At 37.5% G+C, this 72,089-nt stretch overlaps 1 pseudogene; it reads left to right on the top strand.

Annotated features, from left to right (window-relative positions):
• Positions 1 to 19,857: 19,857 nt before the first annotated feature.
• On the top strand, positions 19,858 to 52,297 carry LOC139176152 (RNA-binding protein EWS-like; annotated as a pseudogene).
• Positions 52,298 to 72,089: the final 19,792 nt, after the last annotated feature.

Here is a 72,089-nt window from a genome sequence, read left to right as displayed (position 1 = left end):
TCTCTTGCATCTAGATTGACAGTGTGTGACCTTGCTGTAAGTTTCTACCATCTTGGACTTTGAAATGGGAATTGATAAGTTTAAGCCAGAGGACATGGAACATCAATTACAGCAATAGTAGCAACATTCTCCAGGTTCCAGGGACAGGAGCAACAACAGTAGAAGCAGCACATTGCATGCCCAGAGTTCAGTGTTTGGTGTCCACTGTAGCAGAGGTACAAGCTGACCTGTGTGGTGCTCATCAGCTACAAAGCAATAGAACTGGCATTTGGCCTATTGTTAGTAGTTACATAGTTTCCCCTCTTCCTGGCCATTTTTCCTCCTGGGTTCTCTAGCCTTCCTAAAATACTTTGTGAGCCACTTGTTATCCTCTTCACAAATATTCTGCTTAAATTACCCAGCTTGTTTCTGTTGCATGAAGTAAGAAACCTAAAGTGCTATGAGGTGTGGTTACTTAAGTGATCAGTTAATTTTCTAGACAGGGCTGAAATGAAAAATTCAGCTAATATTTAGGGAAAGAATTCCGTCCATATTTAGCATCCAATGGAAAGAGCAAAAGTATTATTTGATACCTGAACTCTATTTGTGTGAATATATTGAAAGATCTTTTCAGTAAACTTAAACAGTATTCCAGTGAGTCAACTCTTCGCATGAGGTGGCCAAAGTATTGGAGTTTCAGCTTTGGCATCAGTCCTTCCAAAGAACATCCAGGGCTGATCACCTTTAGAATGGACTGGTTGGATCTCCTTGCAGTCCAAGGGACTCTCAAGAGTCTTCTCCAACACCACAGTTCAAAAGCATCAATTCTTTGGTGCTCAGCTTTCTTCACACTCCAACTCTCACATCCATACATGACCACAGGAAAAACCATAGCCTTGAAAAGACGGACCTTTGTTGGCAAAGTAATGTCTCGGCTTTTGAATATGCTATCTAGGTTGGTCATAACTTTCCTTCCAAGGAGTAAGCGTCTTTTAATTTCATTGCTGCAATTACCATCTGCAGTGATTTTGGAGCCCCCAAAAATAAGGTCTGATACTGTTTTTACTGTTTGCCCATCTATTTCCCATGGAATGATGGGACCAGATGCCATGATCTTCATTTTCTGAATGTTGAGCTTTAAGCCAACTTTTTCACTCTCCACTTTCACTTTCATCAAGAGGCTTTTGAGTTCCTCTTCACTTTCTGCCGTAAGGGTGGTGTCATCTGCATATCTGAGAATATTGATATTTCTCCCGGCAATCTTGATTCCAGCTTGTGCTTCTTCCAGCCCAGCGTTTCTTGTGATGTACTCTGCATAGAAGTTAAATAAGCACGGTGACAATATACAGCCTTGATGTACTCCTCTCCCTATTTGAAACCAGTCTGTTCCATGTTCAGTTTTAACTATTGCTTCCTGACCTGCATACAGATTTATCAATAGGCAGGTCAGGTAGTCTGGTATTCCCATCTCTTTCAGAGTTTTCCACAGTTTATTTTGATCCACACAGTCAAAGGCTTTGACATAGTTAATAAAGCAGAAATAGATGTATTTCTGGAACTCTTTTGCTTTTTCCATGATCCAGCGGATGTTGGCAATTTGATCTCTGGTGCCTCTGCCTTTTCTAAAACCAGCTTGAACATCTGGAAGTTCATGGTTCATGTATTGCTGAAGCCTGGCTTGGAGAATTTTGAGCATTACTTTATTAGCGTGTGAGATGAGTGCAATTGTGCGGTACTTTGAGCATTCTTTGGCATTTCACTTATTTGGGATTGGAATGAAAACTGACCTTTTCCAGTCCTGTGGCCACTGCTGACTTTTCCAAATTTGCTGGCATATTGAGGGCAGCACTTTCACAGCATCATCTTTTAGGATTTGAAATAGCTCACCTGGAATTCCATCACCTCCACTAGCTTTGTTTGTAGTGATGCTTTCTAAGGCCCACTTGACTTCACATTCCAGGATGTCTGGCTCTAGGTGAGTGATCACACCTGGGAAGGATTGGGGGCAGGAGGAGAAGGGGACTACATAGGATGAGATGGCTGGATGGCATCACCGACTCGATGGACATGAGTTTGGGTGAACTACAGAAGTTGGTGATGGACAGGGAGGCATTTTGCAATCCATGGGGTTGCAATGAGTCAGACATGACTGAGTGACTGAACTGAACTGAAACAATATTCACTATCTAAATTGAAAATTGGTATTAAAAAAAAAACCCTACATGTAGGTGTCAGTAAAAGCATTTGAGTTGCATGAGTATCAATATGATATAGAATATGACATAATCTTATCTAAGCAACTTTATTTTCTATAGGTTTCTGTCTTGTGTGTGCATACATGTGTGCTAAGTAGCTTCAGTCATGTCTGACTCTTTGCCATCCCATGGACTGTAGCCTGCCAGAATCCTCTGTTCATGGGATTTTCCAGGCAAGAATAAGGGAGTGGGTTGCCATGACTTCTTCCAGGTGATCTTCCAAACCCAGGGATCAAACCCATGTCTTTTATGTCTCCTGCATTGACAGGCAGGTTCTTTTTCACTGGCAACAACTGGGACGCCTCTTCTGTTTTGTGCTTGCATTTTAAAAATAAGCTGTCTATTTTGGATATCACTTCCCCCTCATAAGTAAGTTTTAAAGGCATTCTAAGGAAGTATAAATGTCTGTGAAGAAAGTAGGTGATCCTAAGTGTCAGCAAATGCCATACATCAGAAGAAAATTTAGAAGCAGTCCAGTGTGACTACATAAGAGACATAATCCTGACTGTATTTATTCTCATCTACTGTGCATGTGAATCACTTCTCTCCATGAGACAATATATAAAATGTATAAAAGTGCTGTTGGTATTGGAAATATTCAACATGCTATTTATACATGGCATAATAACTTTGAAAAAACACAAGGAAATTAACTTTTTCAGTTCATGGGTAATCACAACCAGCATGAGCACCATGAAGCCCTATGTTGGCACAGGAGAAAGTGTTGAATGCATTTTAAAATCTGAATAAGGCCACAACGGGGGACTAAGATGACTTAGTGAAGTAGCTGAGAAAGAGATAACTCAAGACAGATCATGGATCTTCTGATGATAATCAGCAGTCTTCTGCTATGAATTACAAAATTCTGCTGTTGCTGACTTCAAACCTCTCAGGAAACCAGACTGACAGAATCTTGAGACTTAATAACTGGGCCAGTTTTACTAAAACAGGGAGGGAATCTACTCATAAGCTCTTATCAACACATAAGAAATTATTATGGAGAAAGACATTCTACTTGATGCTCATTGCTGTCCTGAGGGGTGGGGTGGGGTGGGGGGAGAAAGATAACTCATGGGTACTATATACCATTTCTTTAAAAGCATCTTTACATTATGCAGACCAGTTAAATGCTGTTGAAAACAAGCTGGACCATGACATGGGCAATTCAAAAATTTCACTTTCCAAAAAGTGGTTATAAGTTTATGTAGCTGTATAGTTATCTCAAGCAGTGATAGAGCAAGCTGATAATCATTTCATTTTTTTTATTCCAGCCTCTAAAATTCTGTAATTTCAAGTACCAAAAGTGAATCCAGTCACTTGGATTCTTGAACACTGTTCAGATTGTTTCAACCTCTCCTTTACCAGCTCATTCTCAAAAGGGTCCAGAAAGCATAAACTCTGCAATGAATATAAACTCACAAAGTTTAACAAGGTTATCAAACATTATACATTGTTACAATAATCAAAGCTTTCTGGATCTTTTATGATGGTTTGCTTAGTTAACTGAAACTAGATCCAACGACACATTGATGGATATACAGATGACAGAAACATCTTCATTTAAATTAAAGGGAGAGTAAAAGGGCTCAAGGTGGTTAAATAGGATTCTACTTCTTACATGCTTATGAAGAATTTATCTACAAATGGAACTGTTGTCACAGAGTACTTGCTGAACACTAGTGAAGGACCTCAGACATCAAAAAGGACAAAAGAAAAAAGAAAAAAAAATCCCCACTTAACCATGTAGGATGAAAGGAAAAAAAAAGAAAAACGAGGAAATGGGAAGTGCACAGCACCGCTGGGAAGAAGCTGAAAGAGAGGAGAGATTCCCATACTCAGAGAACCCCCTTACAGTGGGTGACCAGCTGGGACAGAAAGGACTTTCAGGGGATTATAGAGGAGCCCAGAAACTGGTCTGTGGCAGGCATGACAGATTAGGATCTATGCACATATTTTGTTCTTCAGTCATGTGCATCCCAGCCTGAATTGCATGTCTTCAGTGCAGAGGGTAACTGAGGGTGCAAAATGGAGTTTGGAGAGTGGACAAAGGGAGGAAATAGCTGTTGGCTGTGAGGAGACAGCCTGAAGGGAAGAAAGAGGGGATATCCACAGTCAGGAAAGTTTGCAAAGAGATCTGGGGCACCATAAAACAAGGCACCATTGTTGAGTGGTGCACAAAGAGTGGGGTGCCACTGCAACCCTATTCCAACCCACCAGCCGTTGTCTCCATGAGCACTGGGAAAGGCACCCTATGAGTAACTCACACTTCCTTCAAGCCAAGGCCTCATCTGGCTGTGGAGGCCCCAGTGAAACCACATGCTACTCTGCCAGGACCTTCTGGGGAGTCATCCCTGGATGTCCCAGCCTGAGTCGTGTGTCAACTAAGGCTGGCAAGGGCTGGGTGCTAAAGTGGGAGCTTAAGAGAGTGGACTGGAGAAGAGGAGTGCTGTTGGTCATGTGGAGATGACATGCAGGGGTGGGAGTGAAGAGCTCTGTGATCAGGAATGCTCCTGAAGGAAGTATGTCTGACCTGCCTCCTAAATAAGACACCATCATTGAGTGGCACACAGGGAGAAAGCTGCCATCACAGACTCTCCCTACATGGCAACTCTGCCTCCACAGGCACAGAGAGCAACTCACATTAGAGCAAGTGTGCACCAGTCTCATAAACTCATGCCAGCCTCTGCAGCCCTGGGCATGAGAGGGAGATACAGTGGATCTACTGTGCTTGCCCTAGCCATGGCCACCTTCTGCTTACCCTGCTAGAGTGTGAATGCAGCCTCTCATCTGTCCCTGCATTTTGCCCCTCCCACCTAAGCGAGCAAGCATGCCCAAGGCAGTCCTATTTTTACTGTTTGTTTTGTGCTCTGTTTGGCTGCTTTTTGGTTTGTTTGTTTGTTTGGTTATTTATTTATTTGTGCTTAATTTAGTTATTTGTCTTCGGGTTTGTCTGTTCATTTTCCTTTTTTTTTTTTTTTTTTTAAGTTTGGCATCCTATACAGGTTTCAAGACCATCCTTCCCTGAGCAGGGTGGAAACCTGAGCCCCAGGGTGGCAAGCACAGAGTCTTGTCCCCATGGAATGTTGATTGGTGCAAACCCTCCTGGAAGGCCTTATCACAGTGCTAACGCCTGGTTTCCCACCCCAACCCTGCCTGCGAGCTCCAACAGTGGATGCCTCAGATCACACAACCAGCAAGACAGGAACACAGAATCACCCATAAGCAGCCAGGCTTCTAGAGTTGCACTAATCTCAGACACCCCAATACAACTTCCAAAGGTGAACCTGCCAATCAGAGTGACAAAACTCAAATCTGTCCATGGTGAACAGGAAACATTCCTTCCTAGTAGGAAGCCTACATAAACCCCTGGACCAACCTCACCCATCACAGGGAAGACACCAGAAGGAAGAACTACTACCACAAATACCATGAGTTAAACAAAATGAAATGAGAGATGAATATGTTTCAGATGAAGGAGTAAGTTAAAAATTCACTAGACAAAATAAATGAAGAGGATATAGGCAATCTACCTGAAATAGAATTCACAATAATGATAGTAAAAATGACCCAAGATCTCCAAACTAGAATGGAAGCACAGATTGAGAAGAAACAAACAAAGGTTAACAAGGACTGCTACTGCTGCTAAGTTGCTTCAGTCGTGTCTGACTCTATGTGACCCCATAGACGGCAGCCCACCAGGCTGTGCCATCCCTGGGATTCTCCAGGCAAGAACACTGGAGTGGGTTGCCATTTCCTTCTCCAATACATGAAAGTGAAAAGTGAAGTCACTCAGTCATGTCTGACCCTTAGCGACCCCATGGACTGCAGCCTACCAGGCTCCTCCATCCATGGGAATTTCCAGGCAAGAGTACTGGAGTGGGGTGCCATTGCCTTCTCCATTAACAAGGACTAAGAAGAACTAAAGAACAACAACAACAAAATTGATGAAAAATACAATAATAAATGAAAAGTATACTTGAATGAATCAATAACAGAATAACTGAGGCAGAAGAATGGATAAATGAGCTGGAATATATAAAGACGTAAATAACTGCCATGGAGAAAAATAAAGAAAAATGAATGAAAAGAAATGAAGATAGTCAGAGACTTCTGAGACAACATTAATCACACTGATGTTTGAATTAAAGTGGACCTAGAAGAAGAAGAGAAAGATAGAGGGTCCAAGAAAATATTTGAAGACAATATAGTCAGAAACTTCCCTAACATGGGAAAAAAAAGTCAATCAAGTCAAAAAAGTGCAGAGCATCCCATAAATTCAAGGAGAAATATGCTAACATCTATATTAATCAAAATAACAAAAACTAAATACAAAGACAAAATGTTAAGAGCAGCAAGAGAAAAGCAATAAATAGCATACAAAGGAATTGTCATATTATCAGCTGATTTTTCAGCAGAAACTCTACTGGCCATAAGGGAGTGGGCAGATTAAAGTGATGAAAGAGAAAAACCTACAAACAAGAATATTCAACTGAATAAGGATATCACTCATGTTCAGTGGGCAAATGAAAAGCTTTACAGACAAGCAAAAGGTAAGAGCATTCAGCACCATCAAATCAGTTTAGCCCTACCAGAGCACTGCTGAGCAGAAACCCACAAACTGCAGAACAATTATGCTAAAGAAATTCTAGCACTTTTAAGAAAGTTCTAGGACCCACAACAGATTTCCCAAACTGGGGATCCACAAAGGGACTGAGAACCCCTAGGGAATTTGAATTTAGAGGACAGTGGGATTTGATTACATAACTTCCACAGGACTGGGGAAACAGACTCCTGGAGGACAAAAACAAAACCTTGTTCACACCAGTATCCAGGAGAAAGGAACAGTGTCCCCACAAGAAACTGAGACAGACTTACCTGTGAGTGTCCAGGAGTTTCTGGCAGAGGCGTGGGTCAACACTGGCCTTCTTCAGGGTCAGGGGGACTGAATACAACAATGAGTGCACATATCCTTTTGAAGAAGGTCAACATTACCTTCAATAACCCTACTACACTTTGGCTTGAGGCCAAACAACAGGTAGGGAATACAGCCTCAACCATCAAAAGAAAATTCCAATAAAGATTTACTGAGCATGACCCCACCCATTAGAACAAGACCCAGTTTTCCCCACAGCCAGTCTCTCCCATCAGAAAGCTTTGATAAGAATGAAAACCACAATCACACAAATCTAACCAAACTGATGACATGGACCACATCTTTGTCTAACGCAATGAAAATATGAGCCATGCTATGTAGAGCCACCCAAGACAGATGGGTCATGGTGGAGAGTTCTGACAGAACGTGGTCCACTGGAGAAAGGAATGACAAACCACTTCAATATTCTTGCCTTGAGAATCCTATGAACATTATGAAAAGTGAAAAATATATGACACTGAAAGATGAACTCCCCAGGTTGGTAGATGCCCAATATGCTACTGGAGAAGAGTAAAGAAATAGCTCCAGAAAGAATGAAGAGATGAAGCCAAAGCAAAAACAAAACCCAGTTATGGAGGTGACTGAGTGATAGAAGTAAAGTCCAATATGGAAAGAACAACATTACATAGGAACCTGGCTTGCTGGGTCTATGAACCAAGGTAAATTGGAAGTGGTCAAACAGAATGTGGCAGAATGAACATCAACATTTTAGAAATCAGTGAACTAAAACAGACTGGAATGGGGGAATTTAACTCAGATGACCATTATATCTACTACTATGGGCAGGAATCCCTCAGAAGAAATGGAGTAGCCCTTATATTCAACAAAAGAGTTCAGAATGCAGTATTTGGATGCAATCTCAAAAATGACAGAATGATCTCTGTTCCTTTCCAAGGCAAATTATTCAATATCACAGGAATTCAAGTCTATGCCCCAACTACTAATGCTGAAGAAGCTGAAACTGAATGGTTCTATAAAGGCCTACAAGAACATCTAGAATTAAAACCCCCCAAAAATGCCTTCATCATAGGGTACTGGAATGCAAAATAAGGAAGTCAAGAGATACCTAGAGTAACAGGTAAGTTTGGCCTTGTAGTACAAAATGAAGCAGGGCAAAGGCTAACACAGTTTTGTCAGAGAATGAAAGCACTCTCTTCCCAAAACAAAGGAGATAGCTCTAAACATGGACATCACCAGATGGTCAGTACCAAAACCAGATTAATTATATTCTTTGAAGCTGAAGATGGAGAAGCTATATATTGTCAGCAAAACAAGACCAGGAGCTGACTGTGGCTGAGATCATGAACTACTTATTGCAATATTCAGACTTAAATTGAAGAAAATAGGGAAAACCACTAGACCCTTCAGATATTACATAAATGAAATCCCTTATAATTGTACAGTGGAAGTGACAAATAGATTCAAGGGATTAGATCTGATACAGTGCCTGAAGAACTACGGATGGAGGTTGTTGACATTGTACAGGAGGTGATGGTCAAAACCATGCCCAAGGCTAAGAAATGCAAAAAAGCAAAATGGTTGTCTAAGGCTGAGACAAATAGCTGGGAAAAGACGAGAAGCTAAAGGCAAAGGAGAAAGGGAAAGATATACCCATCTACTTATTTAAATTATATGCAGAGTACATAATGAGAAATGCTAGGCTGGATGAAGCACAAGCTGGAATCAAGATTGCTGGGAGAAATATCAATAACCCCAGATATGCAGATGACACCACCCTTATGGCAGAACGTGAAGAAGAACTAAGGAGTCTCTTGATGAAAGTGAAAGAGGAGAGTGAAAATGTTGGCTTAAAACTCAACATTCAGAAAACTAAGATCATGGCATCTGGTCCCACCACTTCATGGCAAATACATGGGAAACAGTGGAAACAGGGGCACACTTTTTTTGGTGGGGGCCCAAACTCACTGCAGATGGTGACTGCAGCCATGAAATTAAAAGAAGCTTGCTCCTTGGAAGAAAAGTTATGACCAAACTAGGCAGAATATTGAAAAGCAGAGACATTACTTTACCAACAAAGGTCATCTAGTCAAAGCTATGTTTTTTCCAGTAGTCATGTAAGGATTGTGAAAGTTGGACTATAAAGAAAGCTGAGTGCTGAAGAACTGATGTATTTTTGTTGGAGAAGATTCTCGAGAGTCCCTTGGACAGCAAAGAGATCCAACTAGTCCATCCTAAAGGAAATCAGTCCTGAATATTCATTGGAAGGATGGATGCTGAAGCTGAAACTCCAATAATTTGGTCACCTGACGCGAAGAACTGACTCATTGGAAAAGACCCTGATGCTGGGAAAGATTTAAGGCGAGAGGAAAAGGTGATGACAGAGGACGAGATGGTTGGATGGCATCACCAATTCAATGGACCTGAGTTTTAGTAAACTCCAGGAATTGGTGATGGGCAGGGAAGCCTGGCATGCTGCAATCCATGGAGTTGCAAAAAGTCAGACAAGACTGAGTGACTGAACTGAACTGACCTATCTGAATGCAGAGTTCCAAAGAGGAGCAAGGAGAGATAAGAAAGCCTTCCTAAGTGAAAAATGCAAAGAAATCGAGGAAAGCAACAGAATGGGAAAGACTAGAGTTTTCATCAAGAACATTAGAGATAGCAAGGGAATATTTCATGCAAACATGGGCACAATAAAGGAGAGAAGTGGTATGGATCTAACAGAAGCAGAAGATATGAAGAAGACGTGACAAGAATACACAGAAGAATTATACCATAATGATCTTAATGACCTATAAATACACGATGGTGTGATCACTCACCTAGAGCCAGACATCCTGGAGTGTGAAGTCAAGTGGATCTTAGATAGCATCACTATGAACAAGTTAGTGAGTTGATGGAATCCCAGTTGAGCTCTTTCAAATCCCAAAAGATCATGCTGTGAAAATGTTGCACTCAATATGCCAGCAAATTTGGAAAACTCAGCAGTGGCTACAAGACTGGAAAAGATTAGTTTTCATTCCAATCCCAAAGAAAGGAAATGCCAAAGAATGTTCAAAATACTGCACAATTGTACTCACCTCTCACACTAGCAAAGTGATGCTCAAAATTCTCCAAGCGAAGCTTCAACACAGTATGTGAGCCAAGAACTTCCAGATATTAAAGCTGGATTTAGAAAAGGCAGAGGGAACATACATCAAATTGCCAATACCCGTTGGATCACAGAAAAAGCAAAACAGTTCCAAAAAATATCTATTTCTGCCTATTGACCACTCCAAACCTTTTGAATAAGTGGATTGCAACACACTTTGAAAAATTCTTAAAAGAGATGGGAATATCAGACCACCCTACCTGACTCCTGAGAAATCCCTATGCAGGTCAAGAAGCAACAGTTAGAACCAGACATGGAATAATGGACTGCTTAAAACTCGGAAAAAGAGTACTTCAATGCTGTATATTCTCACCCTGTTTATTTAACTTATATGCAGAGTACATCATGTGAAATCCTGGGCTGCATGAAACATAAGCTGGAATCAAGATTGCCAGGAGAAATATCAATAACTTCAGATATCCGGATGACAGCACCTTTATGGCAGAAAGTGAAGAGGAATTAAGGAGTCTTTTGATGAAAGTGAAAGAGGAGAATGAAAAAGCTGGCTTTAAACTCAAGATTCAGAAAACTAAGATCATGGCATCCGGTCCCATCACTTCATGGCAAATATATGGGGAAACAATGTAAACATTGACAGACGTTATTTTCTTGGGCTCCAAAATCACTACAGATGGTGACTGCAGCCATAAAATTAAAAGACACTTGCTCCTTAGAAGAAAAGCTATAATCAACTTAGACAACATAATAAAAAGAAGATACATTGTTTTGCTGACGATGGTCCATCTAGTCAAAGCTATCATTTTCCAGTAGTCATGTATGGATGTGAGATTTAGACCATAAAGAAAGCTGAGTATTAGAGAATTGATGTTTGTTTGTTTGTTTTTTACTGCGGTGTTGGAGAAGATGCTTAAGAGTCCCTTGGATTGCAAAGAGATCAAACCAGTCAATCCTAAAGAAGTCAGTCCTGACTATTCATTGGAAAGCCTTATGCTGCGACTAAGCTTCAATACTTTGGCCTCATCAAAAAATATCCTGATGCTGGGAAAGACTGAAGGCAGGAGGAGAAGCGGGGGACAGAGTATGAGATGGTTGGATGGCATCACCAACTTGATGGACATAAGATTGAGCAAGGTCTGGGTATGGGTGTTTGAGAGGGAAGCCTGGCCTGCTGCAGTACATGAGATTGCAAAAACCCAGACACGACTGAGTATCTGAAGTGAACTGAACTGAAACCAGTTTTACAATAAATGCTAAAGGATCTTCCATCAGCAGAAAACACAAGAGAAGAAAAAGTCCTACAAAAACTAACATAGAACAACAAATAAAGTGGCAATAAGAATATTGTAAACGTTTAAATTACTTTAAATGTGAATGAATTAAAAGCTCAAACCAAAAGACAAAACTGGCTGAATGAATTAAATAACAAGACCCATAAATATGTTGTCTACAAGAGGCCTACTTCAGACCTAGGTACACTAGATATGATAAGTGAGAAGATGGAAAAAGAGATTCCAGGAAAATAGAAATAAAAAATAGCCAAGAATAGTAATATTCATCTCAGACAAAATACACTTTAAAATAAAGTTTTTTACAAGAAACAAAGAAGGACACTACATAATGCTTGAGGAATTGATCCAAGAAGAGGATATAACAATTATAAATGTTTATGCACCCAAAATTTGTTGTTGTTATTCTGTCATATAGTGATGTCCAGCTTTTTGGGACCCCATGGACTTCAGCTTGCCAGACTCCTCTGTCCTCCAGTATCTCCCAGAGTTTGCTCAAACTTGTGTCCATTGAATCATTGGTGCTCTCTAACCATCTTATCCTCTGCTATTCTCCTTTTGCTTTCATTCTTTCCTAACACAAGGGTCTTTTCCAATGAGTCAACTCTCCCCATTAGGTGGCCAAAATATTGGAGCTTCAGTTTCAGCAACATTCCTTCCAATGAATATTCAGGGTTGATATCCTTTATAACTGACTGGTTTGATCTCCCTGAAGTCCAAGGGACTCTGAAGAGTCTCCTCCAATATAAGAATTCAAAAACATCAGTTCTTGGTGCTCAGCCTCCTTTTGGTCCAACTCCCTTTTTCATATAAGACTACTGAAAAAACCATAGATTTGATTATATGTTCCTTTGTTGGCAAAGTAATGTCTCTGCTTTTTAATACACTGTGTACTTTTCTCATCATTTCCTTCTAAGGAGTAAGCATCTTTTAATTGTCTGGCTGTAGTCACCATCCATAGTGATTTTGGAGCCCAAGAAAGTAAAATCTATCACTGTTTCCACTTTCCCCCCTTCTATTTGCCATGAAGTGATGGGACAGTATGCCAAGATCTTAGTATTTTTAACGTTTAGTTTCAAGCCAGCCTTTTTGCTCCCCTCTTCCATCTTCATCAAAAGGCTCTTTAGTTCTTCACTTTTTGCCATTAGAGTAGTATCATCTGCATATCCGACATTGCTGATATTTCTTGAAGCAATTTTGATTCCAATTTGTGATTTTTGCAGCCCAGCACTCCACATGAAGTACTCTGCATATAAGTTAAATAAGCAGGGTGACAATATACAGCCTTGGCATACTGTTTTCCCAATTTTGAACCAGTCATTTGTTCCATGTAAGGTTGTAACTGTTGCTTCTTGATCCTCATAAGTTTCTCAGGAGACTGGCAAGGTGGTCTGATATTCCCATTTCTTTAAGAATTTTTCAGTTTGTTGTGATCCACACAGCCAAAGGTTTAAGCTATTCTAATGAAGCAGAAGTTGACATTTTTCTGAAATCACCTTGCTTTCTTGATGATCCACTGAATGCTGGAAATTTGACCTCTGGTTCCTCTGGCTCTTTGAAGCCCTGTTTGTACATCAGGAATTTATTGTTTTATGTATTTGTGAAGCTTATCTTGAAAGATTTTGAGATTAACCTTGCTAGCAAGTGAACTGAGTCCAACTGTACAGGAGTGTGAACATAAATGGAATTGATAGAATATTACTCAGCTATTAAAAAGAATATATCTGAATCAGTTCCAATGAGGTAGATGAAACTGGAGCCTATTATACAGAGTGAAGTAAGCCAGAAAGAAAAACACCAATACAGTATACTAATGCATATATATGGAATTTAGAAAGATGGTAACGATAACCCTGTATGTGAGACAGCAAAAGAGACAGAGATGTATAGAAGTCTTTTGGACTCTGTGGGAGAGGGTGAGGGTGGGATGGTTTGGGAGAATGGCATTGAAACATGTATATTATCATATGTGAAACGAATCACCAGTCCAGGTTCGATGCATGAGACAGGGTGCTCGGGGCCAGTGCACTGGGATGACCCAGAGGGATGGGATGGGGAGGGAGGTGGGAGGGGGATTCAGGATGGTGAACACATGTACACCCACGGCAGATTCATGTCAACGTATTGCAAAACCAATATAATATTGTAAAGTAATTAGCCTTCAATTAAAATAAATAAATTTATATTAAAAAAATAAAAAGTGCAGGTCAATATATTTCACTGAATCTCCTAATGATTTATGAAGAGGGGTTTATTTAAAATCTCACCTCTTTCTTCTATTTTTGCTTTTTAGGATTCTGACTTTTTAAATTGGGTGGTTTCCAAATAAATGACTTTATTGTGCTTTCCAACTTAAAAAAAATAAAAAATAAATAAATAAACAGAATTGCCCTCCTTTGGGATAGGAATAAAAATCTGCCTTTTTCAGTCCTGTGGCCACTGCTAAGTTTCAAAGACCTGAACACATGTTGAGTGCAGCATTTTAACAGCATCATCTTTTAGAATTTGAAATAACTCAGCTGGAATCCCATCACCTCCAATTTCTTTGTTTGTAGTAATACTATCTAAGGCCTACTTGACTCCAAACTCCAGGAAGTCTGGACCTAGGTAAGTGACAACATCATCATGATTATCTGAGTCATTAAGACCTTCCTTGTATAGTTGTTCTATGCATTCTTACCACCTCTTCTTAATTTCTTCTGCTTCTGTTAGGTCTTTACCATTTTTAAAATTTTTTATTATGCTTATCCTCACATGAAATGTTCTCTTGATATATCCAGTTTTCTTGAAGAGATCTCTAATGTTTTCCATTGTATTGTTTTCCTCTATTTATTTGCACTGATCAATTAAGAAGTCCTTTTTATCTCTTATTGCTATTCTCTGGAACTCTGCACTTAGTTGAGTACATAGTTCCTTTTCTCCCTTGCTTCTCTTCTTTCCTCAGCTATTTGTAAAACTATGACAAAAGACACAACACTATACACTGGAGAAGAGAGCATCTCTTCAATAAGTTGTGCTGGGAAAATCAAACAGCTACATATAAATTAGTAAAATTAGAACACCCTCAACATTTTACCCAAAAATAAACACAAGATGTATTGGCAATACAATGTTGTAAAGTAATCAGCCTCTAATTAAAATAAATAAATTTAAATTAAAAATAATAAACACAAGATGGATTAAATACCTAAATGTAATGTTGGATATTAAAAATTGTTAGAGGAAAACATAGGTTGCATACTCTTTGACATAAATTTCAGTAAGCTCTTTTTTGACCCACCTCCTAGAGCAATGAAAAGATAATTTTTTTAAAAAAGGAGGCCCAGGTAAACTTAAATGTTTTTCAAAAGAAAGGAAACCATAAACAAAATGAAAAGACAGTCTTCAGAGTAGGAGAAAATATTTGGAAATGAAAAAACTGACAGGAGATTATTCTTCAAAACAGTCAAACAGCTAATGCAGCTCAACATTAAAGAAAAAACACAATATAGGAGTTTCAAAGAGTTAGATATGACTGAGCAACTGAACAACAATAATAATAGTCACAAAATTGACAGAAGAGCTAAGTAGAAATTTCTTCAGAGAAGACATACAAAAGTATCTTAAAAGATGATCTACATCCTTAATTATTAGAGAAACACAAATTACAACAGTACAATACAACTAGTATCATCTCACAATGGTCAGAATGGCCATCATCAAAAATCATCAAACAATAGACGCTGGGGAGGATGTGGTGAAAAGAGTACATTTGTACGCTGTTGGTGGAAATGTAAACTGGTATAGCCACTATAAAGAACAGTCCAGAGGTTCCTTAATAAACTAAAAATCAAGCTACCATATAGCATAGAACTCTCACTCTTAGGTATATATTCAGAGAAAACATAATTCGAAAGGACACATGCACCCCGATGTTTGTTGCAGCACTATTTGTAGTAGCTAAGACCTGGATGGAGCCTAAATGCGCATTGACAGAAGATGGATAAAGACGACAGGGTATATGTATTCAGTGGAATGTAACGCAGACATAATGAGGAACATAGTGCCATTTGCAGAGTTGTCAATGAACCTCGAGGCTGTCATAGAGTGAAGCAAGTCAGAGAAAAACAGACACTGTATAATATCACTTATACATAGAAAAATGGTAGAAATGAAGTTATATGCAAAGCAGAAATAGACTGTTACAGAGAGCATATTTATTGTTACCAAGTGAGGTAGGGAGAGTGGAGTGGGATGAATTGCGAGATTGGAGCTGAAATATATAGACTAATATATATAAAATATACAACTAATGGTGACCTGCAGTATAGCACAAGGAACTCTGCTCAGTGCTCTGTGGTGACCTAAATGATAAAGAAACCATAAAAAGAGTAGATATATGAATGCTTATGTCTGATTCACTTTGTTGTACAGCAAAAGACTAACATAATATTGTAAAGCAATTGCACTCCAATAAAAATTAATTAAAAATAGAAAAATGTGTGTTAGTCACTCAGTCTTATCTGACTCTCTGTAATCCCATGAACTTCAACCCACCAGGCTCCTCTGTTCATGGAATTCTCCAGGCAAGAATATTGGAGTAGGTGGCCATTTCCTTCTTCAGAGGATCTTCCTGACCCAGGAATCAAACCCGGGTCACCCCCATTACAGGCAGATACTTTACTGACTGAGCCACAAGCTAAGCCCAATTTAGGTAGTCTAGTAATATCTATGCTATGCTATGCTATGCTTAGTCACTCATTCGTGTCCAACTCTGAAAACACTGAAAAAAATAAAGGGACACTCAGTCATATGTGACTTTGAAAATACTGAAAAAAATAAAGGGAGAAATCCTCAGGTTTGGGAAATATATAGGTGGAGCATGTTTTTCATGAATTGAAGAAAAGTTTTAGTCACTCTAGCCACTTCAGTGAATGCTAAGTTGCTTCAGTTGTATCTGACTGTACAACCCCGTGGATTGTAGCCTGCCAGGTTCCTCTTTCCATGGGATTTTCCAGGAAAGAATACTGAAGTGGGTTGCCATGACCTTCTCCAGGGGATCTTCCTGACTCAGGGATGGAACCCACATCTTTTAAGTCTCCTGCATTGGCAGGAGGGTTATTTACTACTAGCACCACCTTGAAAGTTCAACCAGGCTTATATAACTGGGCATAAATGCTTTCAAGGTTCAAACATATTGAAGCATATCATCAAGCATATTACCTGTAGATAGCTCCTTCTGAATCACTGTATGGATATTTGACATTTTGTGTATCAACTCAACAGTTGATGAACATTGAGATTATTTCTTGATTTTGCCTATTGTGACAGTAACATTAGGAACATTCACATATGTGTCTTTGTCTGGAAGTGTTTTCCTTTCTCCTGGGTAGATTCCCAGGAATGAAAATGCTAGCACATATGGTAATTTAACATTCTGCTTTTAAAAAAGGTGTCAAAATGTTTTTCAAAGTCACTATTTTGTCCTTGTTCAGTTACTCAGTCGTTTCCAATTCTTTGCGACCCCATAGACTTCTGTATGCCAGGCTTCCCTGTCCTTCACCACCTCCCAGAGTTTTCTCAAGTTCATGTGCATTGAGTCCAGGGTGCAATCCAACCATCTCATCCTCTATCATTCCCTTCTCCTCCTGGCCACAATTGTTGCCAGCATCAGGGTCTTCTCCAATGAGTCCACTCTTCTCATCAGGTGGCCGAAAGATTGGAGCTTCAGCTTAAGCATCCGTCCTTCCAAGGAGTATTCAGGGTTGATTTCCTTTAAGATTGACTGGTTTGATCTCCCTGTTGTCCAAGGTACTCTCAAGAGTCTTCTTCCCTGATAGCTGTAAAAGGTGTACCTTCTTCCCACAGCCTGATCTTCAGGGCTACAAACTTTCCATTCACCTTGCTTTTCCCTTTGTATACTGTAACATAAGATCCTTCCCCTAGCTTTTACAGTTTTCCGTGTGAGTCAGATTTTCCAAATTTGGGACTTGCTGGTGAACTGGGGCAGGCTGGAATGCCCCGAACTTTAGGAGACTCTGCCAGTGGAGGAGCTCTTATTTAAGTTAATGCAAGCATTGTTCTCAGAATGCACCCTCTTTACTTGATTCGTGGGTTTCTCAAACAGGTCAAAAGTGCTTTGTGTCCTCTGAACTCTGACTTTCTTATCCTCAGGAATTGTGTCCACGGGTTTGATTACTGAGTCCATTCCAGGGCAGTTCCGTGTGGCCATCTTTGTGAAATATATCTCACTAAAGGTGGTGTCCTCTTTCTTCAAGGCAATGCAGCCGAAACTGTCCGACAAAGTTCTCAGAAACTTCTTCATCTTGCCGGTCTTCTCGTCTGGCTGTGGCTCAATGAGGTCGCACATCTGGGAGACACAGGGCTCGGGCAACTTCCCCAAACTGGTACAGAGCAGAGCGCAGACAACTGCGAGGGCTCATGGGAGGGGAAGTCGGCGCCTCCTCCATTTCCTGCGCCTTCCCCACCTCCTCCTCCTCTGGCCCGTAAGTGGGATTCTTTTCAGTAAGCAAAGAATCCCAAAGAGATGAAAAAAAGAATAATATATATATATATAGTTTTATTCTTTCCCCCTCCCCCCTTTTCTTTTTTTTTTTTTTTTTTTGCTACATTTCCCTTAGTGTTTTCTATAGGGCACATTTGTGGTGAGAATTCTATAGTTTTAAAATAGCAAGGCATGTTGAAGTCACAAAAAAAAAAAAAAAAAAGAGTAGTTGACATTTCCCCTGAAATACTGGCGCTCTGACTGGATGCAGTTACTGGTGAGATTTTGAGTTCCCCTTTTTGGTGGAAAGCGAGAATATATATTAGTTTCATGAAAGATGGTGTAATACATTAGGGTGGAGTTTTTCATTCTACTTTTGCTTTTGAAGTATACAAAGTTTTTTTCATTTTGTTTTTGCATCACTGTACTGTGAAAAGTAGTTAACAGCTGTTAAAAGCTTGTTTGACAAATAGGCACATAACAATGGATATGTATCATGTTCCCTATGACAAACATCCCCTTCCCTTTTTATAGCTGGGCAGTTCCTTCCCTGTGAGTAATAGTTGAAGGAATTAGTTGAATTCTTTACATAGTGAGTATTAATTTAAGTATGAGTTGAATTTAAGCTGAAACTGCCAGATAGTGTTCTCAGGACATGGGATAAAATATCATTTCTGCCAATCCAATTCAGCAACTTCAGACTTGGAACCTAGAGACAAGGACAAGGAACCCATTATGTCAGTGTACAGCATCAGTAACAGGGGCAAATGCTTGAGGTTAGAGGCAGCAAAGCACAGTGTCCAGTTTTTAGCATCAACAATGAAAGCACTGCACCCCAAGGTGCCTATGCTTTGTGGAAAATGCAAGAGTTTTCTGATTGAACTAGTGTTGCTGATTTTGATGCCTCTGTTCCTCCTAAATTTCTGCCTAAATTTTCCAGTTCCAATTATCTTGGCTTCCTGGAGTTTCAGCCAGTTATATACCACCTTTTTGATAAATTCATTGTTTTATGTTTAAATATGCCTCTTGTTGTTGCTGCAGCAACTAAGTTGTCTGTTGCAGCAACTAAGAACAATTACTGATTCTGGGTTCTTCAAAGTAGCCAGCAGTCTATGAAAAGACAGTGAATGTACCTTCAGTTCAGTTCAATCTCTCAGTCATATCCAACAATTTCCAACCCCATGGAGCATGGTAGGCTCCCCTGTCCATCACCAACTCCCGGAGCTTGCTCAAACTCACTTCCATCAAGTTGGTGAGGTCATTCAACCATCTCATCCTCTGTCATCCCCTTCTCCTCCTGCCTTCAATCTTTCCCAACATAATGGTCTTTTCTAATGAGTCAGTTCTTTGTATCAGGTGACTAGAGTATTGGAGCTTCAGTTTTAGCATCAGTCCTTCCAATGAATATTCAGGACTGATTTTATTTAGTATTAACTCTTTTGATCTCTTTTCAGCCCAAGGGGCTCTCAAGAGTAGTCATCTCCAACACCCAGTTAAAAAGCATTAATTTTTCAGTGCTCAGCTTTCTTTATTACCGGGGTCTAGCTCTGGTGGATTCAGGGATTTCAAAGGGGAGACGGCTTCGGCGATCAGGATACGATGAATTAAGGATATGAAGAGTGATCAAATAAGGATAGCTCAGTGAGAAAAATTCAGTGGAGAAAGAGGCTGAATAACTTGATTTACATGGAAAGTTAATAAAATTCCAAAATAAGGAATTTGCATCACCTACGTAGGCTGCAGGCGTCCTCCCATTCTCCCGAAGGACAGGAGACACTAAGGCCTCCCCGGTCAGATCTTAGAGGCCCAGGCAAAATTAGTAGGCTTGACAAGCCTCCACGTTCCAGATGGGAATTCAGCCAGAAGGTGAGAGAAAGAACGACATAGGGAGATCAAGTTTCGGTGAACAAGGCCTGCACTTTATTTTCCAAAGTAGTTTTTATACCTTAAGTTGTGCATAGAGGATAATGGAGGAAGGAGTAGAGTCATGCAAGGACAGCAGTCCTTGATCCTAATCGAAGCCAGGCTTTCAAACTTATCATATGCAAAAGTTTAGGTGATTTACATCATCTTCTGGCCAGGAAGCCTGTTAACATTTTAAGATCCTTTCTTCAGAAACCTTTTTTTTCTCTAAAGGTGATTATTCTAAAGTTAGGCACCACCCTCTGAAAGCATTAGATAAAGTTTCATTCCTATAGGGCAAAGGTGTGGTGGGCTATAACAAGAAAATAATTAACTCAAGGGTCCAAGGTTACAAACATTAAAGCTACTACTTACTTTCCTATAATCCAATTATATTAATCAATACACTGCCAGGGACACAGTACGTAAGGGATATGGAAACTTAGCAGCAAACATTGGCCCAACAAGTGAAAAACCCTTCACCAATACAATTTCTAATCAATCTTTTAACTGCTCAAAGGAATCTGTATTTAGACAGTTTAGAACATCTCATGCCTCTTACAGTTGGGAGTCTCTGAACAATCACATGTGGCCGGAAGAACCTATTCAGGCAGGCTAGAGGACTTCCAAAGGAGTTTGTAGGTTGAAACACTCTTGTCACGCCCAGGAACTTGATTAACTGGAGCTGTAAGTTAACTCTTTTTCAGAGAGAGGTGGTGGGGGACAGCCCCTCGTAAAGTCAGAGGTGTAGGTGAGAGCACAAAGCAGTAAAGTAGGCAGACTCTGGTTTTGGGGGTAGATGCTCGAGAATTTCCAGGGGGACACCTGAGGCTTGATCCTGCCTTTGCATATGCCGAGTCTCCTTCCTCATGACCTTTGCCATGGGCAGAGTTCCTCACGCTGACTCCCGGCACTTTATAGTTCAACTCTCACATCCATACATGACTACTGGAAAAACCATAGTTTTGACTAGATGGACCTTTGTCAGAAAAGTAATGTCTCTGCTTTTTAATATGCTGTCTATGTTTGTCATAGCTTTTCTTCCAAAGAGCAAGTGTCTTTTAGTTTCATGGCTGCAGGCACCATCTGCAGTGTTTCTGAAGACCGAGAAAATGAAGTTTCTCACTGTTTACATTGTTTTCCCATCTATTTTCTATGAAGTGATGTGGCTGGATGCCATAATCTCAGTTTTTTGAATGTTGAGCTTTAAGCCAGCTTTTTCACTCTCCCCTTTCACTGTCATCAAGAGGCTCTTTAGTTTTTCTTCACTTTCTGCCATAAGGGTGGTGTCATCTGCATATCTGTGGTTATTGATATTTCTCCCTCCAATCTTGATTCCAGCTTGTGCTTCATCCAGTCCAGCATTTCACATGATGTACTCTGCATATAAATTAAATAAGTAGGGTGAAAGAAAATATACAGGCTTGACCAAATATACAGACTTTCCAAATTTTGAACCAGTCCTTTATTCCATGTCTGGTTCTAACCATTGCTTCTTGTCCAGCATATAGATTTCTCATGAGGCAGGTAAGGTAGTCTAGTATCTCAATGTCTTTAACAATTTTCTACAGTTTGCTGTAATCCACACAGTCAAAGGCCTTAATGTAGTCAATGGAGAAGAAGTAGATTTTTTTTTCCCTTGAATTCTATTGCTTTTTCTATGATCCAATGGATGTTGGCTATTTGATCTTTTGGTTCCTCTCCCTTTTTTTAATCCAACGTGAACATTGGAAGTTCTTGGTTGATGTACTGTTTAAGCCTTGCTTGGAGAATTTTGAACATTACTTTTCTAGCATGTGAAATGAGTGCAATTGTGTGAAATTTAACATTCTTTGGCATTGTATTTCTTTGGGATTGAAATGAAAACTGACCCTTTCCAGTCCTGTGGCCACTGCTGAGTTTTCCAAATTTGTGGGCATATTGAGTGCAGCACTTTCACAGCATCACCTTTTAGGATTTAAAATAGTTCAATTGGAATTCTATCACCTCCACTAGCTTTGTTCATAGTGATGTTTCCTAAGGCCCACTTGACTTTGCACTCCAGGAAGTCTGGCTCTAGGTGAGTGATCACACCATCATGATTATCTGGGTCATTAAGATCTTTTTCATGTAATTTTTCTGGGTATTCTTACCACCTCATCTTAATATCTTCTGCTTCTAGTAGGCCTATTCCTTTTCTGCCCTTTATTGTGCCCATTATTGCATGAAATTCTCCCTTGTTATGTCTAATGTTCTTGATGAAAACTCTAATCTTTCCCATTCTATTGTTTTCCTCTATTTCTTTGCATTGTCTTCTTAAGACTTTATTTTCTCTCTTTGCTCTTCTTTGGAACTCTGCATTCAGACGGGTATATCTTTCATTTTCTCCTTTGCCTTTCACTTCTCTTCTATTCTGAGCTATTTGTAAAGCCTCCTTACCATGTACAATGTTATGAACCTCCATCCATAGTTCTTCAGGCACTCTGTTTATCAGATTTAAACCATTGAATCTGTTTGTCACTTCCACTGCATAATTATAAGGGATTTAATTTAGGTCATACCTGAATGGCCTAGCGGTTTCCCCTACTTTCTTCAATTTAAGTCTGAATTTTGCAATAAGGAATTTATGATCTAAACCACAGTCCATATCAGGAAACTTTTAAAATAGGAAGCTGATCTGTAATCACATTTGCTTACCTTGAAGTTAACAGTTTTACTTTGACCGAGAACCAATTACCAAGCAAACAAGTCACAGTTGCATTAGGAAAAAGAAAATAGCATTTTTAACTGATATTTTGAAGTGAATTTAAGTAAGAGACTCTTTATAGTTGAACCAACAAGAGATAATGAAGTTTTGCAGATTGGCAATAGTGAAAAGCTCCTTCAAGGTAGAGAGATAAACTATTGCCAGTCATAGGAGAACTAACAGTAGGAATCTGAAAGGAGTTATATTTACAAAAGATCAAAATTATAGCCACAACCATGCGACCAAAGCAGATAGGAAGTTGGAGATCCGTGAAGAAGTATTTTGATCTTAAAATCAGAGGCCTCCAATCAGCTGTTGTATTCTCCTATTTCTAATCACATTAACTAAATGAAAACTGGTGAGCAACATAGTATACCTTGAATGAAAATTAATTTACCTTTGAAATTAATTATGAGAATTTTGTGATATAACCTATCTCATTAAATTACAATGTTGAAAAATTTTTCCCAGGAAAATACATACTAATCAGAGAAATGTCTGTATTACCCAGGAGAAAATTAATTAAACATTTGTTTTTCTAAAGAAATTTTGAAGGATTTGGAATTAGAAAATGCAATTTTTATTTAAAATTATATGGTTTAGAAACAAACAATTGCAGAATAATAAACTTAAGGAGGATCAAAAACTTTCTCCTCAATAAGACAGAAATTACAAATAGCCATTTTAAATCTCTGGAATTATCCTAATAACATATAGAAAATTGAGAAATATTTAATGAAGAAAATCCATTAAATTATGGTAAAAATTGGGGTGGATTCTGAATTTGAAGAAGCATAACTCACTTTCAGCCCATCTGTAGCTCAGCATGTTCAGAGCCCCACTATAAGCAGAAAATAAGAGATAAAAGAGAATGGGACTTCTTCTCCTGCCAGCTTCCAATAAAAGAGTTTGGATTTTTTCTTTGGGAAGGTTAGAATCCCAGCACTTTTTGTTCCCCTCATCTTTGTTTTGGAAGAGCTCTATTCTAGACAAGAGGAACTGAGAGACCTGGGCACACATTTTCTATTCAGCTACCAACTCATAAGACAAAAGCATTATGCTAGAGCTGGGTGCACAAGCCAAGAACACTGAGTCCTGCCTACCTTTGCCCCAGCTTGCTGAATGAGCAGAGGCTTTATGCTGAGAAAGATAATTCAAGAAGACCCGAGCTACTGCCCCTGCCTAGTGCCTCCCTCACAGAGCAGGAGGTCAATTCAAGGGCGGAAAACATTGTTTCCACTTTGCAGGTTCAGAGTGTTAGTGTACAATTTAGACCCAGCAGAGATTCAAGCATTAAAAATAACTAGTTCAGCAAGGAGACTGACTATTTGGAACTAAGCATGAAGAATTTCAAATTAAAAGTCACTTCCAGAAACAATGGAGATTTTAGCAGTTTACAATTAAGAAAAGACTACTAGCTCTAGAAAAGCAGCAAGATACACCAGCCAAAAATTTAGCAGACAAACTAGAGGAAGAGACAACTAAAAAGAGTACTTCTGGAAGTACTTAAACCCTAGACTCAAGAACTACCTGAAAAGGAGATAAAATTTAATTCTATAATTGTTTAACAATGTATGCATTGGGGCATCATTGATAATATGACAAATCAGCTAGCAATTAGAGGAGGTGAACAACAATCACAGCATCAATAAATGCAGATCAGTTAGTATTCCATGAAAGTGAAAACCAAAGGACAGCAGAGTGACTCACTTTCACTTTGGCTCAGAAGGTAAAAAGTCTGCCTACAATGCTGAGACCTGAGTTCAATCCCTGGGTTGGGAACATCCCCGGAGAAGGAAATGGCAACCCACTCCAGTATTTTTGCCTGGAAAATCCCATGGATGGAAGAGCCTGACGGGCTATAGTCCACAGGGTCACAAAGGGTCAGACATGACTGAGTGACTTCATAAGGAAGTCAATTCATCAGGAATATATGTCAATCTAAATAGATGTGCATCCAAGACCAAAGCATATATTTATATTAAAAATATTAAAATATCTGAAGGAAGAAATAGATAACAATATAATGGCAGTAGGGGATTTCAATGACCCAAATTGAAAAACGACAGAAATCAACAAGAAATCATTTGTCTTGAACCATACTTGAGACAAAATATATATAGACATGTACAGAACATTCATCCAATAGTAGGAGAATAGACATTTTCCTGAAGCTCACATGCACGTTCTCCAGAAAAGAACATAGGAGAGGTCAACAAATAAGTCTTTAAGAATATTAAAATCATACAAATTATTTTTCTAACCACAGTGGTATGGAACTAGAAATCAATAACAGAAGCAAAGCTGAATAATTCACAATTATGTGGAAATTAAAAAAAAAAAAGTATTGCTGAACAATTTTGAAAAAGAAATCAGAAGAGAACCCTAGAAATATCTTGAAACAACTGACAGTGAAAACACAATATGCCAAAATCTATAAGATATGGCAAAAGCAGTTCTAAGAAGTGTACAGAAATAAAATGTCTACATTAAGAAAAAATGAAATATATCAAATATTAATACAAAATTAAATTTATACATCAATAAACTAGAAAAAAGAAGAATGAACTAAGTTCAAGTAAGCAGAAAAATAGTAATAACAAAAATCAGAAAAGAATTAAAGGAAACTCAGAATAGGAAAGCTAAAAAAAATGATTAATAAAAAGAAGAGATAGTTGTTTGAAAATATAAACAAATTTGGCAAAACTAGAACTATATTTTTGGCAGTAGACACTTCTTATATGTTTATGAAAATGAGAGATACACAAAAATCTTTTAGAATTAGGAAGTTCATCAAGATTACAAAAGTCAAGATCAATAAACAAAAATTGAATTATATTTTTACACACTAGCAATGACCATTCTGAAAATGAAGCTAATAATTTTACTCACAATAGCATAAAAAAAATATTTTGGTGAAATTTTAAATAAAAAAAGCACAAGGCTATATATGCACTGAAAGCTAAATATTTTTGAAAGAAATGAAAGAATAGCCAAATAAATGAAAAGATATCTAATGATTATTGATCAGAAGATTTAATATTATTAGATTCCCTATCAAACACTCAGCTTGCATTTTTTTTCAGGAATGGGCAAGCTGATCTTAAGTTAATATGAAAATTTGAAGGTTCTGAAATAGTCAAACAATCATGAAAAAAGAACAAATTTTGGAAGCACACTTACGGAAGTGAAGCACACACTTTTTAAACATTACTAAATTAATTAAGACTGAGTGGCACTGGTATAAAGATAAATATGTAGATAGAGGGAATAGAATTCTGAGTACAGAAGTAAACTTTACATTAATGATTAACTCATTTCAACAAGGTTCCCAGACAGTTCAATGGGGAAAAGTAGTCTTTAATAAATGAGAGCAGAACAATTGGAGGTTCACATGTAAAAGGATGAGGGTGGACCTCTATGCCACACCATACCCACAGATTAATGAAATATAAACTTCATTGTATGAGATAAAATTATACAACACTTAATAACATTGGATAAAATCTTTCTGAACTTATATTAGGCATTAATAATACTAAAAGTGCAAGTGACAGTAGAAAAAAAACCCAGAAAATTCAGCTAACACTAAAGTTAAAACATTTGTGTTACAAATAATACCATCAAGAAAGTGAAAAGACAACTCAAAAAGGGGACAAAACAGTCAACAAATATATTTTTGGTAAGAGAGTTGTATTTAGAATATACAAAGAACACTTAAAACTGAATAAAAATATAAATGATCAAATTAAAAATTGTGCAAAAGACCTTAAAAGATATTTCTCTATAGTAAGCTTACAAATTGTCAGTAAGCCCATCAATACATGCTCAACAGCGTTAGCCACAAGAGAAATTCCAACCAAAACCCCAGTGAGATACCATTTCACATCTGTTGGGATTGCTATTATCCAATAGATAATAAAAAGAATTGATGAGGATTTACACAATTGAAACTCATGAATTACTGGTAGCAATGGAAAATAGTGCAGCCACTTTGGAAAATGTGTTGCCATTTCCTCAAAATTTAAATATGAACAATGTTACTATACGAAATCCTATTGCTAGATATATAGATACCAAAGTACCCACAGAAAATTGCACATGAGAATGATGTTTGCTCTGGATTTGTCATATATGGACTTTATTATGCTGAGGCAGATAAGTTCCTCTATGGCAACTTTCTGGAGAGTTTTTTTGTTTTGTTTTGTTTTAATCCTAAATGGGTTTGAATTTTTTCAAAAGCTTTTGCTGCATCTATTGAAATGACCATGTGGTTTTTATTATTCAATTTTTTGACGTGATGTTTCACACTAACTGATTTGTGGATATTGAAAAATTCTCACATCCCTGGAATAAAGCCCATTTGATCATGGTGTATGACCCTTTTAATGGGTTGTTAGATTCAGATTGCTAGCATTTTGCTGAGGATTTTGTGCCTATGTTTGTCACTGATGTTGGCCTAGAATTTTCTTTTTTGTGATTTATTGGTCTGATTTTAGAGTTGGGGTGCTGGTGGCCTCATAAAATAAGCTTGTTATTCTTCCTTCCTCTGAAATTTCCTGGAAAACTTTCAGAAGGGTAGGTATTAACTCTTCTGTAAATGTTTGACAGGATTCAACTGTGAAGACATCTGGTCCTGGATTTTTGATTATTTGAAGATTTTTTTTATCACAATTTCAATGCCAGTACTTGTGATTGGTCTGTTCATATTTTCTATTTCTTCCTTGTTGTCTTGGAAGGTTGTATCTTTTCAGAATGTGTCCGTTTCTTCAAGGTGGTCCATTTTGTTGGTGTACTGTTGCTTGTAATGGACTCTTATGATCTTTTGTATTTCTGTGTAGTCCAGTGTAACTTTTCCTTGTTCATTTCTAATTATATTGATTTGAGCCCTATCCCCTTTTTCCATGATAAGTCTGGTGAAAGATTTATCACTTTTGTTTATCTTCTCAAACAACCAGCTTTTAGTTTCATTGACCTTTGCTATTGTTTTTTTAATTTATATTTGATTTTTTCTGATTTGATCTTTATGATTTCATTCCTTCTGCTAACTTTGGGTTTTGTTAGTGCTTCTTTCTTAAGTTGTTTTATGCATAAATTAGGTTGTTTATTTGAAATTTTTCTTGGTTCTTGAAGTAAGTTTGCATTGTTATAAGCTTGATGCTGTGAAAGTACTGCACTCAATATGCCAGCAAATTTGGAAAACTCAGCAGTGGCCACAGGACTGGAAAAGGTCAGTTTTCATTCCAATCCCAAAGAAAGGCATGCCAAAGAATACTCAAACTACCGCACAATTGCACTCATCTCACATGCTAGTAAAGTAATGCTCAAAATTCTCCAAGCCAGGCTTCAGCAATATGTGAACTGTGAACTTCCTGATGTTCAAACTGGTTTTAGAAAAGGCAGAGGAACCAGAGATCAAATTGCCAACATCTGCTGGATTATGGAAAAAGCAAGAGAGTTCCAGAACAGCATCTATTTCTGCTTGATTGACTATGCCAAAGCCTTTGACTGTGTGGATCACAGTAAACTGTGGAAAATTATGAAAGAGATGGGAATAACATACCACCTGATCTGCCTCTTGAGAAATTTGTATGCAGGTCAGGAAGCAACAGTTAGAACTGGACATGGAACAACAGACTGGTTCCAAATAGCAAAAGGAGTTCATCAAGGCTGTATACTGTCACCCTGTTTATTTAACTTATATGCAGAGTACATTATGAGAAACACTGGACTGGAAGAAACACAAGCTGGAATCAAGATTGCTGGGAGAAATATCAATAACCTCAGATATGCAGATGACACCACCCTTATGGCAGAAAGTGAAGAGGAACTAAAAAGCCTCTTAATGAAAGTGAAAGTGGAGAGTGAAAAAGTTGGCTTAAAGCTCAACATTCAGAAAACGAGGATCATGGCATTTGGTTCCATCACTTCATGGGAAATAGATAGGAAAACAGTGGAAACAGTATCAAACTTTATTTTTCTGGGCTCCAAAATCACTACAGATGGTGACTGCAGCCATGAAATTAAAAGACACCATGAAATTAAATAACTTTCCTTGGAAGGAAAGTTATGACCAACCTAGATAGCATATTCAAAAGCAGAGACATTACTTTGCCAACAAAGGTTCGTCTAGTCAAGGCTATGGTTTTTCCTGTGGTCATATATGGATGTGAGAGTTGGACTGTGAAGAAGGCTGAGCACCGAAGAATTGATGTATTTGAACTGTGGTGTTGGAGAAGACTCTTGAGAGTCCCTTGGACTGCAAGGAGATCCAACCAGTCCATTCTGAAGGAGATCAGCCCTGGGATTTCTTTGGAAGGAATGATGCTGAAGCTGAAACTCCAGTACTTTGGCCACCTCATGCGAAGAGTTGACTCACTGGAAAAGACTCTGATGCTGGGAGGGATTGGGGGCAGGAGGAGAAGGGGATGACAGAATGAGATGGCTGGATGGCATCACTGACTCGATGGACGTGAGTCTGAGTGAACTCCAGGAGTTGGTGATGGACAAGGAGGCCTGGCGTGCTGCGATTCATGGGGTCGCAAAGAGTCGGACACGACAGAGCGAATGATCTCATCTAATCTCATCTGAAGCTTCCCTCTTAGGACTGCTTTTGCTGCATCTCATAGATTTTGGATCATCAAGTTTTTATTGTCATTTGCCTCTGGGTATGTTCTGATTTCCTTTTTTATTTCTTCAGTGATATATTGGTTATTTAATAACATACTGTTTATCGTTCATGTGTTAGGTTTTGTTCCCCTGCAATTGATTTATACTTTTATAGTATTGTGATAGAAAAAGATGCTTAATATTTCAATTTACTTAAATTTACTGAGGTTTGATTTGTAACTCAAGATGTGATCTGTCCTGGAGAATGTTCCATGTGCACTTGATAGGAACATGTATTCTGCTGTTTTAAGACTGAACACACTTCCTCTAAGTTCAGGAATAAGACAAAGATATTCAGTCTTGCCAGTTTTATTCAGCATAGTTTTGGTTTGGAAGGGAATTCAAGTTGGGGGGTGGGGAAAGAGGTAAAAGTGTCACTGTTTGCAGGTGACATAATACTGCATATAGGAAATCCTAAAGACTTTTAACAGAAAACTGCTAAAATTCATCAACAAATTTGATAAGGTGGCAAATTGCAAAAATAATACACAGAAGTCTCTTGCATTCCTATACACTAACAGAAGATCAGAAAGAAATCAAGGAAACCTTTCCATTTACCATTGCATCAAAATAAATAAAATGTTTAGCAATAAACTTATCAAAGGAGGCAAAATACCCATACTCAGAAAACTATAAGATATTGAAGAAAAGAAGTAAAAATCACATAAACAAATTATGAAGAGATATACCATGTTTTAGGATTGGAAGAATCAATATTGTGAAAGTGACTATACTACCCAAAACAATCTACAGATTCAATGCACTCCTCATGAGATTATCAATGGCACTTTGCACAGAATTATGCAAAATATTTTACACTGTATGGAAACACAAAAGACCCAAATAATAAAAGCAATCTTAAGAAAGCAGAAGAATCAGACTCCCTGATTTCAGATTCTACTACAAAGTTACAGCAATCAAAACAGCAGGATACTGTCACACACATCAGTGGAAAATGACAGAAAGTCCAGAGATAAATCCACACACCTATGGTCCTTAATCTATGAGGGAGACTAGAATATACAATGAAGCAAGAACCATCTCTTTAAGAAGTAGTTCTAAGAAAACTTAACAGCTACATATAAAAGGATAAAATTAGAACATTTCCTAACATCATAAAAAAATGAAATAAATTAAAGACCTAAATGTAAGGCTAGATACTGTAAAACTTTTAGAGGAAAACAGGCAGAACACTTTGACACAAATTGCAGTAAGATCAGTTTCTACCCACCTCCTACAGTAATGAAAATAAAAATAAATAAATGGGACATAATTAAACTTAAAAAAAATTCACACACCAAAGGAAATGATAAAGAAACTGAAAAGACAACCCTAGAATGGGAGAAAATATTTGCAAAGAAAGCAATTGAAAATAATCTTCAAAATATACAAACAGCTCACCAAACAAGCAAACTGCTCAATCAAAAAATAAGCAGAAGATCTAGACATTCCTCCAAATAGACATATATGTGGCTAAAAAGCACATGAATAGAGGCTCAGTGCCACCAATTATTATAAAAATGCAAATCAAAACTGAAATGCACTTATCACCTCACACAGATCAGAATGGCCACCATCAAAAAGTCTACAGAAAATAAATGCTGAAAAATGTGTGGAGAACAGGGAGCCATCCTTTAGTGTTGGTGGTTATGTAAAATGGTACAACTATGGAACTTAGTTTGGAGGTTCTTTTGAAAACTAGAAATAGAGCTACCGTATTTATCCAACTATCTCACTTCTGGGCATATACTCAGAAAAGAGAATCATAATTTGAAAAAATATATGCATTGCATTGTTCACTGCAGCACTATTCACACTAGCCAGAAAATGAAAGCAACTGAAACATCCATCAACAGAGGAATGGACAAAGGTGAAATGTGTGTGTGTGTGTGTGTGTGTGTGTGTGTGTGTGTGTGTGTGTGTACACACATATACATACATACTATGGAATATTAGTCAGCCATAGCAAAGAATTGAATAATACGATTTGCAGCAACATGGAAGAACCTAGAGATTTTTATACTGAGTGAAGCAAGTCAGAGAGACAAAGACAAACATATGATATAACTTATATGTGGAAACGAAAAAATGGGTACAAAGGAATTTACGAAACAGAAATAGAGTTACAGATGTAAGAAACTAACCTATGGTTACAAGAGTATAAGGGGGGTGGTGAAGGGAAAACTTGGAATATTGGTATTTACATATACATACTACTATATATAAAACAGATAACTAGTAAAAACCTAATGCATACCACAGCAAACTCTACTCAATACATGTGATGGCCTATATGGAAAAATAATCTACGAAAAGAGTGGGTATATGTATATGTGTAATTGATTCGCTTCACTGAAGCCCTGAAACTAACAGAATATTATAAGTCAATTATACTCTGATACCATTTTAAGAACGTATATAAATGTTCATAGAAGCATTCCTGCTGCTGCTGCTGCTGCTAAGTCGCTTCAGTTGTGTCCGACTCTGTGCGACCGCATAGACAGCAGCCCCCTATGGGATCCCCCGTCCCTGGGATTCTCCAGGCAAGAACACTGGAGTGGGTTGCCATTTCCTTCTCCAATACATTAAAGTGAAAAGTGAAGTCACTCAGTCTCTCAGTCGTGTCCGACTCTTAGCGACCCCATGGACTGCAGCCCACCAGGTTCCTCCATCCATGGGATTTTCCAGGCAAGAGTACTGGAGTGGGGTGCCATTGCCTTCTCTGGGAAGCATTCTTAACAGTGGCTAAACGTTGGAACCAATGCTTTAATTGATTTACAAATAAACGACATATGTACAAGGAAGTATTATTTGGCCATAAAAGAAATAAAATAGAGATATATGCCAAAGCATGGATAAACTTTGAAAACATTATACTAAGTGAAAGAAGTCAGGTACTAAAGACGACATATTATGTCATTTGCACGAAATACCCAGAGTAAGCAAAAAAAAAGAGAGGACATGTGGTCAGTCAGTGCAGTTCATTTGGTCAAGTCATGTCTGCAACCCTGTGGACTGCAGCACCCCAGGCTTCCCTGTCCATCACCAACTCCTGGAGCTTGCTCAGACTCATGTCCATTGAGTCGGTGATGCCATCCTACTGTCTCATCCTCTGCCATTCCCTGTCTTCAATCTTTCTCAGCATCAGGGTCTTTTCCAATGAGTCAGTTCTTTTCATCAGGTGGTCAAAGTATTGGAGCTTCAGCTTCAGCATCAGTCCTTCAATGAACATTCAGGACTGATTTCTTTTAGGATTGACTGGTTGGATCTCCTGTTGTTCAAGGGACTCTCAAGAGTCTTCTCCAACACCACAGTTCAAAAGTATCAATTATTAAGCACTCAGCTTTCTTTATGGTCCAAATCTCACATCCATGCATGACTACTGGAAAACCAGAGCTTTTACTAGATGGACCTTTGTTTGCAAAGTATTGTCTCTGCTTTTTAATATGCTGTTTAGGTTTGTCATAGCTTGTCTTCCAAGGAACAAGTGTCTTTTAATTTCATGGCTGCAGTCACCATCTGCAGCAACTTTGGAGCCCAATAAAATGGATTTGGACAAGAAATGGGGAGTGAATGATAATTGCTATCATATTTCTTTTTAATGCTTACAAAAATATTCTAAAACTGACTAGGGTGTTGGTTGCTCAACTCTGTGAACACACTGAAAACTACTGAATTGTATACTTGAAGTGATCTAATTTTATGTCATATAAATTATATCCCAATAAAGTTGTTCTTTAAAAATGGCATTGGTTTAGCAATCTCTAACAATTTATTCTCATTTCCCAATAAAATACCCATGAAAACAGATAAAAATATGAAAACAAGACCAACCAGTTTTTTAAAGTTGAGGAGAAATTTCTAATAATTAAAATTTGAGAAGTATTACATTAAAAAATGTACACACTTGCTCAGCCAAGTGAAAAATAGCAAATGTGGCTCACCACTACCTAACCTTCCATAAATAGGTAGACATACCCTCATCTTTTTGCAATTTCTTGAACAACAGGTTGAAAAGTAATTTCATGTCAACATTGACATTAAACAATTGTTCTGCCTCCATAGACACTGGTTTCCTAAACTTTTTAAGTCATTCATCAATATTTTTTTCCTTTTTATTTTCATCAATAGACACAGGTACTGAGAAACCAAGCCTGAATGGATTTAGAGAGGAAATTGTGGGTGGAGAGTAATGTCCTTGGAACTCTAGAAATCATTTTGAAGAGTGTAAGTTTGGAGTATTGTCATTTCTCATGAGTTGCATCTATTTAGGGCAAAGGAAGGTCAGAAAATGAGATTAGAAGAATGTACACTCTCAGATATGTACAAAATTTGGCTAGATATGGAAATTGGACCAGGAGTTTTGCAAATGAAACTGCCATTCTGCTGTGAATATGAAAAAATAACTTGGATGGCTTCCATGTTGCCAGAGAGTGGCGTCAAAGGATATACTTTAGTCAAATGGACAAATTCAGCTTCTTATTAACAATGAAAACTAGGGTCATCTCAGTTCTGATGGTTAAAACTTACTCTTTGGGGAAATTAAAAAATATACACAAATGAACAATTGACTGTCTCAGAGATCATCTGTTTCTTTCAAAACCATTTAAAGAAAATAATAACCAGTTGCTAACAAGAAACAGAAGAATATAAGTTTAAACTTTGCAGTGGTTTATCTCTTCCAATTCTCCTCTTTTTAATTAACATTCAGCAGTTCAGACCACATTAGTTAATATGAAGGGCAATAATAGCATATATTTTAAATTTTTGTTTTTATTCATCTTTGATTGGAAAAATCAATGCACCTATGAATTACTGTAAGAGAAAGTATTTTTTAATATTTTGTGATTCAAGTATCCACTGACAGAAAATTAACTAGATTACAATTAGTAATGTCAAATATACAAGAAATACTTAATATCAAATAAGAAAGACTAAGTCTAATAAAAAAGATGGTGTGAGTCCCAGTATAGTATTTTGTCTACATTTTCTCTCATTTAATTTAAGATTGGGTAAGATTGGCACTTGGCCCATAGTAGTGTTCAATATATATGTTGAATATTGAAAACATCCAAAATGTATTTGAGGATATAGTTTATTTAAGAATTATTTGGTAAATCTCTTTAAGTGAAAGTAAGCTGTAACTCCCTAATTTTTTTCCCCTTATAAACCAACAATATCACTTGAGTTTTCTTGCAATGTGGGCTAAAACAAAGCCCAAGTGGCTAAAACTTATGGAACATTTCTAATATTCTGGGCAGTGCTCTAAACATGTTTTAAGTATTAGCTCAGTTAATTGTCACAACATCACTGTGAGGTAAGTGCTATTATTATTGCTCTAATTTTAGGGATTAAAAAAAAAAAAAAAAGCAGAGCATGGAGAGGCACAACTTTTTGCATTTAAACCCAGGTCACCTGAAATGAAGCCTCCATGCTATAAAGTACCATGTTTTACTGTTTTCCTCTGTTGTAGCCTTACCTGTCTACCAACCTAACATGCAAACTGATGGCATTAGTGCTTTGAGGTGCTGATAGGCAGCAAGAGAGATTGAAATTCAAAAAGTATCCTCTTTTCAACAGTTTGCCTGACACACCACAAACAAACTGTGAGAGGATATGCCTTTCAGCCGGTTCTTTTTGACTTTTCCTAATTGCAGGAAGAAAAAGCAATATTGCTTGTTTTCTTTTTGTCCTTTTCTATCAGTTGAAAAAATGGGAGAATCTTTATCTCATATGTCATTTTGGCATTTTTATATCATTTTTCTAACTACTCCAAAGTTAAGAGAACACAAAAATATAGGAATCATTTGTCAGGTAATTACAGCAATGTAACTTTTCCTTTACTTTTATTCTTTTCTTTAGTTTTCTTCAAAATCTAATTTTTATGATACTGACCTTCTCAACTCTCTGTCCTTCTCCAAAATGAAGCAGTTTAAGGTGTCATTTTTATAAATATTTTAAAGATTTTCAGCACAATATTTTGAATTATATTTTTAAAAATCTGAGACTCATACAAAAAATTGTTAGAGGTCACATTTGCAGCTTATACATGGGAGAAATGCATAAACATATTTAGTGAGTGAATTCACTCAGTCGTGTCCAACTCTCTGTGACCCCATGGACTGTAGCCTACCACACTCCTCTATCCATGGGATTTTCCAGGCAAGGGTACTGGAGTGGGTTGCCATTTCCTTCTCCTTCTCCAGAGGATCTTCCCAACCCAGGGATCGAACCTGTGTCTCCCACATTGTAGGCAGACGCTTTTACCATCTGAGCCACCAGGGAAGCCATATTTAGTACATATTACATAGTAGTATACATAGAACATATTTAGTACACAAGTTTAATTATGTGAAAGTCGCTCAATCGTGTCCAACTCTTTGCAACACTATGGACTATACAGTCCGTGGAATTCTCCAGTATTCCAGTATTCTTGGGCATCCCTTGTGGTTCAGCTGGTCAAGAAGTTGCTTGCAATGAGGGAGACCTGGGTGCAATCCCTGGGTTGGCAAGATCCCCTAGAGAAGGAGGGAAAAGCTATACATTTCAGTATTCTGGCCTGGAGATGGAGAATTCCATCGACTTTTTAGTCCATGGGGTCACAAAGAGTTGGACATGACTGAACGACTTTCACTTCACTTTAATTTGTGAATAATTCTGACTCACTATTTTGTGTGCCTGGAAGAAGCAATGCTGAAGTTCCAATACAAATAAGAAAACTTAAAAATGGGTTGAATATGTTTAAGATATCAGGTTTATTTCATATAACATATATTTTGATAACGTATAGCTAGAATATGTGATAAAGAATTTTGTAGTTTGAATTTAAGTTGAATCCTAATTTACCTTGTTTTCTTAGCAGGACATGAAGATAAACATTATTCCAAGAAATGGCAAAAGTATGAGAAATTTTAAAATTCACTATATTTTTTCCTAGTATGCAACTCATTAACCAAATATTCTGGTAGCCTCCATCAGACTGATACATAAGAATCACAGATTTTAGTTACATTTAGGGAAACCCATATCAAATGGCTTCCCTGGTGGCTTGGATGGCAAAGAATATGCCTGCACTACAGGAGACCTGGGTTCAATCTTCAGGTCAAGAAGATCCCCTGGAGAGGAAATGGCAACCCACTCCAGGATTCTTGCCTAAAGAATCCCAAGGACAGAGGAGTCTGGTGGGCTAATGTCCATGATTTTGTAAAAAGTCAAACAAGATTGAATGAATAACACTTTCACTTCACTTTCATATCAAATGGGATTTCCAAACTTAGAACAGAGAATCAACCTTAAAGTTCTATAAACCTTCTCACCTCAAAGCCTTGCAAGGAATTATTTCTCTCTAGTGTTGAAGAGTTCATCTTTTAAGCATACTTGATGCTACATAGATAATTGGAGTGTTCTAAAAGCTGTTGATAAAGACATAGAGAATCCCATAGCTCCCTAGGATCCTTCTGCCTTTCCAAGGGCTCTTTTTTCCCCATGATTTATGAGAACAACATCCCTTATAAAAGCAGAAGTCTTGGCTTATATATTCTGGAAGGCAATGTCATTTCAAGTTTCAGTGATATTGACTGTAAATTTTATAGAAGCAACTGAAATTATTCCTAAAATATTTGATTATATGCTATATATAGGGGCTTCCCTGATGGCTCAGTGGGAAAGAAGCCTCCTGCAATGCAGGAGACTCAGGTTTGATCCCTGAGTTGGGAAGATCCCCTGGAGGAGGGCATGGCAATCCACTCTGGTTATTCTTGTCTGGAGAATCCCATGGGCAGAGAAGCCTGGCAAGCACAGTACATAGGGACACAAAGAGTTGAATATCACTGAAGTGACTGACCATGCATTCTGATGTGTATGCTGCATATAGTTATAGGTACTTATTTGCCACTGGCCAGAAAACAGTAAATAGAATCTAATAGAGAAGCATGTTCAAAATTTTCAATATCATATATGAAGTGATGAAGTTTTATATAAGTAAAGCAAAGGATAATTTCCATTCAGTTCAGTTCAGTTGTTCAGTCATCTGACTCTTTGCCACCCCATGGACTGCAGCACGCCAGGCTTATCTGTCCATCACCAATTCCCAGGGTTTGCTCAAAGTCATGTCCATTGAGTCTGTGATGCCATCCAAACATCTCATCCTCTCTCATCCCCTTCTCCCACCTTCAATCTTTCCAAGCAGCAGGCTCTTTTCCAATGAGTTAGTTCTTCTCATCAGGTGGCCAAAGTATTGGAGTTTCAGCTTCAGCATCAGTCCTTCCAATGAATATTCATGACTGATTTCCTTTAGGATTGACTGGTTTGATCTCCATACAGTCCAAGGGAGTCAGAAGAGTCTTCTCTAACAGCACAGTTGAAAAGCATCAATTCCTTGGTGCTCAGCTTTCTTTATAGTCCAACTCTTACATCCATACGTGACTTCTAGAAAAACCATAGCTTTGACTAGATGGACTTTTGTTGGCAAAGTAGTGTCTCGGCTTTTTAATATGGTGTCTAGGTTGGTCATAGCTTTTCTTCCAAGGAGCAAGTGTCTTTAAATTTCATGAGTGCAGTCACCATCTTCAGTGATTTTTAGAGCCCCCTCAAAATAAAGTCTCTCACTGTTTCCATTGCTTCTCCATCTATTTTCCATGAAGTGATGGGACCAGATGCCATGATCTTAATTTTCTGAATGCTGAATTTTAAGCCAACTTTTTCACTCTCTTCTTTCACTTTCATCAAGAGACTCTTTAGTTCTTCCTTGCTTTCTGATAAAAGGGTGTTGTATCTGCATATCTGAGGTTATTTATACTTCTCCTGGAAATCTGGATTCCAGCTTGTGCTACATCCAGCCCAGTGTTTTGCATGATGTGTTATGCATATAAGTTAAATAATCAGGATAACAATATACAACCTTGATGTACTCCTTCCCCAATTTGGAACCAGTCTGTTGCTCCATGTCTGGTTCTAACTGTTGCTTCTTCACCTGCATACAGATTTCTTAGGAGGCAGGTAAGGTGGTATGGAATTCCCATGTCTTGAAGAATTTCCCCACAGTTTGTTGTGATACACACAGTCAAAGGCTTTGGCATAGTCAATAAAGCAGAAGTAGATATTTTTCTGGAACTCTCATTTTTTCTATGATTCAACGGATGTTGGCAATTTGATCTCTGGTTCCTCTGCCTCTTCTAAATCCACCTTGACCATCTGAGAGTTCTTATTTTATGTACTGTTGACACATAGCTTGGAAAACTTTGAACATTACTTTGCCAGTGTGTGAGATGAGTACAAATGTCCAGTAGTTTGAAGATTATTTTGCATTGCCTTTCTTTGGGATTGGAATGAAAACTGACCTTTTTCCAGTCCTGTCTCCACTGATGAGTTTTCTAAATTTGCTGGCATATTGAGTGTAGTACTTTAGCAGTATCATCTCTTAGGATTTGAAATAGCTCAACCTGAATTCCATTACCTTCACTAGCTTTGTTCATAATGATGCTTCCTAAGGCCCACTTGACTTCACACTCCAGGATATATGGCTCTAGGTGAGTGATTATCTGGGTCATGACAATCTTTTGTGTATATTTCTTCTATGTATTCCTGCCACCTTTTCTTAATATCTTCTGCTTCTGTTAGATCCATACCATTTCTGTCCTTTATTAGTAATAAAGTATATTAGGATAGCCTATCCCTTCTCCAGCAGATCTTCCCAACCCAGGAATCGAACCGGTGTCTCCTGCATTGTAAGCAGATTCTTTACTAACTGAGCTATCAGAGAAGCCCAATGATTTTCATTATTTAGAAGCAAAAAGTAAGAATTTTTTTTTTTTTAAGTCAAGATGATATTTATTAGCTATGCTACTTAGCACTTCTGGTTCTTAACACCTTTATTTGTTAAGTTGGAAAAATAATGCTTATCTTATGGGCTACGTGAGAACAGGAAAACATATCAGTACATCTATCAAATAGTAGATAATAAAGATAATTTCTAATATTTTTATGTCATTTGGTTATTATACCTACTGCTCTATTTTTCAAATGTAATATTTAAGTATAATATATATAATTTTCACAAACTAGTAAACACATTACCCAGTGCCCAGGATAAGAAACATAACAGTGCTGTCATCCTGGAAAGTTCCCCCACCCATGTCCTAATCATAAATCACATCCTCCACAAGGATGCTCCCATCATGATTTCTAATATATTGATTAATTTTGCCTGTTTTTGAACTTGATAACTACTTCCTAGATCCTCAAATCTGTCAGCATTCTACATGACCAATAGGACTTTGCAGATATGATTTAATAATTTAAGATGGAGTAAATTCTCCAAGCCAAGTTTCAGCAATACATGAACCGTGAACTTGCTGATGTTCAAGCTGGTTTTAGAAAAGTCAGAGGAGCCAGAGATCAAATTGCCAACATCCGCTGGATCATGGAAAAAGCAAGAGAGTTCCAGAAAAACATCTATTTCTTCTTGATTGACTATGCCAAAGCCTTTGACTGTGTGGATCACAGTAAACTGTGGAAAATTATGAAAAAGAAGGGAATGCCAGACCACCTGACCTGCCTCTTGAGAAATCTGTATGCAGGTCAGGAAGCAACAGGTAGAACTGGACATGGAACACAGACTGGTTCCAAATAGGAAAAGGAGTACCTCAAGGCTATATATTGTCACCCTGTTTATTTAACTTATATGCAGAGTACATCGTGAGAAATGCTGGACTGGAAGAAACACAAGCTGGAATCAAGATTGCCGGGAGAAATATCAATAACCTCAGATATGCAAATGACACCACCTTTATGGCAGAAAGTGAAGAGGAACGAAAAAGCCTCTTAATGAAAGTGAAAGAGGAGAGTGAAAAAGTTGGCTTGAAGCTCAACATTCAGAAAACGAAGATCATGGCATCCAGTCCCATCATTTCATGGGAAATAGATGGGGAAACAGTGGAAACAGTGTCAGACTTTATTTTTGGGGGCTCCAAAATCACTACAGATAGTGACTGCAGCCATGAGATTAAAAGATGCTTACTCCTTGGAAGGAAAGTTGTGACCAACCTAGATAGCATATTCAAAAGCAGAGACATTACTTTGCCAACAAAGGTCCATCTAGTCAAGGCTATGGTTTTTCCAGTGGCCATGTATGGATGTAAGAGTTGGACTGTGAAGAAGTCTAAGCACCAAAGCATTGATGCTTTTGAACTGTGGTGTTGGAGAAGATTCTTGAGAGTCCCTTGGACTGCAAGGAGGTCCAGCGAATCCATTCTGAAGGAGATCAGTCCTGGGATTTCTTTGGGAGGAATGATGCTAAAGCTGAAACTCCAGTATTTTGGCCACCTCATGCGAAGAGTTGACTCATTGGAAAAGACTCTGATGCTGGGAGGGATTGGGGGCAGGAGGAGAAGGGGACGACAGAGGATGAGATGGCTGGATGGCATCACTGACTCGATGGATGTGAGTCTGGGTGAACTCCGGGAGTTCGTGATGGACAGAGAGGCCTGGCATGCTGCGATTCATGAGGTCCCAAAGTGTCGGACACGACTGAGCGACTGAACTGAACTGAAGTGACCTAGGTTATTTAGATAGGCCCAGTTGATCACATAAATCTTTAAAAGCAAAGAAACTTTCCTCACTACTGTGAAGGAGAAAGAGTGAAAAAGAGGGAGAAAATCAGACACATGGAGAAAAGAAATTACAAATAGAGACAGAAATACTGGCGGAGAGAGCAGAGAGATGACAGAAAGACAAATAGAGAGACTCAGTGGGGGAAGTAAGGTGAGGAACATCCCTGGCATTAATAATTCAGGTCTTGGCCATGACTTGAGGAATGCAGGGCACTTTTAGAAGCTGGGAATGGCTTCAAAAGGGAGTCTCACCTGGAGTGTGCAGAAAGGAACATAACTGCTTTAGTTTAGCCTAGTGAGAGCTGATAAGGTTTTGATTTAAAGAACTGTAAGATAAAAATTTATGCTGTTTTAAGCCACAAAATTTTTGATAATTTGTTACAGCATAAATATGAAACAATACACTTATATTCCTATGGCTGGAATTGCTGAGTTATAGAGTCAGCTTATGCTTGAGTTGATTGGAAATTATCGAAGAACTTCCAAGGTGGTTTTACCAGTCTATCCTTCTACTAAGAGTATGTGAGAATTTTAGTTCCTACACATTTGGAACTTTCTTTTGTCATTTCCATTCTTCTAGTAAAATTGTATGTACTGTGATTCTATTCTGCATTTCTCAAATAATAAATGAAGTCAAATACTTTTCATGTTTATGGAGCAAGTGGACTGCTTATCTTGTGATGTGACTGGCAAGTCTCTTACCTATTTTTCAATGCATTTGTTTACCTAATCCAAAAAGGTTTTTTTTTTTTTTTAATATATTCTTGACATGAGTCATCTCTCAGACATAGTATCATCAATATTGTCACATCTTCTTGTAGTCTGTCCATTTTTCTTCTGCTATCTTACTGGTTGGTGAAGACAAAACAAAAATTAATACACTCAGCCTCTTTCTGTATTATTTAAGGAAGCTTTTGCTATCCCAAGATCATTAAAATTTTCTCCTATGATTTTTTTCTCAATCCTTTATTTTTTGCCTTTTATATTTAATGCAATCTGTCCTTGAGACAAAAGCTTTAAATCTGTTACAAATGACAAAGTGAGGTATGGAGATTTAAACATTAAATAGAAAATTAAAGAAGAGGTTAAACTGTGGTCTATCTGCTGTGCTTATCTACAAACACTGCTTTGTCTACTGACCTTTTAAAGTCTTCCCTGATAACTTCAAAGTTGAATGGGTCTTTCCCTTTCTCAGCCACAACATTTCTCAATTCCACTCATGAGGTGTACTTTTAACAATTGTAGATATTATATGCATTTGCATGTGTTGCCTTCCCGCCTGGATTGTTAGACTCTGTGATCAATGGCTGCTTCATCATACATCTCTATGGGATTTTCAGAATTAGCCCAACTTAAAACTGTTTGTATTTATTACATGATTGCTAAAAGAAAGGGAAATAACCATTAATTTCTCTGCTTTACACATATAGTTCACATGGCAACAATACTTGCTATATGACTCAAAAAAATCATGAAAAACTTTTTACAAATAACAATCTTTTGGCATAAAAAAAGATCTGAGAAAACAAAAATCTTTCTTTTTCATGGAAAGACATTTTATTTCTAAAATTTATTTATTTATTTATTTATCTTTGGCTGTGCTGGATCTTCATTGCTGCCTGTGAGCTTTCTCTAGTTGCAGTGAGCAAGAGCTATTCTCTAATGTGAAGATTTCTCATTTGATGGCTTCTCTTGTTGTGGAACATGGGCTCTAGGGCACATGTACTTCAATAGCTGGGCTTCACAGTTGTAGCTTGAGGGCTCTAGAGCACAGGCTCAGCAGTTGTGATACACAAGCTTTGTTGTCCTGCCGCATGTGGAATCTTCCCAGACCAGGGATCGAACCCTTGTCCCTTGTGTTGACAGGCAGATTAATAACCAATGGACCTCAAAGGAAATCTGGAAAGGCATTTTATTTTAAATATAGCTGTCTGTACATGGTCAATCCCCAAACCCCAATTTAGCCTTCCCCTCAACTCTTCCCCTTTGGTAACCATAAGTTTGTTCTCTAAAGATACTGATCATAACAGATCATTCACTTTAGAGACGTGATGAGAGACAAGCAAGGAATAAGAATACCAATGGCCAATAGAACTATTATATAATTGACTTCTTTAAGCTCTAAGCCCATCAGACCAAATCAAAGTAGTGCATATATTCAGCCTCCTCTATGTCTCATGTACTTAAAATTTTCAAGACAATATATATCTCAGAGAATCACTTGGGGCCCATATTTTGTCACACATGACAAGAAAATATATCAATCATGTGGATATTAGCTACGTAAATGACAAAACAATACTTTATTAGCACTGCTTCTGCTGCTGCTGCTGCATCGCTTCAGTCGTGTCTGACTCTGTGCAACCCCATAAACGGCAGCCCACCAGGCTCCCCCTTCCCTGGGATTCTCCAGGCAAGAACACTAGAGTGAGTTGTCATTTCCTTCTCCAATGCATGAAAGTGAAAAGTGAAACTGAAGTCGCTCAGTTGTGTCTGACTCTTAGCAACCCCATGGATTGAAGCCCACCAGGCTCCTCTGTCCATGCGATTTTCCAGGCAAGAATGCTGGAGTGGGGTGCCATTGCCTTCTCCATTATTAGCACTAATTTTTGACTATTCAATACCTCATCAGTAACACATAATTGCATTCCAGTTAGTGGTGGATAAGAAAGCAGGCTTTCTAACCTAAAGTAACCAAAATTTATAATTCACTTCTTATATAAACAAAGTTTTTTTCTTTTTTTTTTCCATCCACCTTTTGACCTTATACCTTAAAATACTCTTACTTTTAGACAATTTTCAAGAATATCTGTGTTTTTGGAGTTTTGCATAGGAAGTTATAGACAATTAAAAAGATCCATTTCCATTCTCTAAGAGTAAAATGCTATCTCATGTCCTTCTTTAATTATGTCAGGAGTATTTTTTAGCACTTAGAAAAAGTTGTGCTGTTAAGATAAAGTGTGATTTTAACACATTTGAATAAATTAGAAGAACATATGTATTTTTGGAGAAATTGATAGAAGTGTTTGAAACACAAAGAGCTACCCAATTGTTTTTTAAATGGATGTTAGAAGATTTCATTACAAGGCAAGATCAAGTTTGATTTTTACCTAATGAACCTGAACTTTCTGCCAGTATGAGTCATTTCAGCAGCACACCTGAATTCACAGAGTACGACCACATCAGTTTCTGATATATTAGTAGGCAATGAGAGTACTCAGCCTTGATTAAGCTGGGAGATTGCAAATTCCTGATCTTGATATCAAACTCTGTTTCTTATAGGAAAATCATTCTACTCTATAAAAGGATGAGATAGTATTTTAATTAAGTGCTCAAAACAGCTAATTTATAGCTAAAGCTTAATATATACCACGAAGATTTCTATTTTATATATTTACTTTCAAAAATATCTCCAAAGCAATGTTTTTCAAAGTGGTTTGCTTAGTTTTGAGAAGTGGTTTTCGTATCTTAAAAAAGTAAAAACATAACAGGATTCATTTTATCTTAAAGGTATGATAAATCTTTAGGTATTTACCTTAGTCTGGACAGCAATTTTGATTTTTCACTGTAATTTTTGTTGAGATTTTTTTCAACTGTCACAACCATATAAGACTGATAATTCTTTGTAACTAAGTCCTGCTGCTGCTGCTGCTGCGTCGCTTCAGTCGTGTGCTCTGTGCGACCCCATAGATGGCAGCCCACCAGGCTCCTCCATCCCTGGGATTCTCCAGACAAGAACACTGGAGTGGGTTGCCATTTCCTTCTCCAATGCAGGAAAGTGAAAAGTGAAAGTGAAGTTGCTCAGTCGTGTCTGACTCTTAGCGACCCCATGGACCACAGCCCACCAGGCTCCCCTGTCCATGGGATTGTCCAGGCAAGAGTACTGGAGTGGGTCGCCATTGCCTTCTCCAGTAACTAAGTCCAATACACTTTAATTTCTCCAGCCCTTGAGAACTAAGGGTTACTCTCTAGTGAAGAAGAAGGCAAATGGGAAACACTGGAAGAACTTGCTATTAGTGAGTGATTATTATTGCTATTAGTGATTATTATTATATTTTAATTTCAAGCATGAGCTCAAAAAGGAGTCATTGTGACTGGCTTATGATTACTTTCTGTAAAAGTCTGCATCTTACTCATTTTTATCTCCACGAGACTCAACACAGCATCTACCATCTGAGCAGAAACTAAAAAAAAAAAAAAAAAAAATGCTTCTAAGATATTTTTGCATTGTGAATGCCTAGAAGTTTAAGTGCTGCTTATCTAAGACCTACTTTATTCTATTTTCATTATATTTGAAATTTGTAATTGTGGAAAGAAAAGGGTACCCATGGATATTACAGTACCTACAGCCCAGTAGGGCTATGGTGCTTACACCACCTACCCCACTCTTGGATATGTACAGCCACTCAGGCATATGCATCCTATGGATAGCCCACTGATGTCAGTTATACCCAGGCTCAGAGGAATGCAGCCTATGGGCAGACCACATATGCAACTTCCTATGGGGAGCCTCCCAATGGATATTCTACTTGAACTGCACCCTCCACAAGGGTATTGTCAGCCTGTCCAGTATATGGTACTGCTGCTTATGATACAATCACTGTTACAGATATTACCAACCAGGCCTCTTATGCAGCTTATTCTGCATATGACACCTAGCTTGCTCAGCTATGGACAGCAGAGTAGCTACTATGGTCAACGAAGCAACTATGAGCAGCAGCCACCCACTAGTTACCCTTCATCCCCCAATGGATCCTATAGCCAGGTTCCAAGGCAATATAGGCAACACAGTGGCAGCTATGGGCTACACAATTCATTCCACACAACCACCCCAAGAGCACTCCACTCTCGTTTACAAGCAGGAGTCTGGAGGATGTTCCTGGCCAGAAGAGAACTGGAGAATGAGTGACCTGGTTTACCTGGGCAGAGGAAAAGGGAGATTTGATTGTGGAAGTATGAGCAGAGGTGGGCAGGGAGGAAGATGAGGTAGAATGGTTGCTAGAGACTGAGGTGGCTTCAATAAGCTTGGTGGACACATGGATGAAGGACAAGATCTTGATTTAGGCCCACTGTAGGTCCAGATGAAGACTCTGGTGACAGTTCAGTTTATGTTTAAGGACAGATTAAATGCCAGTGTGACATTAGATGATCTGGCAGACTTCTTTAAGCAGTGCAGAACTGTTAAAATTAAGGACTGGACGACCCATGATTCATGTCTACTTGGACAAACAAACAGGAAAACCCAAAGATTATGATGCTACAGTGTCTTATAAAGATCTGCCAAAATTGCTGTAGAGTGGTTTGATGGGGAAATTTTTAAGAGATTCTCTTGCAAAAAGGAAGCTTCCAATGAACAACATGTGGGAAGGAATGACACATTGTGAAGACAGATGGATGCCACTACCTCCTGAGGAGGTCCAGGGGCCTTGGAGGTCCTGAAGAACCCATGGATCACATGGAAGGTTGTGGAGTAGACAAAGAACCTTCTCACACAAGGCCCTGGGGTTTCCAAGGGAACCCATTTTGAGGAGGATACTGGAAGTGCCCTGATTCAGGGTGTGGAAGACGGAATTTCATCCAGAGTGCAACCAGTCTAAGGCCCCAAAACCCAAACACTTCCACCCGACATCTTTCCAACTCCTAGGTAGTGAATGTGGCAGGGGTGGCTCTCGTGGTAGGTGGGAAAGAAAAGGTGACATCATGGACCCTGGTGGTTCCAGTTCAGTTCAGTTCAGTCACTCAGTTGTGTCCGACTCTTTGCGACCCATGGACTACAGCATGCCAGGCCACCCTGTCTATTGCCAACTCCAGGAATTTACTCCAACTTATGTCCATTGAGTCAGTGATGCCATCCAACCATCCCATCCTCTGTCATCCTGTTCTCCTCCTGCCTTCAAAATTTCCCAGCATCAAAGTCTTTTCAAATGAATCAGTTCTTCACATCAGTTGGCCAAAGTATTAGAGTTTCAGCTTCAGCATCAGTTCTTCCAGTGAACAATCAGGACTGATTTCCTCTAGGATGGACAGGGTGGATCTTCTTGCAGCCCAAGGGACTCTCAAAAGTCTTCTACAACACCACAGTTCAAAAGCATCAACTCTTCAGCACTCAGCTTTCTTTATAGTCCAACTCTCGCATCCATACATGACCAGTGGGAAAACCATGGCTTTGACTAAATGGGCTTTTGATGGCAAAGTAATGTCTCTGCTTTTTAATATGATGTCTAGGTTCATCATAAATTTTCTTCCAAGGAGCAAGCGTCTTTTAATTTCATGGGTGAAGTCACCATCTGCAGTGATTTTGGAGCCCAGAAAAATAAAGTCAGCCATTGTTTCCACTGTTTCCCCATCTATTTGCCATGAAGTGATGGGACCAGATGTCATGATCTTAGTTTTCTGAATGTTGAGCTTTAAACCAACTTTTTCACTCCCCTCTTTCACTTTTATCAAGAGGCTCTTTAGTTTTTCACTTTCTGATATAAGGGCGGTGTCATCTGCATATCTGAGGTTATTGATATTTCTCCCAGCAATCTTGATTCCAGCTTGTGCTTCATCCAGCCCAGCATTTCTCATGATGTGCCTTGCATATAAGTTAAATAAGCAGGGTGACAATATACAGCCTTGACATACTCCTTTCCAAATTCAGAACCAATCTGTTGTTCCATGTCTAGTTCTAACTGTTGCTTCCTGACCTGCATACAGATTTCTCAGGAGGCAATAAGGTGGTCTGTTATTCACATCTCTTGAAGAATATTCCCACAGTTTGTTGTGATCCACACAGTCAAAGACTTTGATGTAGTCAATAAAGGATAAGTAGATGTCTTTCTGGAGAAGGCAATGGCACCCCACTCCAGTACTCTTGCCTGGAAAATCCCATGGATGGAGAAGCCTGGTAGGCTGCAGTCCATGGGGTCGCGAAGAGTCAGACACGACTGAATGACTTCAATTTCACTTTTCACTTTCATACATTGGAGAAGGAAATGGCAACCCACTCCAGTATTCTTGCCTGGAGAATCCTAGGGACGGGGGAGCCAGGGAGCTGCCGTCTATGGGGTTGCACAGAGTCGGACATGACTGAAGCGACTTAACAGCAACAGCAACAGATGTCTTTCTGGAATTCTTTCTTTGTTGATTATCAAACGGATGTTGGCTATTTGATCTTTGGTTCCTCTGCCTTTTCTAAAACCAGCTTGAACATCTGGAAGTTCACGGTTCACATTTTGTTGAAGCCTGGCTTGGAGAATTTTGAGCATTACTTTACTAGCATGTGAGATGAGTACAATTGTGAGGTAGTTTGAGCATTCTTTAGCATTGCCTTTCTTTGGGATTATAATGAAAACTGACCTTTTCCAGTCCTATGGCCACTGCTGAGTTTTCCAAATTTGCTGGCATATTGAGTGCAGCACTTTCACAACATCATCTTTTAGGATTTGAAATAGCTCAGCTGGAATTCTATCACCTTCACTATCTTTATTGGCAGTGATGCATCTTCAGGCCCACCAACTTGAATTCACATTCCAGGATGTTTAGCTCTAGTTGAGTGATCACACCATTGTCATTATCTGGGTTTTGAAGATCTTTTTTGTATAGTTCTGTGTATTCTTGTCACCTCTTCTTAATATCTTCTGCTTCTATTAGGTCCATACCATTTCTGTCCTTTGTTGAACCCATCTTTGCATGAAATTTTCCCTTGGTTTCTCTAGTTTTCTTGAAGAGATCTCTAGACATTCCCATTCTATTGTTTTCCTCTATTTCTTTGCATTGATCACAAAGGAAGGCTTTCCTATCTCTCTTTGCTATTCTTTGGAATTCTGCATTCAAATGGGTATATCTTTCCTTTTCTCCTTTGCCTTTTGCTTCTCTTCTTTCCTCAGCTATTTGTAAGGCTTTCTCAGACAACCGTTTTGCCTTTTTGCATTTATTTTCCTTGGGGATGGTCTTGATCCCTGCCTTCTGTACAATGTCACAAACCTCTGTCCATAGTTCTTCAGGCTCTCTATCAGATCTAATCCCTTGAATCTATTTGGGACGTCCACTGTATAATAATAAGGGATTTGATTTAGGTCATAACTGAATGGTCTAGTGGTTTTCCCTACTTTCTTCAATTTAAGTCTGAAGTTTGAAATAAGGAGTTTATGATCTAAGCCACAGTCAGCTCCCAGTCTTTTTCTTGCTGACTGTGTAGCATTTCTTCATCTCTGGCTGCAAGGAATATAATCAATCTGATTTCAGTGTTGACCATCTGGTGATGTCCATATGTAGAGTCTTCTCTTGTGTTGTTGGAAGATGGTGTTTGCTGTAACCAGTGTATTCTCTTGGCACAACTCTATTAGCCTTTGCCCTGCTTCATTCTGTACTCCAAGGCCAAGTTTATCTGTTACTCTAGATATTTCTTGACTTCCTACTTTTTCATTCCAGTCCCCTATAATGCAAAGGACATCTTTTTGGGGGTGTTAATTATAGAAGGTCTTGTGGGTCTTCATAGAATGATTCAACTTCAACTTCTTCAGCATTACTAGTCAGGGCATAGACTTAGATTACTGTGATATTGAATGGTTTGTTTTGTAAATGAACAGAGATGATTCTGTCATTTTTGAGATTGCATCAAAGTACTATATTTCAGACTTTTTTGTTGACTATGATAACTACTCCATTTCTTCTAAGGTATTCTTGCCTGCAGTAGTAGATATAATGGTCATCTGAGTTAAATTCAACCATTCCAGTCCATTTCAGTTCGCTGATTCCTAAGATGTCAATGTGCACTCTTGCTATCCCTGTTTGACCACTTCCAATTTACCTTGATTCAAGGTTCCTATGCCATATTGCTCTTTACAGCATCGGACTTTACTTCCATCACCAGTCACATCCGCAACTGGGTGTTATTTTTGCTTTGGCTCCGTCTCTTCACTCTTTCTGGAGTTATTTCTCCACTGATCTCCAGTAGCATATTGGGCACCCACCGCCCTGGGGAGTTCATCTTTCAGTGTCCTATCTTTTTGCCTTTTCATGTTGTCCATAGGGTTCTCACTAAAATGGGTTTGCCATATTTTTCTCCAGTGGATCGCGTTTTGTCAGAACTTTCCACCATGACCCGTCTGTCTTGGGTGGCCCTACAGGGCATGGCTCATAGTTTCTTTGAGTTAGACAAGGCTGTGGGTCTGTGTCATCAGATTGGTTAGTTTCCTGTGAATGTGGTTTTCAGTCTGTCTGCTCTCTGATGGAGAAGGATAAGAGGCTTATGGAAGTTTCCTGACGGGAGAGACTGACCTACGAGGAAATGGGGTCTTGCTCTGAATGGGTGGGGCCATGTTCAGTAAATCTTTAATCCAATTTTCTGTTGAAAAGTATGGCTGTGTTCCCGACCTTTTATTTACCTGGGGTGGAACTATGGTGGAGGTAATGAAGATAATGGTGACCTCCTTCAAAAGGACCCATGTAGGCACTGCTGCACTCAGTGCCCCCTGCCCTGCAGCAGGCCACCGCCAACCCACCGCTCCACCGGAGACTCCTGGACACTTATGGGCAAGTCTGGATCAGTTTCTTGTGTGGTCACTGCTCCTTTCTCCTGGGTCCTGGTGCACACAAGGTTCTGTTGTTGTTGGCAAAGAGTTTGTTTCCCAGTCCTGTGTAAGTTTTGGCATCTCTATGGTGGTTCCAGTGGAATGTTAAGAGGTTGCTGTTGGGACATTAAACATGGTGGCTTTAGTGGAAGAAAATAAGGTGATCTTGGGTGACCCCTAGGAACTTAGATGCAATAGAGGAGTGGTAGAAGAGGCAGGTGTGGAGGACCTGGAAAAATGGCTAAAGGTGAGCACCACAGGAATGCAGACACCAGTCCCAATGGACACAGAGACCCTGCAGAACTGCACTGACTACCAGATTTATTTTTTAAACCAGAAAATGTTTTGAATTACAATTCCATATTTATATTATTAGTCACAACATTATGATTATTCCTTGTCTGTTGTTGTTCAGTCATCAAATCATGTTTGACTTTTTGAAACCCCATGAACTGCAGAATACCAGGCTTCCCTGTTCTTCACTGTCTCTGGAATTAGATCAAATTCATGTCCATTGAGCTGGTGAGGCTATCCAACCATCTCATCATTTGCCTCCCTCTTCTCCTTTTACCTTCAATCTTTCCCAGCATCAGGGTCTTTTCTAATGAGTCAGTTCTTCGCATCACATGGCCAAAGTATTGGAGTTTCAGCTTCAGCATCATCTTTCCAATGAATATTCAGGGTTGATTTCCTTTCTGATTGACTGTCTTTGATCTCCTTGCTATCCAAGGGACTCTCAACAGTCTTCTCTAGCACCATAACTCAAAAGCATCAGTTTTTCAGTGCTCAGCCTTCTTTATCATCCAACACTCACGGCCATACACAACTATTGGAAAAATCATAGCTTTGACTATACAGACCTTTGTTGGCAAAGTTATGTCTTTGCTTTTTAATATACTGTCTAAATTTCCTTTTATGGAATTTGCCATTGCAGTGATTTTGGTGCCTCCCCCCCAAAATAAAATATGTCACTGCTTCCACATTTTCCCCTTTTATTTGCCATGAAGTGAAGGGACCAGATGACATGTTCATAGTCTTTTGGAAGCTGAGTTTTAAGTTAGGTTTTTACTCTCTGCCTTTACTCTAATCAAGAAGTTTCTTATTTCCTCTTCACTTTCTACAATTAGAGTAGTCCTCTGCATATCTGAGGTTGTTGTTATTTCTTTAAGCAATCTTGATTCCAGCTTGTGATTCACCCAGCCTGGCACTCCACAAGATGCATTCTGCATAGAAGCTAAATAATCAAAGTGACCATATGCAGCCTTGCTGTACTCCTTTCCCAATTTTGAACCAGTCAGTTGTTCCATGCCTCTTTCTAACTGTTGCTTCTTGACCTGCATAGAGATTTCTCAGGAGACAGATAAGGTAGTGTGGTATTCCCATCTCTTTAAGAATTTTCCAAAGTTTATTGTGATCCACACAGTCAAAGGTTTTAGCATTGTCAATGAAGCAGAAGTAGATGTTTTTTTCTGGAATTCCGTTGTTTTCTCTGTGATCCATTGAATGTTAACAATTTGATTTCTGGTTCCTCTTCCTTTTCTAAATCCAGTTTGTACATCTGAAAGTTCTCAGTTCACATACTATTGAAACATAGCTTGAAGGATTTGGGGCATAAACTTACTAGTATGAGAAATGAGTCCTTGTCTGTACTTTAGTATTTTTCTCCATTTGTGAAGAAACATTAAATAAGTTAAGTAGTAGTGTATGTTTGTTTGTTTTTTTTCCTTCTTCTTCTTTTAAAGATGATTGTTTATGCGAAATTAAACAATGGAAACCCCTTGTGAGCATGCTCATTATCACTGTGGAGAAACAAGAGTGCTTCTAATTGTAACAATGTTCATATTCGTGATTTGTTAAAAATAAAATTTCAAAGTTTTATAAACAAGCAAAACAAAACAAAACAAAAAATAAATAAATAAATGTGTAGCTGTGCTCAATCATGGGTTCACAAGAGGCTTGGGGCTCAACCCCAAAGACTCTGATTGAGTCTTGGGTAAAGCCTGGGGAGATTTTAATGTTCAGTAGGCTTGAAAACCATTACTGTCCAAGTGCAATGGTTCTCAGATTGTCAAGTACATAGAAGTCATCTATGTACTGCAAAATATTTGCTGCAAAGTAAAATTTTCCTTGAAAAGCAAATTTGAAATTAGGCAGTCTAAAAGTGAGACTAACACTTTTTTTTAATATAAAGGCTCAAATAGTGATGTTGCTGAGGGTAGCTATTCATTCTGGTTTGTTTAGCATGTTGTTGCTGTTGTTTATTGGTTAAGTCGTTTCCAGCTCTTTTACAGCCCCATGGACTATTGCCCACCAGGCTCTTCTGCCTATGGGAATTCCCAAGCAAGAATACTGGAGTGAGAAGTCATTTCCTTCTCCAGGGGATATTCCTGACCCAAGGATCAAATTTGTGTCCTATATTGACAGGTGGATTATTTACCACTAAAAGCCCCCTTGTCTAGTGTATAGGGGTTTAACTATCAAACTAAGACTATTCTGGTAAACTGGGATAGTTGATATGCTTAGTTATAGGTCCATGAACCACACTGTATATCATAAGACCCCAAGTCAGAGGTTTTCAAACTGTGGTGTGCTTCAGAATCACCTTAAAGTCTTAGATGATACCTACACCCAAAACTTTTCCTTCTCTAGGTCTGGGGAGTTGTTCTGAGACTTTACATTTAGTAAAAGTACCTAGATGATGCCAATATTGCTAGTATAAGGACCACATGAAATAGTCATAATTTCTGTTTGCTGCAAATTAAAATTGCCTACAGAGTTTTTAAACTACTGATGCCTGGACCTTGTCCACACAGATTGTTTTGTGGACCCAAAAACTCATAGTATATGATTTGTGATTTTAAAATTCATTCCAAGTAATTTCCATGTTCAATCCAGACTGAGATTTATGGTGAATACATACATTACAATTATTCACAGTTCAAATAAAAATTTATTTTTGTTTATTTAACATTTATGTTTATTTATGTCGCTCTCTGTTCTGTGAATGCAATATCATGCACGACTGAACAAAGATGAAATTATGGATACATATCATGTTATTTCTTTTCCTGGATATTCTTATTTATTAAATTAAAAAAAATGTGAATAAGATTCATAACATTCCCTCTTTGGAGTAGGTTCTATCTCTGTCATACTTTTAGTCACAAATCTCTGAAGACAAGTAGGACAAGAACTGCCCTCCTGGAACAAAGCCTATCTTACCTCTTTGGTTTACTTTCCCGTGCTTCTCCTCTTTTCTTCTGAAACTTTTCCTTCTTTTAACAGATGGTTTCTCTCTCCCTCTCTCTCTCTCTCCCTCTCTCCTTTCTCTCTCCTTTAAACTGGCTTTGTCACAATTACCACCACCACCATGTATGCATGTGTGCTAAGTTGCTTCAGCTATATCAGTCTCTTTGCAAACCTATGAACTATAGCCTGTCAGGCTCCTCTGTCCATGGGATTCTCCAGGAAAGAATACTGGAGTGGGTTGCTATGCCCTCTGCATAAAAACAAACAATTTCTAAAATCCGTTTCCCTGATGTGGTTTCCTGTTCCCTGAGAGAAACTCTACTTAAATCTTTTAACTGTTTCTTGTGATATTTACTGTTATACTTCTCAGAAATAACTCATACTGCTATCTGAGAATAAACACAATACATCGAATTTTTATGCGGATGATAAGAATTTAACTTTTTATATACTGCTACTCACAAATAAATCATTACTTTCCCTACTATCCTTTCAATATATTTATGTTATTCTTTTAGGATTAAGCCAATATTCAATATATGTTATTATGAGCATAATTTATTCACAGTTGAATCACAATTCATATACAATTATTTTTTCCTTTCTGTAAAATTTTTGTTTTCCCTGGTGTTCATAATTGCCTTTTTGTTTGTTTGTGTGCTTATTTTTCTACATATACATAACTATTTCATCTCCAAATACTTGTACACAAATATATTTGTATGAAAGTTAAAAAAAAAAAGTGAAAATGTTAGTTACTCAGTTGTGTTCAACTCTTTGCCACCCCATGGTTTGTAGCCCACCAGGCTTCTCTGTCCATGGAATTCTCCAGGCAAGTATATTGGAGTGGGGAGCCATTCTCTTATCCAGGGGATCTTCCTGACCCAAGGATCGAACCTGGGTCTCCCACATTGCAGGCATATTCTTTACTATCTGAGTAGCTATTTTAGAATTTTCTCTTTTCTTGTTTTGTTAATTTAATGTTCATGAGTTGCTTATTTTAAGGATCACTTGTCCTTTGTTCCAGTCTCAACTGGAGTCCTGTCAACCTGTAGCCATTGTTTGGTTGAAACATATACTTGAGTAGTTTTCTGAGATAATGTGTGAAAGGTAAATTTTATTTTGGCTGATACTGTGTGAAATGCTGATGTATGGCAAAGGCCATAACAGTGTTGTAAAGCAATTATTGTTCAATTAAAATAAATAAATAACATTTTAAAAATTAGGCTTATTTATTTATAAGGAATATGATTCTAGGTTGATTCTAAATGTTTCTTTGTAGGAGTTGTTTCTTATCACGATGAGTTTTTGATGAATTAGTGGGGAAGCCGGCGATCTCCCTAACTCCTCTGCCATCTTCCTGCCAGTCTCTGATTATGCTTTTCTCTAAAAATTTTATAGTTTTTGGTCTTAAAGTTAGGTCTTTAATCCATTTTGAGTTTATCTTTGTGTATAGTTTTAGGTAGTGTTCTAATTTCATTCTTTTACATGCAGCTGTCCAGTTTTTCCAGTAACACTTATTGAAAAGACTATTTTTTCCCTATTATGTATTCTTGGCTCCTTTGTCAAAAATAAGGTATCCATAGGTGTGTGGGCTTATCTCTAGGCTTTCTATCTTGTTCCATTGGTTCATATTTCTGTTTTAGTGCCTGTACCATGCAGTCTTGATGACTATAGCTTTATAGTGTAGTCTAAAATCAGGAAGGTTGATTCCTCCAGCTCCATGCTTCTTTCTCAAGTTTGTTTTAGATATTCAGGGTCTTTTCTGTTTCCAGAATTTTTTTTTTTTTTTCTTTTTTGTAAATCACACGGTTTATTCCCCTTACATATTTCCACTTTGGTATTAGCCTTCTGTGGTGCTGTGGAGTTTTCCTCTTTGTGTTTCTTGTCAAAAAAATATATTTTTTTTAAAGATTTTTTTCCCTCTTTTTCACCTTCCCCCCCACCTTGAGGAGGTTTTTTATTTTGTTTTTAATATATTCAACTGTTTTACCTATAGTTCTTTACCATCTGTAGCTATTCCTGAATATATATAATTTTTTTCCACATGCATATATTTTTCTTTGTTTTTCTATTTTATCTTTTCTTTCTTTTTTAGTCCCCCATTCCACCCCTCCTTTTACCTTTTCCCTCCTTTCTCTTCTTTTATTCTCTCTTTTTTCCTTCTCCATTTTATCCTCCACTCATATTTTCTCACTGAGTAAGTCAAATTATTGAGCTCTCTTTGCTATATTCCACAGTTGGCCCTCTGCTAATGCTCAGATTTCCAGATTGAACATTATCTAACTCTTCTTTTAATTGGTTGATATCACTCTGGTTTTTCTTGCTCACTAAGTCAATCTCCTGTACTCATATTTAGAACACTTTGGTTATAACTGCATGTGTGGAAGTGTGCATATATGTTCCATTATTTCCATAATTACCTTGGAATTGATCTCCTCCCCCTAGAGCACAGGCACAAGTCACCCCTAATAAGAAATTAGCACAAACCACCCAACCAACATTTCCCTCCAAAGGCAAAAACCAAAGGGAAGAAATAATACAATGCTAAAGCCTGAGAAAAGGAGACCTCAAGTGTCTCCTTGAGAGCAGCAAGTGAAAAAAAAAAAAAGGAGCAAGTGGAAAAAAAAAAGGAGCAAGTGAAAAAAAAAATTATGAAGAGACAGAGAAATACAACACAAATGAAAGAGCAAGGTAGACACTCACAAGACTAAATAAAGAAAGAGGAAATAAGCAATCTCCCTGAAAGAGAATTCAGAATAATGATAGTAAAGTTGCTCTAAAGATTAAAAATAGAATGGAGAAAAGGCAATAATTATTTAATACAATCATCAAGGACATAGAAGAAATAAAGAATAAGCAAAAAGAGATGAATAACACAATTACTGAAATTAAAAACACTCTAGAAGGAACCAATAGCAGAATAACTGAGGTAGAGGAACAGACAAGTGAGCTGGAGTAGAAAATGGTGGCAGTAACTGCTGAAGAGCAGAATAAAGTAAAAGGAATGAAAAGAATTGAGGATAGCCTTGGAGACATTTGGGACAATAGTAAGCACAACAAAGTTTGAGTTATAGGGGTCCCAGAGGAAGAAGAAAAAAACAAAGACACTGAGAAAATTTTTGAAGTAATTATAGTTGAAAACTTCCCCAACATGTGAAAGGAAATAGTCAACCAAGTCCAAGAAGCACATGACAACTCAAAACCTATGGGATTCAGCAAAAACAGTTCTAAGAGGGAAGTTTATAGTGATACAATCATACCTCAAGAAACAAGAAAAGCATTGAATAAACAGTTTAACTCTACATCTAAATCAGCTGGAAAAAGAAGGAAAAAGAACCCCAAAGTCAGCAAAAGGAAAGACAGCATAAAATTCAAAGCAGAAACAAGTGAAAAAGAAGTGAAGAAAATAATAGAAAAGATTAATAAAACTAAAGGCTTGTTCTTTGAGAATATAAACAAAATTGACAAACCACTAGCCAGACTCTTTAAGGAAAAAAGGGAGAAAAATCAAATCACAAAATTAGAATTGAAAAAAAAATTACAACAAATAACACAAAAATACAAGGTATCATAAGAGAATATTATGAGCAACTATGTGCTAATAAAATGGACAACCTAGAGGAAATGGACAGATTCTTAGAAAAGGTCAACCTCCAAAGACTGAACCCAGAAGAAATAGAAAACCTGAACAACCCAATTGCAAACACTGAAATTGAAACAGTTATCAAAAATCTTCCAAAAAACAAAAGCCCACGGCCAGATGGCTTCACAGGAGAATTCTATCAAACATTTAGAGATGAGCCAATGCTTATATTTCTGAAACTCTTCCAAAAAAACTGCAGAAAAAGGAACACATCCAAATTCATTCTATGAAACGACCATCACTCTGATACCAAAACAAGGCAAAGACAACACGAAAAAAGAAAATTACAGGCCAATATCTGATGAATATAGATGCAAAAATCCTCAACAAAATTCTAGCAAACAGAATTCAACAGGATGTTAAAAAAAGCTCATAAGCCATGATCAAGTCGGGTTTATTCCAGGGATGCAAGGATTCTTCGATATACACAAATTAATCAACATGATAAACCATATTAACAAATAGAAAGATAAAAACCATATGATCATTTAAATAGATGTGAAAATGACTTTGACAAAATTCAGCATCCATTTATGATATAAAACACTTCAAAAAATGGACATAGAAGAAAACCACCTCAGCATACTGCTACTGCTGCTAAGTCACTTCAGTCATGTCCAACTCTGTGTGACCCTATAGATGGCAGCCCACCAGGCTCCCCCATCCCTGGGGTTCTCCAGGCAAGAACACTGGAATGGGTTGCCATTTCCCTCACCAATGCATGAAAGTGAAAAGTGAAGGTGAAGTCCCTTAGTTGTGTCCGACTCTTCTAGACCCCATGGACTGCAGCCTACGAGGCTCTTCCACCCATGGGATTTTCCAGGCAAGAGTACAGGAGTGGCATGCCATTGCCTTCTCTGCACCTCAGCATAGTAAAGGCCATATATGAAAATCCTACAGCAAACATTATTCTCAATGGTGAAAGACTAAAAGCATTACCTCTAAAATCAGAAACAAGAGAAGGGTGCCCACTCTCACCGCTATTATCCAGCATATTTTCCAAAGTCCTAGCTGCAGCAGTTAGAAAAGAAGAAGAAATTAAAGGAATCCAGATTGGAAAAGAAGTAAAACTCTCACTGTTTGCAGATGATATGATACTAGGCATAGAAAACCCAAAAGAAATCATCAGAAAATTGCTAGATTTGATCAGTGCATTTGGCAAAGTCACAGGATACAAGGACAATACACAGAAATCACTTGCACTCCTATATATTAGCAATAAAAAATCAGAAGAAGAAATTAAATAATTAATCCCATTCACCATTGCAACAAAAATAATAAAATATTTAGGAATAAATGTACCTAAGGAGACAAAATAATTGCATAGAGAAAACTATAATAAGTTGATGAAAGAAATCAAAGATGACATAAACAGATGGAGAGATATTCTTTGTTCCTGGATAGGAAGAATCAATATTGTAAAAATGAGGATACTACCAAATGCAATGTATACGATTCCTATCAAATTACCAATGGCATTTTTCTCAGAACTAGGACAAAAACATTCACAATTCATATGGAAACACAAAAGACCCTGAATAGCTAAAGCAGTCTTGAGAACAAAGAATGAGCTGGAGGAATCAATCTTCCTTACTTCAGACTATACTACAAAGCTACATCATCAGGAGAGTTTGGTACTGCAACAAACAAAAACAGAAATACAAAGCAATGTAACAAGATAGAGAACATACAGATAAACCTACACACCTATGGGTAACTTATTTTTGACAAAGGGGGAAAGAATATACAATGGGGCAAAGATAGCCTCTTCAATAAGTGGTGCTGGGAAAACTGAACAGCTATGTGCCAAAGAATGAAATCAGAACACTTCCTAGCCATACACAATGATAAACTCAAAATGGAAATAACCACCCAAGTTGAAGAGAGAGTCCCAAACTGGATAAACCCAAGGAGAGGAGAAAGACGCCAAGATATATTAATCAAATTGAAAAAATTAAGTGCAAAGAGAAATATAAGAGCAGCAAGGGAAAAGCAACAAATAATGTACATGGGTATCTCCATAAGGATGACAGCTGATCTTTCAATAGAAACTCTTCAGGCCAGAAGGGAATTTCAGGGTATATAAAGTGATGAAAGAGAAAAACCTACAACCAAGATTACTTACCCAACAAGGATCTCATTCACATTTGAAGAAGAAATCAAAAGCTTTACAGACCAGCAAAAGCTGAGATAATTCAGCACCACCAAATCAGCTATCCAACAAATGCTAAAGGATGTTCTTTAGACAGGAAACACAGTAAAGGTTTATAAAAATGAACCTCAAATCATTAAGTAAATGGTAACAGGATCATACTCATCAATAGTTACCTTAAACATAAATGGTTTAAATACTCCAACCAAAAGACAAAGAGTGACTATGTGGATCCAGATGCAAAACCCTTAGATATGCTGTCTACTAGAGACCTACCTCAAACCTAGAGATACATACAGATTGAAAGTGAGAAACTGGAAAAATATATTTCGTGCAGAGACCAAAAGGAAATGGGAGTAGCAATACTCATATGAGATAAAATTAACTTTGAATTTGACAGTAGCACAGTAGTAGTGGCTGACTTTAATAATCAACTCACACTAATGGATAAATCAACAAAACAGAAAATTAACAAGGAAGCACAAGCATTAAATGATATATGGGCCAGTTAGACCTAATTGATATCTACAGGGAATTTCACCCCAAAACAATGGATTTCATCTTTTTCTGAAGTGCATATGGAGCATACTCCAGGATAGACCATATTCTGGTCCACAAATCTAGCCTTGGTAAATTAAAAAAAAAAAAAAATAGTTGAAGTCATTTCAAGAATCTTTTCTGATCACAATGTGGTAAGATTAGATATCCACTACAGGGGAAAAAAGCTATATAAAACACAAACATATGGAGGTTAAACAACACTCTTTTGAATAGCCAATAGATCACTGAAGAAATTAAAAAGGAAATAAAAATATACATGGAAACAAATGATAATGAAAACACGATGAACCAAAACCCAGCAGAGTCAGTAAAAGTAGTGTTAAGAAGGAAGTCCATAGCAATACAAGCCCACCTCAAGAAACAAGAGAAACATCAAATAAACAACCTAAATGTACACCTAAAGCTAATGGAAAAAGAACAAAAACACCCAAAGTTAGTAGAAAGAAAAAAAAATCATAAAAATCAGATCAGAAACAAGTGAGAAAGGAATGATGGAGACCATAGCAAAGATCACAAAACTAAAAGCTTGTTCTTTAAGAAGATAAACAAAATAAACAAACTATTAGCCAGACTCCTCAATAAAAATAGAGAGAAAATTCAAATCAATAAAATTAGAAATAAAAATGGAGAAATCATAACAGACAACACAGAAATACAAAAGATCATAAGAGACTACTTTGAAGAACTATATGTCAATAAAATGGACAACTTGGAAGAAATGGACACATTCTTAGAAAAGTATAACCTTTCAAAACTGAATCAGAAAGAAATACAAATTCTGAACAGACCAATTCCAAGCATAGAGACTGCAACTGCAATAAAAATTTTTCCAACAAACAAAAGCCCAAGACCAGATTCCTTCAGAGATGAATTCAACCAAAAACTTAAGAAAATAGCTAACACCTATTTTACTCAAACTCCTTCAGAAAAATTCCAGAGGAAGAAAAACTCCCAAACTCATTCTGTAAGGCCACTGTCACCGTGATACCAAAACCGGACAAATATGCCATAAAAAAAGAAAACTGCAGGTCAATATCACTGATGAACACGGAAGCAAACATCCTTAACAAAATTCTAGCATATAACAACATATCAAAAAGATCATACATCATGACCAAGTGGGCTTTATCCCAGAGATGCAAAAATCCTTCAATATTTGCAAATCAATCAATGTGATACACCATATTAACAAACTGAAATATAAAAGCCATATGATTACCTCAATAGAAGCAGAGAAAGCTTTTGACAAAATTCAATACCCATTTATGATAAAAACTCCCAAGAAAGCAGGCTTAGAAGGAACATATCTTTACATAATAAAATCCATATATGAAAAAACCTGCAGCGAACCTTATCCTCAATGGAGAACAATTGAAAGCATTTCCTCTAAAATCAGGAACAAGAAAAGGGTGCCCACTCACCAATACTGTTCAGCGTAGCTTTGGAGTTGCTAACCACAGCAATCCGAGAGGAGAAATAAAAATGAATCCAGATTGGAAAAGAAGTAAAACTCTCACTGCTTGCAGATTACATAATCCTCTACATAGAAAACCCTAAAGATGTCACCAGAAAATTACTAGAGTTAATCAATAAACATAGTAAAGTTGCAGGATATAAAATTAATACACAGAAATCCCTTCAATTCCTATATACCAGCAATGAAAAACAGAAAAAGAAAGAAACAATCCCATTCACCATTGCAACATAAAGAATTAAATACTTCAGAATAATTTTTCTTAAAGAAACAAAAGACCTGCATATAGAAAACTATAAAACACTGATGAAAGAAATCAAAGATGACACAAATAGATGGAGAAACATGCCATGTTCATGGATTGGAAGAATCAGTAGAGTGAAAATGAGTGTACTAGCAAAGCAATCTATAGATTCAACACACTCCCTATCAAACTACCAATGGTATTTTTTTTAAAGAATTAGAGCAAATAATTTCACAATTTGTGTGGAAACACATATAACCTCAAATAAACAAAGAATATTGAGAATATTCTTGTTGAGAAATAAGAATGGAACTGGAGGAATCAACCTTCCTGACTTCAGATTATACTACAAAGCTACTTTCACCAAGACAGTATGGTATCGGCACAAAGACAGAAATATAGATCAATGAAAAAAAAAAAAAGATAGAAAGCCCAAAGATAAATCCAATGGACACCTTATCTTTGACAAAGGAGGCAAAAATATACAATGGAGAAAAAACAGCTTCTTCAACAAGTAGTGCTGGTAAATCTGGTCAACCATGTGTATAAGAATGAAACTAGGACACTTTGAAACACTATACACAAAACTATACACAAAAATAAACACAAAATGGATAAAAGATCTAAATGTAATGCCAGAAACTTTAAAACTCTTAGAGGAAAGCATAGGCAGAACACTCTCTGATATAAATCACAGCAAGATCCTCTATGACCCACTTCCTAAAGTAATGGAAATAGAAACAAAAATAAACAAATGAGGCCTAATTAAATTTAAAACCTTTTGCACAATGAAGGAAACTATAAGAAGGTGAAAAGACAGCATTCAGAATGGGAGAAAATAACAACCCAAAGAAACAACTGTCAAAGAATTAATTTCTAATATATACAAGCAGCTCATGCAACTTACCAGAAAAACGAACAAGCCAATCAAAAAGTCAGCAAAAGAACTAAACAGACATTTCTCCAAAGAAGACAGTCAGATGGCTAATAAACACATGAAAAGATGGGCATCACTCATTAATCTTATACTGGTCAGAATGGCTGCTATCAAAAAGTCTGCTGCTGCTGCTGCTGCTAAACCACTTCAGTCATGTCCGACTCTGTGCGACCCCATAAACGGCAGCCCACCGGGTTCCCGCGTTCCTGGGATTCTCCAGGCAAGAACACTGGAGTGGGTTGCCATTTTCTTCTCCAATGCATAAAAGTGAAAAGTGAAAGTGAAGTCGTTCAGTTGTGTCTGACTCTTAGGGACCCCATGGACTGCAGCCCACCAGGCTCCTCTATCCATGGGATTTTCCAGGCAAGAGTACTGGAGTGGGGTGCCATCGCCTTCTCTGATCAAAAAGTCTACAAACAATAAATTCTGGAGAGGTGTGGAGAAAAGGAAACTGTCTGACACTGTTGGTGGGAATGCAAAACGGTGCATCTACTATGTAGAACAGTGTGGAGAATACTTAAAACATGAAATAATTTAAAAAATAAAATATACAAATATGGAAGTACTTCCAAAAAATATCAGTTGATGTTTTTACAGATATTGACAAGGTGACAAGCCCAAAGACAAGATGACCTTAAATTTTATATACACATCCACTGGATTCAAAAACAATTATGATCCTGGGGGGGGTGGGGAAAGGCTAGAAGACTCACAATGTGTGATTTCAAAACTTATAAGTTATGATAATAAATATTATAAGTACAGACATACAGGTAGAATATAATTAAGAATTCAGAAATAAATTTCATATTTGTGGTCAATTGACTTTTGACAAAGACTCTGTGACAAGTCAATGGAGAAAAAATAGTCTTTAAATAAGTAGAGGTGGGGAAACTGGATATCCATATGCAAGCACTGAAGTTGAACCATTTAATGACATCATACACAAAAATTGACTAAAAATGGATCATAGACCTAAATATAGGAGTTGAAATTTCAAAATTCTAGAAGAAAACAGGTGTAAGTCTTACAAATTTGAATTAGATAATAGCATCTTAGATAAGACATCAAAGGAACAAGAGAAAAATTAGATACCTCAGACTTTATGAAAATTTAAAACTTTTTGAATAAAATAATACTTTATAAAGTGAAAATACAACCCACATAATTGGAGAAAACATGTGCATATTCTATTTCTGTTAAGCTTTCTGAATATTTGAAGAATTATTACAACTCAACAATAATAAGGCAAACAATAAATTAGCAAAATATTTGAATAGACAATTCTACAAAGAAGATATGCAAGTGGCTAGTAACCACGTGAAAATATACATGCTCAACATGATCAATACTTATAGAAATGCAAGTCAAAACCACAGAGAACGTGCCTTGCCCATGAGTAGTTGTTTGACAGGCTGGGGCACTGGATCAATTGTCAGCCCAGGAAGATATCAGCAGTGACTACCTTTCTGTTTGTTGTAGGGCAAGAGAAGAGGAGCAGGGCAGAGCCTGCCCTTGGAGGCCAGATATTTCAGGGTATGGGAAGAAAATCACTGCACACTAGCTAGATGATGATAAAGCCTACAGGAAAATTCCATGTTTAGGTTGTTAAGGAAAGGTAAATGAAAACTTTGCCATTCATTTGATAGCTGAGTAACCTGTAAGTGAAGTTGAGAATTCACTAATAGTGCACAATGGCACGGTGAGGGTAGGGGGTGACTCTTGACCACCAAAAATAGTAATAGACTTTGACAGAAAGAAAAACTGAAACATGGAGTTATTGTGGACTCCATTTGAGACAACACAGTCACTAGAGCAAATTGTATACCCTCTTTCCAGCTTATAAGGTGGTACAGATGAGCATTTCAATGTTAAAATATGTGAGGGTCTTAGTGCTATACCTAAAGTGTTCCTTGTGTTGAATAAAGAAAATTGTCACCAAGAAAAAATCAAAACGCAAAAAACATAATAATGCACTAGCACTTCTTTCCTACTTGATGAATATATATATATATAATTTATATATATACATGTATATATTATAAATAGTATTTATATATATTTATATTATATGTTATTAATATATTATATATTATTTAATATTATTAATAATGTTATGTATTATTTATATTTATATATATTTATAATATATACATATATATTATATATATATATATATTCATCAAGTAGGAAAGAAGTGCTATATTTGTATTATATATGACTTCCCTGGTGGCTCAGACGGTAAAGCGTCTGTCTACAATGTGGGAGACCCAGGTTCAATCCCTGGGTTGGGAAGATCCCCTGGAGAAGGAAATGGCAATCCACTCCAGGACTACTGCCTGGAAAATCCCACGGACAGAGGAGCCTGGTAGTCTACAGCCCATGGGGTCGCAAAGAGTCGGACACGACTGAGCAACTTCATTCACTCACATAATATATATATATATATATATATATATATATATATATATATATATATATAAAGGGAGCTAGTAGTTTAAGCAAGGATAATGAGAAATTAGAGCACTCTTACATTGCAGGTGAGAATGTATCACGGTGTGAATGCTTTGGAAAATAGTAGTTCCCAAAAATGTTAGATATAATATTGCCCAGTAATTATACTGACTAGTGTTTATTCAAGAGAAATGAAAGTGAAAATGTTTGCCCACATATAAACGTGTACACAAATGTTTATAGAAGCATTATTTATAATAGAAAAAAAGCAGAAAAACCTAAATGTCTGTAAACTGATAAACTGAGAATCAAAAGGTAGTGTATTCATACAATGGAATATTAACAGTCAGAAAAGGACTAAAACACTAATGCATGTGACAAGATGAATGGATCTTGGAAACATCAGATCCTTTAAAAGAACAGTTCTAGGTCGTCCTGTTTGGCAATGTGATCATTGACCTCTTAACCTCATCCAATTGGACCAGAATAGGCAAATTACATAAGCAAGGTTAACTGAAAGCTGGCCAGCAACTTGTGATGTGACTATTGATTTGGATTATTAGTAGTTACATTCATAGAAATTTAAGGTAAGAATGTCTTAAGATAGTAAGTTTAATTTACTTTCCAAGTTTAATCAATCAGGGTCTTGGATGAAATAGATGATACCCTCAAGTTAGAACCATTCAAGGAGGATTTACTAGAGTCAGAGAGGTGTGTGCAATGTTTGAGTGAGACAAAGAGGATATCTTTGGCAGAAGAAAGGATAGCTGGAGAGTTTAGGAAAGTGAGAATAGTACAAACTGACTAGAGCATAGGACACAGTGAAAAATGTAAGGGAATGAGTCTCAAAAGTTTTCATAAGCATGGTATTGTGAGACATACATGCATTGAAAACTCTCTTAATAGATGTTAAATTTTTGAGGACTCCAGAATTATTGTATTGTCTGAAAATGATATATCTACATTTCTTTCCTTTTTTTTTTTTGTAGGATCAAGTACATGTCATTGGGCCCCTGACTTGAGTAAATTCCCACATATTCCTTTAAAGAAGCTGAACCTTTCTTCCCTTCTGAGATAAATAGCAGAAAATTGCAATAATGAAATCTGTTTTCCTCTTCCAAACAGTAACCCTTGTTCCTTGCATCTCTTCTTTTCAATTTTTTTTTAGGATGATGGGGGCAAATGTGCATTTCCCTATTCCTCCAGCTAAGTACAGGAAAAGGGACAGCTTAGCAAGACAAACTTTTAGACAATACCCTCCACACTAGCAAAGCACCACAGCAAAAAGCTATAACTGAACCTGTATCCATTCCAGCAAAGGCTAGGTGGGAAACCTAAATTTCCCTTATCTGGTATACTGAGTTGTCCCAAAGTGATGTAAGGGAAATTGAATAGAGAACTGGAACTTTCATTCTGAAAGGACAGCCCCATGGTACAAAGGGAGTTTATATAAAGATTCTAGATTTCCATGCTGCCATGCACTATTGAGATGTTGCTCTTCTTTCCTGCTAGGGTGATGACAAGAGATATTTAATAGAGTAAGAACTTTGACTGCCACCAGGTGCTATTAAAGCCACCCATCCGTAGAGTCAGTAACGCTAGGTGGGGAACAATGAGGCATCTCCAACCTTTACAAGCCAGGGATGTATCACTAAAAGAATAATTGGGGACTAGAACTCCCATCCCTTTATAGCAGTAATGAGGAATCACTCCTCAGGTGTTGATAGAAGCCAGTTGAGAGACCTGGGCAGCTACTCCTACTTTTGCCTATATGGACCACCATAGTTAAACTCGGTGAACAGTGTACTTAACCAACTGGTAATTGTTTGTATGACCCAGGATCATGTGAGTCTAAGAAGAATATAGGAGCCTAAGTCAGAATTAAGTTTGAATTCTTTGAGGTCTCTTTAGATGGCTACTTACAGACAGTATCAGTTGGGCTTCCTCAGAGTAAAAGTCAGTGGGAAGAAGGAAGCATCATGCCTAGGACTGGCCATGGTAAAATTCACAATTTTAAAGTTGTTATGCTATGCTAAGTCACTTTAGTCATGTCCGACTCTGTGTGACCCCATAGTTGGCAGTTAGCCATATTTAATTGCTCACCTTCTTCATTAGCCTACAAGGCTACAAGGATAACCTTATTGGGGTACAGCCATTTTTCGTGACCAGACTTTCTTACTTAGGTATGTAGAACAGGGTTGAGAGTGGAAGAATCAGAAATCTTTTTGAGTTAACTTATAGAAGTTCATTCCACCTCATTATGACTCCAGTAATCTGAGGATAATAAGGTATCTGTTGAAAATCATGACAATTAATCTATTAAGTGGTTTTTAAGACATAATGAACACCACTATTAGAACATAGATGATCTGAAAAGCTGTAAACATGACACAATTTTTGCTTTAAGGAGTCAGCTGCTCAAACTGAAACAGCGGCAAAGCGTCAATAGTTGCCTAGTTCAGTTCAGTTGCTCAGTCGTGTCCAACTCTTTGTGACTCCATGGACTGCAGCATGCCAGGCTTCCCTATCCATCACCAACTCCCAGAGCTTGTTCAACCTCATGTCCATCAAGTCAGTGATGCCATCTAGCCATCTCATCTTCTGTCATCCCCTTCTCCTCCTGCCTTCAATCTTTCCCAAAACCAGGGTCTTTTCCAATGATAGTTGCCAAAATATTCCACATGGTCAAATTTCCAGAAGCAGTCAGGGGCTCATCCAGTACAATATGGCCTTTGTTGCCCTAAGACAAATGGGATCATTGTTGGCAGAAGTCATAAGTTGACTTGCAGTTGTAATTTTTGCGTTAGAATCATATAGAGTCTTAATAGTGTTTCCCGTCCATAATGGTGGATGTGCTACCATATCTGATTTGATGATCGCTTCAAGTAGAGATGGTACTGATTGGGTAGTGCTGGCTTTATCAGCAACTGGATTGTAGTTAGTTTCCTCAGAGAATGGGTTTTGCTTACTGTGGAATCTACCCTAGTGATTCAGAATTTCCAATTTGCAGCAGTGATTTATTTCTGCAAATTGTGACCCCTCTCCTCTCAGTGATCATTGTCTTGCACTCCTGGTTACTGAATGTATGAAACTGTCATTTCCTACATTTTGTTCAGTTTTTAGTTTTTATGAACAGAAGGGTAAATCCATCCCCTTTTACTCCATCATGTCCAAATATGGAAACTCACTTCTCTTTCTTAGTTGAAGAAGTAAGAAGATGTTTCTTAGAAGATCCTTCCTCTAGGAGAAAAATAATGGCCAAGGTGATTGGAGGTTGAAGAGAGAAACAACATAGAATATCCAGATAAAAAAATTGTTCAAGGGACTGATATGTTCTTTTGTTCTATTTTTAGGGAAATCTTAACCATCATGTGAGAATTTAGGCTGCCAAGTTGTATCCCTAATTCTTAAAATGATAAACCAAAGAGACATGCTCAAAATTTTTCAGGGGGTGGAGAGTTTCACCAGTAGCATTACAAGATGCTTCTATGAGTATGAGCTTATTGATCCCCTCTTCTTCCTGCCTTTCACATGCTTTTCTTGGCAAATATCCTCTCTTTGCACTGAGTTTAATTAATTACATTCTGAGCAGGGAGCAGTCTCAGCATCCCAGCACAGATTGATGGACCACAGACTGAAGATATAAATGACTAATGAATATATCCATTTTATTAATTGGATTTTCCCATATAACGTCTAGCCAAATCCTTTTCAGGGCAAAGGGAAGGCCAAAACATATGCCAGTAGCTCACTAACATTTTCCTTACAACCATTGGCTCTTCCCTTTGACAACTATGTGTTTGTAAATAGTCACATCTAAACACAGATCTCATCTCTGTCTATGTTTTAAAGTTCATCTGTTCAACATCATTTCATTTTTGGAACTGTTCCCAATAATTAGTATAAAACAAATGTCTCACTATAATTTTAAGTAGTGAGACACTTTATCTAGTTGTTTTTATATGGATTTCCTACATTTCACTCATCTTTTGAGCAGTTTTCATTTCTCAAAATTAAAATGTAAGATGTATGCCTGTGAAGGGCTTTTTTTTTTTTAAAGATCTAAGTCAGTGAGATCGAAAGAGGAACAAGAAAGGTAACTAGTGGACACTGAGGACCTTTTTACTTATAACAACCTCTCCACTTGGGATTGTGCATTGAGTGTCTCATTCAACAACCTTGTGATGTAGCTGCTATTGTTCTGAATTAATAGGTGAAGAAATATGGGCCAAGAAAAAGACCAAGATCTGTGCATAGGATTTGCTCAATTCTCCAAATTTAAAACTTTTTCTTATATTCTTCTCTTTTGCAAATTAACTATGTAAAATCAAGCAGAGATTATACTGCTGTATTTTATTTTATATATGCTTATTTAAACACTACTAGGGTTTCATTCTTATTATAAAATTATAAGCAATTCAAAAAACTAAAATGTGGTATTTTAAAAAATATAAAATATTGTTTTTTGAGTAACCAATAATTTTGAGTTTTGTGTTACATACATATATTCAAATACACATGGAAGTTGTGGTGGTTTAGTTGCTAAGTCATGTCTGACTCTTGCAACCTCGTGAAATGTAGCTTGCTAGGCTCCTCTGTCCATGAGATTTCCCAGGTAAGAATACTGGAGTGGATTGCCATTTCCTTCTACTCAAATATACATATTACTTTGTATTTTGGTAACTGTTATATGACATGTATTATATTCTTCATGTATTATAGTCTTCAACTTATTTTTTTAATTTAAAATTAATCTTTTTTTTTTCTCTATTAAACATGATATCAGATCAGATCAGATCAGTCGCTCAGTCGTGTCCGACTCTTTGCGACCCCATGAATCGCAGCATGCCAGGCCTTAATTGCTGCATGGTATTCTGTTGTGTGCTACAGCTTAACTTTTTAATCATTCACTGCTTTATGTTATATATATACATATATATATATATATATGTATGGTTTTATACTATAAATAATACTAAAACCAACATCCATATAATTACATCTTTTCATATGTGCAAATGTATAATTCATTTTCTTTCTCTATTTGGCCATTTTCCTCTTTTAATTTAGGAGATTGTAGTTTAATTAGCAAATGCACTATCCAGTAACATTGCCAGCTTTACCTCATCTTTCTAAAGCATTTAAATGATCTTCTCTCTATTCCAGAACTTTTTACGTTGACTGATATTGGCAGTCAGATAACAAACTCCTGATTCACAGCCATTCAGGTCTTAAAATTATTGGATGTTCCAGTATTCACATTGTGAGAGCAGGTTCATAGAGTTATAGAAATTAAGAGATTGAAATGACCTTTTGGCTCAACTGTTTCATACACCTGCCAGCACAAGGTTCTCCTTTATAATATACATTATTAATAGCATGAACTGGAATATATTTCTTTAGAATTAGTTCTTCCACTCAAACAAAAAGGAAAAAGTCTTCAATAAGAAGAGGCATTCACCCAAACGAGGGATTTCATCACATTAAAAATAAGGATATAGTTTTACTGCAATTTTTAAAAAATTATGTTGAATCATGCTATTTAGCTTGATTTAAAATGCTCTTTATCAGTACAATTTCTCTTTTTCTCAGAACACTATTCCATTACTTAAAACTTATTACCAACAGAAAAAGTAATTCATCTCAAAAGTAAATTTTCTAATATTCCTAACTGGAGAAGTTTGATAGCTGAGAGAATGGGCCACATTCTGATTTCAAGAATAACCACTTAAAGTAAGAATAATACTGCCAAAATTGAGGTGCCACTCTCCTTAAACACAAATATACAATTTAATAATATATAGGTTTTGTTAAATTTAGGTAAGACAAAAATGTTCAGTTCTTAGGACATTGTCTAGCACACACTCAACAAACGTTGTTTTTTTTTTTTTTTTTTCTCTCATCTCATTCATTCAACCTTCCTTATCACCTAAATTAATGTTCAATTATTTGTCTTAGAAGTTCATTCATTTATTTATAATATACTGAGTTCCAACATTATTATGGTAAACAATACTGGTATAGTAAATGGAGATGGCGATTAACTAAAGGTTAGTTTGTTTTGTTCTTTTGGAAATTAGAATCTATTTGGGAAATCAGTTACTAATCAAGGAATCACACACAAAAATAAAAAATAAACTACTGTAGGTGAAAGAAATAGGTAGCATGAGAGTACAGAGAGATTAATTTGTATAGTCAGAGCAAGACACCTGAATGATGAATCTAAGGTGGAAAAGGGAGGAGAGGAAAGGCGAGAGTATCCCATCATGGAAAGAGAATACAATGAAAATTATAAGACACTGATGAAAGAAATCAAAGAACATACGCAGATTGAGAAATTTTTCTGTTCCTGGGTAGGTAGAATCAATATTATGAAAAGGATTATGCTATCAAATGCAATCTACAGATTCAAAGAGATCCCTATCAAATTACCAATGGTATTTTCCCAAGCACTGGGACAAAAAATTTCACAATTCATATGAAAGGGAACACAAAAACCCTGAATAGCCAAAGCAGTCTTGAGATAGAAGAATGGAGCTGGAGGAATCAATCTTCCTGACTTCAGACAATACTAGAAAGCTATAGTCATCAAGACAATATGGTACTGGCACAAAAATAGAAATATAGACCATTGGGACAAGGTAGAAAGCCCAGAAATAAACCCATGCACTTATGGGTACTTTATTTTTGACAAAGGAGGAAAGAATATACAATGGGGAAAAGAAAGCCTCTTCAATAAGTGGTGCTGGGGAAACTGGACAGCTACATGTAAATGAATGAAATTAGAACACTTTCTAATACCATACACAAAGATAAGCTCAAAATGTATTAAAGACCTAAATGTAAGACCAGAAACTATAAAACTCTTAGAGGAAAACATAGGCAGAACACTCAATGGCA

This window comes from Bos indicus, chromosome 15 (assembly GCF_029378745.1).
Source record: "Bos indicus isolate NIAB-ARS_2022 breed Sahiwal x Tharparkar chromosome 15, NIAB-ARS_B.indTharparkar_mat_pri_1.0, whole genome shotgun sequence".
NCBI classification, from domain to species: Eukaryota; Metazoa; Chordata; class Mammalia; order Artiodactyla; family Bovidae; genus Bos; species Bos indicus.
Note: the sequence above shows the minus strand (reverse complement) of the source record. Positions and strands in the feature narration are given on the sequence as shown.